At 40.0% G+C, this 60,948-nt stretch overlaps 2 protein-coding genes across 2 annotated transcripts; both read left to right on the top strand.

The window, feature by feature from the left end:
- Positions 1 to 294: 294 nt before the first annotated feature.
- Positions 295 to 36,922, top strand: KIF11 (kinesin family member 11; the record flags this gene model as incomplete). Its single annotated transcript, XM_084244896.1, has 22 exons — positions 295 to 371; positions 3,603 to 3,735; positions 3,972 to 4,069; positions 4,157 to 4,235; positions 6,187 to 6,372; positions 6,485 to 6,609; positions 9,811 to 9,901; positions 10,806 to 11,048; positions 14,397 to 14,492; positions 16,023 to 16,111; positions 17,639 to 17,726; positions 18,315 to 18,503; positions 19,185 to 19,392; positions 22,564 to 22,736; positions 24,142 to 24,267; positions 24,766 to 24,924; positions 25,313 to 25,419; positions 28,672 to 28,951; positions 31,446 to 31,668; positions 32,641 to 32,792; positions 33,730 to 33,846; positions 36,791 to 36,922. 22 exons carry the CDS (start codon positions 295 to 297, stop codon positions 36,920 to 36,922), a joined length of 3,171 nt encoding a protein of 1,056 aa, XP_084101022.1.
- A 16,954-nt stretch (positions 36,923 to 53,876) lies between these two features.
- Positions 53,877 to 58,791, top strand: HHEX (hematopoietically expressed homeobox; the record flags this gene model as incomplete). Its single annotated transcript, XM_084246106.1, has 4 exons — positions 53,877 to 54,240; positions 56,378 to 56,556; positions 56,768 to 56,818; positions 58,573 to 58,791. The coding sequence occupies 4 exons, from the start codon at positions 53,877 to 53,879 to the stop codon at positions 58,789 to 58,791; spliced, it is 813 nt and encodes a 270-aa protein (XP_084102232.1).
- Between the last annotated feature and the right edge of the window lie 2,157 nt (positions 58,792 to 60,948).

The raw sequence follows: 60,948 nt of genomic DNA, 5'->3' as shown, positions 1-60,948 counted from the left end.
CTGCCATTGGCCGGGCGTCCGGGCTCCTTTTTCAAATTGAGGCGCCGAATCGTTGTTCGGTTTCCGGGCCTTCCAGGAGAGACGACGTCGGTGCCTCGGGGGCTGCGGCGGGTGCGGGGCTGACGCCGGGGCTAGCCAGTGCCCCCAGTGGAGAGCGGGACGCCGACCTGCTCGCGCCGCTTCCTTCGGCCACGCCTGCAGCCCGCAGGGGCGGTGGACCTCGCCGGCCGCCCAGCCCTCGCGCCCGCTGCGCCCGAGCCCGCGGCCAGGCCTGAGTGGTCGGCGGCCGCCGTCATGGCGTCCCAGCCGAATTCCTCCGCGAAGAAGAAAGAGGAGAAGGGGAAGAATATCCAGGTGGTGGTGAGATGCAGGTAGGCAGAGCCTGACGGGGGCCGGGGCGTCCGGGCTTCGCTGCTGGTTGGTTTCCCTGCGCGGTCCCGGAATAGGAATTTTGCAATTTCGGGGAGACGCAAACCTTGGTGTTTCATAGCTCCCCGCGTTCTGTTCGAGAAAACCATGTCAGGTTACCGTGCGGAGTAAATGAGCGTGTTTTTCAGAAGAAAGGACTTTTTTGGGGAAGTTTATAGTTCAAACGGCTACTCAGAATTGATCACAATTTCTTTAGTGAAAAGTGTGTTCTTTTAAAAAAAAATCTGATGACGAAGATTTAGTTGTCATTTCTATAGATCACTCCTTGCAGCTTGTTAATTTGGAAATAAGACTGTATACCTGCTTTGTGGATGTTTTATTATTTGTGTTGGGATTACCTTCCTCTCCATCACCTCTAAAAACGTAGTTTTTTGTTCTCTTGATCCCAGATGCAAAGTTTTCTTACACTCTGCTAACCATCACCGTATTTAAATTTTGAAAGTTAGGTCAGAATGAGTTTATGTTTTTAAAAGGTCAAGGAGATAATTTAGGGCAGTATAGATAGCTGTCTGATTGTGCTGTGCCTTGGTCTTTTCTGTACCAAGGGAGACAGCTTTTTCGGGATGGGTTGGTGTTGTTATTCAACTCTCCTCGACTGACTTGAATAACTACCCAGTTTTAAAATGATCTAGAGAAGAAAGAACATACCTGTACAAACTAATGCTCAGAGGTTGATTTATTCAGCTTTTTAGAGGCCTTTCACAGTTTAATGTGTGTTTTGTGTGTCAGTTTTTGTTGCTGTTGTTTTGACAGCTATTAGCAACTCTTAGGTAAATCCAAACTTACTGTGAAGTTAAAAGTCTTCTTAAATAATGTATCAACAGGTTTGGTTATTGCATCCCCAATTTTGGTGATTTGAATCGTAGATATCAGAGGTAGTAGCTTTCTCAACTAGTTGTGAGAGAGGAAGTTTGGTGATATCTTAAATCTAGCCAATTACCAGTTGCATTCTAGAGCGTCTGTTGTCAGTTACTTGTTTTGAAGATGAAATAAACAGCCTATATAATAGATGCAAATATTTGTTAGGTTATTTTGATCATTTAAAGGCAGATTGCCTTTTTTATTATTTTATTTTTGTAGTTTTCTTTATTGTTACAAAATGATCAGACCTATAAACATTTTATAAGGAACAATATAATAAACATCTGTATAGTCATCATCCACATAAGAAAGGAGACAGCCATTATAGCTGTAACTCCAGTCAGTGAATCTCTCCCCATCCCTCTGCCCAGTTAAACATTATCCTGAACTTCATGTTTATTATCCCCATACAGTTCAAGTCTTTTTTTTTTTTTTTAAAAGATTTATTTGTGCATTCAAGAGTTGGGGTGTAGGCCAGAGGTGTGGGGGATAAGAGGATTCATCAGAGACAGAGTGGGGAGCAGAACAGGTGGATTGACTGAAATACACTGCTGAGGGGAGCAGCAGGCAAGACAGGAGAGGTCTGCTGCCCCATGTGGGTAGCTCCCTGACTGGGGATCGAACTTGTGCTGCAGTGGCTATGGACCACCCCATAGGCTGTGTCCCAACCCCTTGCGCCACCAGGGAGACCCTCAAATTTGTTCTTTTGACCAGTCAAAAATACGCTAGGGAGTGGGCCGTTACCAGAAGATGTTGAGGTATGATTTGTCTAGTAGTGAAAGGAAAGATAATTTTGTATTTGACATTTTCTTCTATAATATATATTACTCAATGGGAAAAGTGAGCTCAGATCAAGGCACAGGCGGTTGAGCACAGCCACGTGAAACTGTCTGCAGCCTCCACAGCGCTGGTTTGATTCCTGGCTGGGCTGGCCAGGGAGATGCTCACGTGGCGCAGCAGATCTCTGCTGTCTTGCCCGCTGCTACCCTCAGCAGTGTATTTCAGTCAGTCTGCCTGTTCTGTTCCCCACTCTGTCTCTGGTCTTGTGAGTCCTCTCACCCTCCCGCACATCTGGCCTGTAACCTGGTTCTTGTATAAATAAATAAATCTTAAAAAAAGAAAGAAAGAAAGAAAAGAGGTCTGTTTATGTTTAAAAAAAAATACTCCTCTCTTGATTGAACATTTGATGGTGTGGTGTGAAATGTACAGTAGCTTAGGTGAGAAACTGTACATACCTCAATAAATTGTTACCTCAATTTAAAAAAAAAAAAAGAAGAAAAATATCTCTTTTGGCCCAGATTTGTGTTGATTATATAAATATCTTTTGGATGCTATTCTGAGGACTGTTTTTCTTTTTAGCTTTCTCATCATTCCCCATAGAATATAGCATTTATTAAGTAGTATAGTTGAACAGATGAGTGCTTGTGTGCTAAGTATAGTAGTAGGCACTGGGGAAATAGTAAATTAAACAGATTTCTTTATCTACATTGTGATATTGGTACTACTGTTAGCCCCATTTTTTAAATGAGGAAACGGGACCAAAGGACATTAATTACCCAAACAGACTTGATCAAGAGACCTCACTGCAGAAATGACTAAGGAAGAGTTTAGCTTAAAAGGTTTCTTCCCCAGAATCTTTCCTTCACTCTTGCTTCCTGCCACCCCGATCGAGACATAAAACATTAAATGTTTACTGTTTGTTTCTATAGCACCCTGTCTAACATAACTCTTTCTAAATTTCACTTCTCTATACTCATTTGTTTTATGTCTCTGTTCCCCACTGGACTTCAGTGTGAGGACAAATAAGTTAATGCATGTAAAGCATTTGGAACAGTGAGTACAGGTACACATTGCCTGCAACAGATCAGTCATTATGTTTACCTGCTTTTTAAATTTGTTTCCAGTTATTCCCTAGCAAGTTAGTATTTTGAACAAAAATTTGGCATGTTTTTTCTATATCATACTCTTAACTTGATCAGCTGCCAAGAAGAGTGGACATAGAATTCTGAAAAATAAGTTTTGTATTTTTATAAGTTTTTAATTCTGCTAGCATCTGCTCCAAGAAACTGTCAGAATTGGAATGTTTTTATACATTTAAAAATAAAAAAAGCCCTAACTTTATTAGGGAATTGACACTCTTAAAGTTCTGTTTGGCTTAGTTGTATTTATTTATTGCCCTTTTATGCCCTATCACCAACAATGTAGTCAAAACCTCACATTGTTCTTGTCTAAAGTAAAATAGTTAATGAAAAAGTCATCAGTAACCTAATAATTAAGACTCCTTGAATAACTTTGTGTATTTCTTTTTGGAGACCTTTTAATTTGGCAGAGCGGAAGGCCAGCGCCCTCTCTGTGGTAGAATGTGATCACGCACGAAAAGAAGTTAGTGTCCGAACTGGAGGACTGAATGACAAGAGCTCACGGAAAACATACACTTTTGATATGGTATTTACTTCTTAAGTTTTTATTATCCACTTATGTAAAGTCATCCTAGTATAGATATTTTTTCTTGGTTCTAATATACAATTTTAACTTGATTGGACTCTGAGTTGTCAGATGGTTTCTATTGCTTGAGTCAGTGAACGTATTAAAAACAAAAATATTAAAGTTATATACATTATATAAGATTTTAGGGATTTTTTTTCTAAAGACTTTTATTTTTTTATTTTTTTATTTTTTAGGTTTTTGGAGCATCTACTAAACAAATTGATGTTTACCGAAGTGTTGTTTGTCCTATTCTGGATGAAGTTATTATGGGTTATAATTGCACTATTTTTGCGTGAGTGAAACACTGTTTTTCACATTGGTGAACAGGTTTAGTTGCGTAAATTTGTTTTTTCTTTAATGTCTTTGTTAATCTTGACAGATATGGCCAAACTGGCACTGGAAAAACCTTTACAATGGAAGGTGAAAGGTCACCTAATGAAGAGTATACTTGGGAAGAGGTACTTATTATTTATATAGCATTTATATCACTAAAGTGACTGAAATAAAGCTTGGCTAAGTGCTTCTGTCTTGAAGTAAAGAAGACCAGACTATCCATATAAAACATGAATTTAGGATAAACTACTTTTATAGTAAAATTGAAGTATATGGTATGGTCCCTATTTAAAAAACATTGGAAAATAGAGGACCAATACACATGGTACAGTTAAGTTATAAAGAGGAATCTATTTGGGACTGAATATTTAGAGCAGAATATTGTGCACATGTGCAGTATGAGTAAGGTTTGAAGAAAAGACTTTGCATTGAGTGAATGAATCTCGTAAGTTTAGCCTAGCCAGGGGTGGTATAGTACTTTATTAATGATGACCTTGAGTGTTCAAGAAATTAAGGTAACTGTTGTTGAATATTATAGAAAGCACATTTCACAAAGATTTCCACTAAATGTGTTTAAATGATTTTAAGACTAAGTTTTCCAAATTATTAACATAAAGAGAATGTAGATTGTTTTTTCTAGTGGATATGTAGTTGAGGCATTTGCTTACTTTACAAGCATGGATAGTAAGGTTACAAAATTGTGAGGCCTCCCTGGTGGCTCAGGGGGTTAAGCACCGCACTATGAAGCAATCTTTAGCCTCTGTAGCATAAGTTTGATCCCCGGCTAGCCAGGGAGCAACCCACATGGCGCAGCAGACCTCTCCTGTCTTGCCCATTGCTCCCCTCAGTAGTGTACTTGGTCAGTCTGCCTGTTCTCTTCCCCACTCTGTCTCTGGTGAATCCTTTTACCCCCATGCCTCTAGCCTGTACTCCAGCTCTTGTATGTATAAATAAATAAATCTTTAAAAAAAAATAAGTTTACAAAATTGTAATGTTAGGAGGTATGGAATACGCTTATTAGCGTAGTTTCAAAATTTGGAGAGTCATAGCAGTTTTATTAAGAATACTTAAATATATTAAAAACAGCCCTGTTTTATGTCAGAATTAAGGAATATACTATGAGAAGGGCTACTGTTCTGATTTAAATGGTGGTATTCTCATGAAGAAAATTGGAAAGGATTATTGAAATTGGCTTTATAAATAACTTGGTTCAATTGGTTTCTTTTATTTTTTAATTTTTATTTATGTATTTAGCATGGAACTGGGGTGTAGGCCAGAGGTGCATGGGGTGAGAGGATTCATCAGAGACAGAGTGGGGAGCAGAACAGGTGGATTCACTGAAATACACTGCTAAGAGGAACAACGGGTGAGACAGAAGTCTTCTGCACCATATGTAGGTTAGCTCCCTGGCTGGGGATCAAACTCAGGCCATAATGATGTAGTGCTGAGACTTAACCCTTACACCACCAGGGAGGCCCCCCTCATTTGATTTCTGTGTAATATTAGACATGAAGTGCCTGGCATGAAGTACCTGGTAGATTGTGGAAGGTATGAAAAAGAATAATTGTTGTTGAATAGGCTGTTGTAAATGACTTGACTTCTCTAACATTAAATTACTTTCTTTTTAAATTTTTATTCGTTTTTTTTTTTTTTTTAAGATTTACTTATTTATGCATACAAGAGCTGGGGTAAAGGCCAGAGGTGTGTGTGTGTCAGGGGAGGGTGATTCACCAGAGACAGAGTGGGGAACAGAACAGGCATATTGACCGAAATACACTGCTGAGGGGAGCAGTGGGCAAGACAGGAGAGGTCTGCTGCACCATGTGGGTAGCTCCCTGGCCAGCCGGGGATTGAACCCATGCTGCAGAGCCTGTGGATAGCTTTACAGTGCTGTGCTTAACTCCTTGCACCACCAGGGAGGCGCTAGTTTCTTTTTTAAAACTAGTTTTGTCATACTTATGTTTGAATGTATTATAATGTTTAAATTACGGTAAAGGAGGCCCTTGTTATGTGTATTTTAGCTGCCACAGTAAATGGCATTCTTCTTTGCTTTAGTCCTTACTAATATAATTTCAGGATCCCTTGGCTGGTATAATTCCACGTACACTTCATCAAATTTTTGAGAAACTTACTGATAATGGTACTGAATTCTCAGTCAAAGTGTCTCTGTTGGAAATCTATAATGAAGAACTTTTTGATCTCCTTAATCCATCTTCTGATGTTTCTGAGAGACTACAGATGTTTGATGATCCTCGTAACAAGGTAATTCAGATTTGAGAATGAAATGTTTCCGAATGATGATGTGTGATGATTTGAGGTGTCAGTATACTTTTTTTAAACCAATCTAATGGATGCTCTTTTGATATTTGGTCAGAGGGGAGTAATAATCAAAGGTTTAGAAGAAATTACAGTACACAACAAGGATGAAGTCTATCAAATTTTAGAGAAGGGGGCAGCAAAGAGGACAACTGCAGCAACTTTGATGAATGCATACTCTAGGTAAGAAAGCCACAATCTCTACCACAACCCCATTTTCTTTGTAAGAATTATGAACTTGGGGGAAGTCAAATTGGAGTGGGTCAAGATATGGGTCATATCTACTTAGATGGTAAGCAAGATTGCATGACTTAGTCATTGTGGTTTATTTTAATTTTTTTTTTTTGTAAAGATTTGTTTATGCATACAAGAGCTGGTGTACAGGCCAGAGGTGCGGTGGGGGTGGGGTGAGTGGGAGGATTCACCAGAGACAGAGTGGGAAACAGAACAGGCAGACTGACTGAAATACACTGCTGAGGGGAGCAGTGGTCGAGACAGGAGAGTTCTGCTGTGCCATGTGGGTTGTTCCCTGCCCGGCGGGGGATTGAACTCGTGCTGCCAATTGCTTCACAGTGCTGTGCTTAACCCCTTGCACCACCACAGAGGCCCCCATTTCGGTTTATATGGAGAGCACCGATATTAGAAGAATGTTAAAAAACAAATAAAAACAAGTTCAATTAGCACAGAAATACTAAGCTTTTTTTAAGCAGAAGATTTTTTTTCCCCAAGAGAAATACATGGGAGCCCAGGTTGAAATGTGACTGCTATAGTTGGTTTAGGGATAGGATGCTTAGAGGCTTATTTCCTTCCACTTCCTTCTTTCCTTGAATACTTTTCTGGCGCCCCTGTGGGCACTTAGAATAGTTTTTCAAATCCCTGGTTGAATTAGGTTTAGAAGTCAAGTGACTTCATTCTCTTTCCTCCCTCTCCCCCCCCCCAATTTTAATGAGGTATGATTGATAAAAGTTATATATATTTAGGTTGTACAACATGATTTTTTTTTAAGAATGGCTTAATATTAATGAATTTAGGGAAATAGTCACTAACGTTGACTTTCAAGGGGAGAAATGGGCATATTTGATGGTACCCCTTTCAGATGAATCCAGGATCTTAGAAATGCAGTTTACCAGTCAGAGGTCACTTTTTTCTGCTGGTCTTTGAAGGAAACATAAAGCATATTAGAAAGAGTTATGGGTTGGAAGTTAGATATTTGTGTTTAGTTCTAGTTCTGCAGTTAGCTAGATCCTGTGATGTTAGATAAAGTAGTAAATTTATCTAAATGTCAGTTTCCCCGTCTACAAAATGATCATTAGGGGTACATTTCTTATTTCTTTGTTCCTTTATAGTTGGAAGTTGCTATAATATGCTATAACAATTGTAATTGCAACTGTATAAAATATGCATATATTTAAAGAAAAAAAGAAAAATAATATGGAAGTAAATAAGATTGTGTAATTATGGATGATTTCAAAATTATAGTGAAGTTTTTGCTATAATAGTTTTCCATTTTTAAAAATTGATGTAAGCCAATCAGAAATAAGATGGAAATATTTATTCATTTGTAACTTAATTTTATATGGAATTGAGAAGGATGAATTTAAGATTAGTAAAATTTCTTTAAATATCTTTCTCTGAAATATAAAATCATTCTAGTCTCTATTTCTATGAGTTTGATTCCCTCCCGCCCCCAGATTCTATATATAAATGAGATTATACAGTACTTATCTTTCTCTGTCTGATTTAACTTTCTTACAATAACGTCCTATAGGTTCATTCAAGTTGTTGCAAATGACAGTAGATTGGAGTAAAGATCTCTTTTTATAGTTTTATGTAATAAAAAGAAAGAAAATATAATTCAGTTTTTCAATATCCGAGTTGACTTCTATATTATTGCATTTATTCCAGAATCCTAGATTGGAAATGGTAAATGATGGTAGAAAAACATGCGATGAATATTATAATTTAGAACTATAGTTTATAGTTTTCCTTCTGCTCTTCCCCTTTTATGTAATTTAAAATAGCTTATTTTTTTTAAGATTTATTTTATGCAAGAACTGGGGTGTAAGCCAAAAGTACAAGGGGTGAGAGGATTCACCAGAGACAGAGTGGGGAGCAGAACAGGCAGATGAACTGAAATACATTGCTGAGGGGAGCAGCGGGAGGGGCAGGAGAGGTCTGCTGTGCCATGTGGGTTGCTCCCTGGCAGGTCAGGGATTGAACTCGTGTTGTAGAGGGTGGCAGTAGCTTGATAACGCTGTCTTTAACCCCTGCCCCACCAGGGAGGCCCTAAAGTAGTTTAAATAATCTTTATAAAGATGATACTTGAAAAATTTTCAAACAACTTGGAAAATACAAATAAGAAAATTAATAATTACTCTAGTCACCATCCATGGCACTAACAAACATAATGATGTTTATCAGATGTCATTTGTCCAGAAAAGGGAGATGTCTTTGGTTATCCATATAATTTTTTTTTTTTTTAAGATTTATTTATTTATTTATATAAGCACTGGGTACAGTCAGAGACACGGGAGGGTGAGAGAATTCACCAGAGCCAGAGCAGAGAGTAGAACAGGCAGAGTGACGAAGTACACTGCTGAGGGGAGCAGCGGGTGGCAGGAGAGGTCTGCGCACCAGGTGGGACCCTCACCAGGCGGCCGGGGATCGAACTGGTGCTGCAGAGGCTGCGGGCAGCTTCGCAACCCAGCGCTCAACCACTGTGCCACTGGAGAGGCCCCTGGTTATCCGTATAATTTTTGTTTCCCTCAGAAAAAAGCTGAATGTCAGTATATAGCATAGGATAGACTTTAGTACACTGTAGTGTAGCCAAGATTATCTTGTAGTGTTTTAGTTGTCACTGTTATTTACTATTTCTGCTGTTGGAGGGGGAGTAATAACCTATTTCTGATGATATTGTCAAAGCAGGGCAATATAGTTTTATACCAGGTGACATTGAGGGAAAGTAACTGATGACTTGCTTTTTGCTGTTTGAATTTAGGGCAATGACATATTTCAAGTGGTTCTTATGAATAGGAAGATTGGTCAAAAGCCTTCCTCTCTAACATACCACTCAACTGTCCCAACCTCATCCCACCCCACATTTAGGTTTTAGAGGTGCCTGAGGATTCTGGTTCCTAACCCTGTAAACATATTTCAGATAGCTTCTATTCAGGGCCACCTCTGCTGGAAGCAGGTACAAAAAGTCAAAAACCTAAACATCACTCTACCCACTGCCTATCTTCTAAAATCTTACTGATAGCTCCCTTTTGATACTATCTCTGTCCTTTTGGATTTAGATCTTTGCTGTTTTTAATATTTTGTTACAGAAAGCTTATATAATGTTTTACATTTTAATGACTAGGCAAACTTGATCTTGTTTTCTAGTCGTTCCCACTCAGTTTTCTCTGTTACAATACATATGAAAGAAACTACAATCGACGGAGAGGAGCTTGTTAAAATTGGAAAGTTGAACTTGGTAAGCATTTACCTTAGTATCAGTTTCATTTTTTTCTCCTTCTAGCTTTATGGAGATATAATCGATAAATAAAATTACATATTTAAAGTGCACACCATGCTGATTTGATATACGTACAGTTTGTGAAATGATCACCCCAGTCAGATTAATTAACACATCCATCACCTCACATAGTACCTGCTTTTGAATGAGAACATTTAAAATCTAGTCTTCCCAAATTTCACTATAGTATTATTAGCTATAGTGTTCATACTATACATTAGATCCTCAGAACTTATTCATCTCATAACTGAAGACTTGTACCCTTTGACCAGCATCCTGACATCGCCTTCACCTCAGCCCCTCTCCAACCATCATTCTATATTTGTTTCTGTGAATCCCCCCACTCCTCTCAGATTTTATATATATAAGTGAGATTGTACAGTATTTGTCTTTCTCTGGTTTATTTCACTTTCTTCATTCTTTCTTGTTGCAAATCATAAAACTTTCCTATTTCTCATGGCTGAAAATATTTTGTGTGTGTGTATAACATTTTCTTTATCCATTTATCCATCAACAGACATTTAGTTTCTGTATCTTGGCTATTGTGAATAATGCAATGAACTTGGGAGTATAGATAATCTCTTTGAGATACTGATTTCATTTTCTTCAGATACATATACATAGTAGTAGAATTGCTATATCATAGGAGTTGTGTTCCAGTTTGTTATTCTTGATCATCTCATAGTATAGTTTGAAATTTTGTGCTTTTAGATAATATTTTATAGTCACTATTAGCTTTGTAGTGTGTTGTTAATTATGTAAAACTATTTTACTGATCATTTAATAAGTGTAATATGAGAATGAAAGTCTTCAAGTATAAATCTGGTAGACTGACAACTTATTTTTATTTTTAAAATTCAAGGTTGATCTTGCAGGAAGTGAAAACATTGGTCGTTCTGGAGCAGTTGACAAGAGAGCTCGGGAAGCTGGAAATATCAATCAATCCCTGTTGACTTTGGGGAGGGTTATTACTGCACTTGTAGAAAGAACACCTCATGTTCCTTATCGAGAATCTAAACTAACTAGAATTCTCCAGGATTCTCTTGGAGGACGTACCAGAACATCTATAATTGCAACAATTTCTCCTGCATCTCTCAATCTTGAGGTAAACCTTTCAAAAGGTATCTGCAAGTATAGTAATTATAGTTGTTATTTAGCTGTCATTTATTTAAAAAGTTTATTAATTCTTTGTAATTCTATACTATAGTAAAAAGAATTCAGACATTGTATATGGACATAGGGTACCACTGTAAAGAGGTTGGATGAAGTAGTCTCGTGGTAGATGAAATTATAGTACATTTTAAATAATGTAAGTTGTACGGTGAAAACTATAAGACATTGACAAAAGAAAAGAAGAAATAGAGAAATGGACAGGTATTCTTTGTTCATGGATTAGAAGAATTAACTGTTAAAATGATCTTCTTAGCTGAGAAATATACAGATTCAAATAATCCCTATCAAAATTGCAATGACTTTCAAGAAAATAGGCAGCACTCTGCCTGCCCATCTGTGCCTGAGCAGGTGCTTTTCACCAACCCTCTCCCTCTGTAGGGCAGCAGCCTCCCTGCCTGCCTGTGACCTGTACCTGCTAGGGCTTCTCCTCACTGACCTCCCTCAGCGGAGTCTGCTTTCCTGCAGCCATGCAGACCTCTCTTAGCAAACCTGTCCCTTCTGGGGCAGCTCTTCCTGCCTGCTTGTGTCTCCTTTACTTTCCTGTCCCCTTTCCTTAATAAAACTGCCCTTTAGATAATAAAAAAAAAGAAAGAAAGAAAATAGAAAAACATTACTAAAATTTGTGTGGAACTACAAAAGATCCTGAATAGCCAAAGCAATCTTGAGTTTAAAAAAAAGAGAGAGAAATTTACTCCTCAAATTCAAACTATACTACAAAATGATAGTAATCAAAATAATATGATATTGAAATAAAAACATGCATAGATCAATGGAAAAGAATTGAGAGCCCAGAAATAAACTCATACATATGGACAGTTAAGACAAAGAAACCAAAACAAACATTGGAGAAAAGGAAGTTTCTTCAGTAGTGTTGGGAAATTGGACAGCCACATGCAACGAAATGAAGCCTAGACCATTATCTCAAACCATACACTAAAACTAAGTCAAAGTGTATTAAAGACTTGGATGTAAGACCTGAAACCATAAAATGCATACAAGAACACTTAGACTTTACATACCTTGGAGATACTTTTGGGTACTCCAACAACAAGGGGGCGGGGGGGGGAAGAAAAATAAATGATAATACATCAAACTAAAAAGTGTCAGCACAGCAAAAGAAACTCCAGTAAAACCCCAAATAACCAAATCAAAAAATGGTCTAAAGATATGAACAGAACATTTTCCAAAAAGGATATACAAATAAACTATAGATACAGGAAAAAAATCTCATCTTCACTTAATGTTAAAGAAACACAAATCAGAAGCACAGTGAGATAGCACCTCACTCTTCTGAGAATGGCCTATAGCAATAAGACCAGAAACAAGTGTTGGTGAGGTTGTGGAGAAAAAGGAACCTTCATATACTGTTGGTAGGAATGTAAATTGGTACAGTCCCTATGGAAATGGTATGGAAGTTCCTCGGAAACTAAAAATACATCAACCATATGATATTTGGCTTCTAGTGGGGGACTATTGGTACTTAAGTATCAGTACCATATGGTACTTCCGTTTCTAGACGGAATTGTTGAATATGAAAACATAATTTGAAGAATATGAAAACATTACTTTGAAAAGATCTATGCATCCCTTTCTTTATTGCTGCACTACTTACAATAGCCAAGATATAGAAACAGCCTATGTGCCCATCTACAGATGTTTAAAGGAGATGTGAGATATATAGATACATAGACTATATAGGTATGCCTATATATGTGTATGTATATATATATATATAGAGAGAGAGAGAGAGAGAGAGAGGGCGAATACTATTCAGCTATGAAAAAAGATGAAATATTGCCATTTGTGACAACATGGAGGGAGTTATTCTACATGAAATAAATCAGAAGACACATATTGAATGATTTTACTCACGCGGATTATAAAGAAACAAAGCAATGTTCACAACTGTCATTACTCTTAATGCCAGGGTGTCTCTAGGTACCTAAATTTCAACTGAAGGAGAAGCAGGTTAAGTAGGGAGGGCTCTAAACCATGGCTCTTACAAAAAGCCACATGTAAGAGTGCATGGGGTGAAGAGGGGGTGAAGAAACCACATCATTACAGCCACGATACTGTGTCACTCCATGAAATTAGATCTTAACAGAAGTCTGCTGAACTTATTCCAAATTTGGTGCTTCACAAGAACCAAATGAAGCCTATCTGGTTCACCTTTTTGTTGATGCCAAACTATGGTATCCATGCCAAACATGTCACAGTTATGCCCAAAGATACCCGGCTTGCATGCTGCATGTGTGGAGAATATTAATAAGAATCCACAATGAAGGGAAACATTTTGTTTTCAAAACAAGAAATTTCTCTCTGTTATTGGTAGTTCTGAATGTTTGATTTTTTTTTTTTTTAAGATTTATTTTATTTATGCATCTAAGAACTGTGGTATAGGCCAGAGGTGGGGGGAAGGGAGGCAAGAGGATTCACTAGAGACAGAGTGGGAAGCAGAACAGGCAGATTGGCTGAAATACACTGCTGAGGGGAGCAGAAGGCACCATGTGGGTTATCTCCCTGGCTGGGGCTTGAACTTTTGCTACAGTGGCTTCAGATAGCTTCCTAGTGCTGAGACTTAACCCCTTGCGCCACCAAAGAGGCCATGTTAGATATTTTTTATCCATGGGATCAAAAGGACCTGAGTATATTATTGTAAGTGGAAAAATAAGGGGCAGAAATCCGGTATTGGCAGTTTTTCCATCTTCATCTTTGTGTGGATTTTTAGTATAAATGTCCATGTTTTAGTGAACAAGTGTCAGTGGTTCAACTTTATAACAATTTTAAATAAACCTGTTAAATATTTCTGGACAATACCAACATTTGGATATTTTTAAAACAAATAGATTTCTTATTGATGGCAAGTAAAAGGTATTTGTGGCATTTGTACCATACAGTAAATTCCAGCCATTCACCGTATTTTCCTGAGTTGTGTTAAATGTAGGTACATGTTTATATTGTCCATCTTCTGTGCTATTTCTGTAAGTTTGCTGTTATACTATTTTAAAAAAAAAAAGACAAAGCAAAGAAGCAGACAAAACAAACCTTAGATTTGGACTACAGAACTGAGGTTACTGGAGTGTGGGGAGCGGAGGGTACAGGGAACCCAGTGGCTTGTGGTGGGGGACTATTGGTACTTCAGTGATGGGCATGGTGTGATACCATATATTTTGGGAAGTGTTAACCTATATTACTAAGACAGTGATGTAAACCAGTATTACTTCAATAATAATGATGATGATGATGAAAGAATATAACTATTATCAAAATTTCTTCACAGGAAACTCTGAGCACATTGGAGTATGCTCATAGAGCAAAGAACATAATGAATAAGCCTGAAGTTAACCAGAAGCTCACCAAAAAAGCTCTTATTAAGGTAGTTGTGAGTTTTTTATTGAGTAATACAATCTTGTTTGACAAATGTGAAAATAAGGAAGTAAAGTAGAAAACTGTTAAATACTTTTTAAATTGCCAGTGGTAAGGCTTTTTTTCTTAATGATTTAAATTACATCATATGTTAAAAGTTTTTTTTGTCTTATATGTTGACTTTACCAGTTCTAGAGAGTCAGCAAAATTTGTACTTATTTACAAAATTTATTTAGAGCTTTAGGATATAATTTACATACTATGACATTCATCCACTATAAGTCTTATAATTCAGTGATTTTTAGAACATTTCTGGGGTTGTGCAACGTCGCAATCAATTTCTAGGAAATTTATATCATTCTATAAAGTTTCCTTTTGTCCTTTGCAATCAGACAATCCCCATTTGCTTTCTGTCTATAGATTTGCCTTTTCTGTACATTTCCTATAAATGGAATTATACAATAGTTTATTGCATCTTGCTTCTTTTCCTTGGCAAACAGAGACCATTTATGTTGTAACATTTATTAATAAATTGTTTCTTGTTTTTCTTTTTGCCAAATAATCTATTAACTGATAATAAAACTTTTTGTGTATCCATTCACAGATGGACATTTGAATTTTTGCCAGTAATGTGGCTGTGAACATTAGAGTACAAGTTTTTGTGTCCATGCATTTTCATTTTTCTTGGGTAGATACCTAGCAGTGTAATTCCTGGGTTGCAAAGTAAATTTAAAAACTTTTCCAAAGTGGCTGTAATTTTAATTTAGCTTCTTTCTTGTTTTATGTGACAAAATGTTTCAGGTTCATGTTGAATGTTTCTTGCTCCCCAGTCTGAGATCAGGCATTTCTCTAAGGAATCTTGTTTCCTTTTAGTGTAAAATGCTATTTGGAGACCAACATGGATACTTTCTTCAGCAGCCTATGTTTTTATGTTCATTTATTTTTTTTTTTAATTTTTTTTTAAAAGGGGCAAGTTTTTTTTATTATTATTAATTAATTTATTTATACAAGCACTGGGTACAGTCAGAAGCATGGGAGGGTGAGAGAATTCACCAGAGCCAGAGCAGGGAACAGAACAGGCAGACTGACGAAATACACTGCTGAGGGGAGCAGTGGGCACATCAGGAGAGGTCCGCGCGCCATGTGGGACCCTTGCCTGGTGGCCGGGGATCGAATCTGCGCTGCAGAGGCTGTGGGCAGCCTCACAGCCCAGTGCTCAACCACTGAGCCACCAGGGGAGGCTCTTTATGAGTACATTTAAAGGCATTTTCAAAGCCATAGAAAGACTTTATCCTAAACAGGTTAATAGTGAATAAAAAGTATAGTTATGACATTTTTTGTTTGTTTACTGAGGTAGCATTGATGACAACATATTATGTTTTAGAGGTACAGGGTCACACATCTTGGTTATGATTTTTTATCATGTTTATACATTACAAAGTGTAAAAAGTTTAACTTTGTTTTATTTGTGACACATCCTCCCCAAACTAAATAAATAAAAAGTTAATTTCTAAATTGGTATCTAAATCTTCTTGTCTAGGAATATACAGAAGAGATAGAACGTCTGAAGCGAGATCTTGCTGCAACCCGTGAAAAAAATGGGGTATACATTTCAGAAGAAAATTTTAGGTAAGCCCTTGGCAATGGAAATTAAATTCCTAGACTAAATATTTTCTGCTAATAGTCTGTAAGAAGTACAATTTACTTATGTGACAGTAGGTAAAATCTTTATATCTGCTGTATCCTATGAATATTTTTGTTTTGATGTTAGATTTTTTTTGATGTTATTAAACAGTTTATTTTTTTTTTCAAACTTTTTTTTTTTTAAAGATTTATTTATTTATTTATTTTTTTTTGTTTATTTATACAAGCACTGGGTACAGTCAGAAGCGCGGGAGGGTGAGAGAATTCACCAGAGCCAGAGTGGGGAGCAGAGCAGGCAGAAGGACCGAAGTACACTGCTGAGGGGAGCAGCGGGCGGCAGGAGAGGTCTGCGCGCCATGTGGGACCCTCCTCCGGTGGCCAGGGAGCAGCCGGGAATCGAACTGGCATTGCAAAGGCCGCGGGCAGCTTTGCAACCCAGCGCTCAACCGCTGCGCCACCAGGGAGGCCCATTAAACAGTTTATTTTTAGATTTTTTATTTATGCTTACAAGAACTGGGGGGGTAGGTCAGAGGTATGGGGAGGTTAGAGGATTCACCAGAGACAGAGTGGGGAGCAGAACAGGCAGATTGACTGAAATACATTGCTGAGGGGAGCAGCAAGCGAGACAGGCGAGGTCTGCTGCACCATGTGTTATCTCCCTGGCTGGGCATTGAACTTGACCTAATGCTGCAGTGGCTGCCGATAGGTTCATAGTGCTGAGACTTAACCCATTGTGCCACCAGGGAGGCCCCAGTTCTACAGTTCTTAATCCCTTTCTCACTTATGACATCTGATACCTTCAAGTCCCAAGCTTTTCCTAGATTATATGGGCCGTTGGTATACCATGTACCTGATTACACTTAGATTCTATCCCTTCACTTCTAGTTCGTTTTTTGTTTTTTTTTTGTTTTTTTTTTTTAAGATTGATTTATTTATGCATACAAGAGCTGGGGCACAGGCCAGCGATGTGGGGGATGAGAGGATCCACCAGAAACAAAGTGGGGAACAGAACAGGCAGACTGACTGAAATACACGCTGAGGGGAGCAGGGGTCAAGACAGGAAGAGATCTGCCTCACCATGTGGGTTTCTCCCTGGCCGGCCGGGGATCGAACTAGTGCTGCAGAAGTTCAGAGGTTGCAGATTGCTTGATAGTGCGGTGCTTAACCCCTTGCGCCACCAGGGAGACCCTACACCTCTATTTCATGTGCGTTACAGTTCTCTGTCACCATTGTAGCTTCTCAGATTATACACACATAGATGCTTTTTCCCCTCTCATAGCCAGGGATTCTCAATTTTAAAATAGAAGTCACAAGAAAAATATTCCATTTATGAAATAAGGACAAGGGATACATTTGTATTTTACAATATGTATTTATTGGTTATTGACACTTAGGCATCAATATTATGACAAATGGTAAAGATGATGTGTAACTGCCACAATTGTGTTAGAATAAACTTTAATAGAATTGAGAAAAAATATTAACTGAAACTCATATTAATCTGTATTTTAGAGCCATGAGTGGAAAACTAACTGTTCAAGAAGAACAGATTGTAGAATTGATTGAAAAAATTGGTGCCGTTGAAGAGGAGCTAAATAGAGTAAGCATTCAAAACAATATTGAATGTCATATGAAAAGCAATTACTGACATTTCAGAATGTGAGAAACCTGATATATTTTCTTGCTGACCCATATACTAAAGTTAAGTGTATGTTATTGATAATTTTACCATCATCAGTGATGAAGAAACTGTTGTGATATGTATATTAATGCTACCTTATAAGAAATTAACTGAATTGTATTTATTGTAAGTCTAAATGGTGAAATGCTGAAAAATTTTCATTAATGTGTTTATCAGATGAGGAAATGCAGGTATTGGGTTAAACCAGACGTTAAACAACAAAGGTGGAAAGACCTGACCCTTTTCTGTCATGCTTAGATTGGCAGTGTTGGAAGGAACCTGAATACTTAACCCCATTGTACTAGACCAGTTATTTGTTTTTAATGAATTTACAGAAAGAAACCAGACACCATAGAAAATGTGTTAATCTACCTGAGAGCTTGTTACAACTTTTTCTTGAAAATAATTCATTTGGTTTATAAGATGATGATATGAACTGGCCAGGTGTTTTACCAACCAGTTTAACTTTTTTTAAATAAAAAAAAAAGTTTAATGTTTTATATTTAGGTTACAGAATTATTTATGGATAATAAAAGTGAACTTGACCAGTGTAAATCTGACCTGCAAAGTAAAACACAGGAACTTGAAACTACTCAGAAGCATTTACAGGAAACCAAATTAGAACTTGTTAAGGAAGAATATATCACCTCAGCTTTGGAAAGCACTGAGGAGAAACTTCATGATGCTGCCAGCAGGGTTTGTCCTTTATTTTAATTTGTACTTGCATTAAGGAAATTAGAGAATGAGTAGAAGTAACTTTCTTTGCTTAAGCATTAATTTTGAAATTCTGTTTATTCATCCCAAATGATATTTCTGTCAATTTGAAAATGTTATTTTACTAGTTCATTTAAATTCTCCTCACTGGAGAAGCTGACTTATGACAACACTATTCCACTTATATTCAAAGCTTATGACAAGAACTTTTGAAAATAGAACATGATTTTAATATACTTCATAGACATTTAGAGTAATGATGTTGTAACCGCTTTTTCCCCCCATGGTGATTGTAATTAATCAGTCATCAAGAATTTTGCAACATCTAATGATGGAAGATATTGCGAGTGTTTAATGTTTTATTCAGTTTACTTTTGAGGAAATATTGGCACATAATGGGAAAAAATTATGGGGGAGAATAATTATAGTAACATGTTTCAAAAAATCAGTTTTTCTTGCCTAGATGAGTAGGGATGCGGTGGTTATTCCTTGCCCAGATGGCTATGGGATTAAAACATTCCTGGGTAACCGAATAAATTAACATGAGTTGAAAAATTTCTTCAGATTACAATGACTAAAACCTCTATTCAGAAGAAAACATTATGTAGCACAGATTTTTTTTAGAATGCTCTTGTCATATCCATTTATCAACCTTTTTTTTAGTTGCTTAACACAGTTGAAGAAACTACAAAAGATGTATCTGGTCTCCATTCCAAACTGGATCGTAAGAAGGCAGTTGAACAGCACAATGCAGAAGTGCAGGATGTTTTTGGCAAAAACCTGAATAGTCTATTCAGTAGTATGGAAGAATTAATTAAGGATGGCACTTCAAAGCAAAAGGCAATGCTAGATGTTCACAAGACCTTGTATGGTAAGTTCAAGCATTACTAATTATTATAGGCATTGTATGTTTAATGTGAAACTAATTTCAAAACGGATGATTTAATATGTTGTTTTTTTTGTTTTTTGTTTGTTTTTTGTGGGACCCTCGTCGGTGGCCTAGGAACAAACCGGCACTGCAGAGGCTGTGCCTCACAGCCCAGCGCTCAACCGCTGCGCCACCAGGGGAGGCCCTGATTTTAATATCGGTTTTTTTTTTTATAAATTTTATTTTTATATTCCCCATACAATTGCAACCCCCTTATTTTAACCCCAATCCCTCCCCTCCCCGCCCCCCACCCCTCATAGAGTGTCTCTGGTTCGTAGTTTTTTGTTGGTTTTGATTTTCACTTTCTTATAGTTATTCATTTTCCTGGTCCCTTATTTAAGTTTTCTAGATTCCTGCTATGAGTGAGACCATCCGGTATTTTTCTTTTTCTTTCTGGCTTACTTCACTGAGCATGATCCCTTCCAGCGCCATCCATGTTGCTGCAAATTGCATGTGTTTATCTTTTTTGAATGCTGAGTAGTATTCCATGGTGTATATGTACCACATCTTGATCCAGTCATCTATTTTTGGGCATTTGGGTTGTTTCCAAAGCTTAGCTATTGTAAACAGTGCTGCTATAAACATAGGGGTGCAAGTGCTCTTTGGAACTGATGTTTCTGTGTCCTTTGGGTAAATACCTAGGAGTGGAATTGCTGGATCATATGGAAGCTCTATCTTTAGTAGGTTGAGGAATCTCCACACAGCTCTCCATAGTGGTTGGACCAATTTGCACTCCCACCAGCAGTGCAGGAGAGTTCCTTTTTCTCCACAACCTCGCCAACATTTGTTGTTGCTAGTTTTTTTAAAATGTGCCATTCTCACTGGTGTAAGATGGTATCTCATGGTAGTTTTGATTTGCATTTCCCTGATTGTAAGTGACGTTGAACATTTTTTCATATGCCTGGTGGCCATTTGTAGTAGTTCTTTGGAGAAGTTTCTTTTTAGCTCTTCTGCCCATTTTTTGACTGGATTATTTTCTTTGTTTTTGTTGAGTCTAATCAGCTCTTTGTAGATTTTTGTGATCAGTCCTTTATCATTAGTGTTGGGTGCAAAAATTTTCTCCCAGTCGGTGGGGTTTCTCTTTGTTTTTGTTATTGTCTCTTTTGCTGTGCAGAAGCTCTTTAATTTGATGTAGTCCCAGCTGTTGCTCTTTGCCTTCACTATCACTGCTTTGGGTGATGTGTCTATAAAGATGTCTTTGATGTGCATATCATGTAGTGTTTCGCCTATATTTCCTTCTATGTATTTTATGGTTTCAGGTCTTATGTCTAGTTCTTTAATCCATTTTGAGTTGGTTTTTGTGTATGGTGTGAGGTGGTAGTCAAGCTTCATTCTTTTGCATGTAGCGACCCAGTTTTCCCAGCACCATTTATTGAACAAACTTTCTGTGCTCCAATGCATATTCTTTGCTCCTTTGTCAAAGATTAGTTGACCATAAATCTGTGGGTTTATTTCTGGATTTTCTATTCGATTCCATTGGTCTGTGTGTCTGTTCTTTTCCAATGCCATGCAGTTTTGATGATTATGGCTCTGTAGTATAGTTTGAAGTCTGGGAGTGTGATGCCTATCTTAACGAACTTAGGTGACATTGTCACTAGTTACCCTCCCATGCCCATACTGTCTGTTCCAACTAGAACTGCCTTTGAATTAAAAGAAGTAAAGGAGCTTATATTCAATAAGCAATAAGTGTGTAGGCTTTAGAAGTAAAAATCTGCTACACCCCTGACTCTGCCTCATTTTTAATAGATACTACTACTATTAAATTTTTAGATTTTTTTCTCTAGAAATTTTTTGTGCATCTCTTTCTGCAATTTTTTTTGAGAATATGTATTTTGAATGGTTTCCATATTCTCTGAATAAATGTATCATTTTTAACTATAGCCATTTTTTTCATTTAGAAAAAAGATACTATGATATTTTATTAGATTATTAGATATTCCATTATGAAAGTTTTACCCTTATGGAATTTAGAAATGTAGAAATGTAAAAATAATTTATAAATCACCCAGATTCTAGTCACTCTAAGTCAACTATAAATTTTATCAATTTTGTGACCTCTTTTACCCACTGTAATACTTTGTATTCCTTTTACTTATTAAAGATTAACGTTAGAATATTCTAAATTTTTGTTTACTAGGGATTATAGTTGTCGGTTATAAATACCCACAAATGTCAAGTATTTACAGAATATTATAGAACATGTATGTGTATGTGTGTGTGTGTGTGTATATATATATAAAAAATGTAGGGAGCCAATTTATTTTAATCTTGCTTATTACTAAAATTTCTACAAAGATATTATTTTGCCAGCCTCTTGGTTTTTCTAGGTGCATTTAAATATATTTATGTTCAACATCACTTGTAATCAGGGAAATGCAAATCAAAACTACCATGAGATACCATCTTACACCAGTGAGAATGGCACATATTAAAAAAACTAGCAACAACAAATGTTGGCGAGGTTGTGGAGAAAAAGGAACTCTCCTGCACTGTTGGTGGGAGTGCAAACTGGTCCAACCACTATGGAGAGCTGTGTGGAGATTTCTTGACCTACTAAAGATAGAGCTTCCATATGATCCAGCAATTCCACTCCTAGGTATTTACCCAAAGGACACAGAAACATCAATTCCAAAGAGCACCTGCACACCTATGTTTATAGCAGCACTGTTTACAATAGCTAAGCTTTGGAAACAGCCCAAATGCCCAAAAATAGATGACTGGATCAAGAAGATGTGGTACATATATACCATGGAATATTACTCAGCATTCAAAAAAGATAAACACATGCAATTTGCAGCAACATGGATGGTGCTGGAAGGGATCATGCTCAGTGAAATAAGCCAAAAAGAAAAAGAAAAATACCGGATGGTCTCACTCATAGCAGAAATCTAGAAAACTTAAATAAGGGACCAGGAAAATGAATAACTATAAGAAAGTGAAAATCAAAATCAACAAAAAACTATGAACCAGAGACACTTTTCGGGGTGTGGGGTGCGGGAGGGGAGGGATTGGGGTCAGAATGGGGGGGTTGCAATTGTATGGGGAATATAAAAATAAAATTTATTATTAAAAATATATATATTTATGTTAAAATTTACCTTTTTGTGTGTGTAGGTAACCTTCTATCATCCAGTGTCTCTGCATTAGACACCATTACTAGGACTGCACTTGGATCTTTCACATCTATTCCAGAAAATGTGTCTACACATGTTTCTCAGCTTTCTAATACGATATTGAAAGAACAATCGTTGGCAGCAGAGAGTAAAACTATACTTCAGACATTAATTGTTAGTAAATCTTTTAAAGTATTTTTGAAGGGGAACGTTTGATAAATCTTCAAAAACAACTAACTGCTTTTCTTTCATCTTGAGCTTTATTAGACACAGTGATAAACAGCACTTTAAGAGAGTACATTTCTATTTTTAAAGGGAAATCTCTGCACTATTTTATTTATCGAGGAGATTAATTTCCAAATGCGTGTTACCTTTGAGACTTTTTCCATTTATATTTATGACATTTAAAGTAGCAGCTATTAAATCTTAAGATAACTGGAAAGTTAGGTTTAACTCAAGGTGAATTCAAGGGACCCATGACGTGGAGGGTCGTGAAATCACCCAAGGGTCCTGACCCAACTAGAAGAGGATATTAGGTGGTTATATTTGGTGGTTAATTTTAAAACTACAGTAATACATAAAGTGGTGTGCACGAAAAATTATGTAATTAAGTAGTTACAGAATTCTAGGACTACATAATAATTTGTGGGATCAGATTTGTGTGGCCAAGCCCTTCTGGAACTTAAGTGGAATAACCAGTGCCTCAGTGCAAGGCGCATAGGTCAGATCCTCCCCCCCTCACCCCCAGCTTCTATAATAGTTCCTAACCTATACTGCATTCTTAACAACTTTTTAAAAAGATTTATTTTTATTTACTTATGCATATAAGAGCTGGGGTATAGGCCAGAGGTACAGGATTGGGGGATTGTGTGTGAGAGGATTCACCAGAGACAGAGTGGAGAGCAGAACAGGCATATCTACTGAGATACACTGCTGAGGGGAGCAGCGGGCAAGATGGAAGAGGTCTGCTACACCATATGAGTTAACTCCTTGGCCGGGGATCAAACTCATGCTGCAGTAGCTGGAAATAGCTTGATAGCACTGAGACTTTAGCCCCTACACCACCAGGGAGGCCCACATTCTCAACTTTAAATGTACGTTGGCAAGAACAAGAATCTGACAAGTCTTCAAGGTATACAATAGATTATATGTTGTCAAGTCCTCAAAGTGAAAACCTTTAGGCCAAAGCCTGTCTTTGTAGGCTGTTTGGTCTCCTCAGCCTTCTTGACTAGTAACCTAAACTTGAAATTTGTTTTATTAAAATGTAGGGTTGTAATGCTGAAGCCTTATCAATTGTATATTATTTTCCCCTCTTCTGAATTTTTCTGACTTTTGTTTCATTGGACTGTTATGAATCTATTATACACTAACTGACCATTTTCTTAGTTATTAATGGTGGGATAAATGAGTTATGCTGAATATAAACCCTATTATCAAATTGACTCTATAAACTAAAGAAAATGTGCACTTAAAGAAAATGTGCACTTAACTTTAATATGTGTTTGGTTATTTAGGATATTTAACCAACCATGTTTATGGAAGTGAAAATATTCTTTAAGACTTTCTTTTTTTAAACCAGAATGAACTCAAGACAGAACTTCTAAGTTCACTGGAAACAATTTTATCTCCCGCGGTGGTGTCTATACTGAAAATCAATAATCAACTAAAGCATATCTTTAAGACTTCATTGACAGTGACTGATAAGGTAACAAATGTTCTTAATATCTGAAAATCAAATTTTTTAAGAAAGAAGGTCTATCAGTGGCCACACCTGGAGATACATCTATATGCACAACCCAAGGGTTATGAAAAAAAAAAAACTAGAAGAGGGAGGGGTTATGGTGCTCTCTATAATTGATGTGGTCAGTAGAGTCATGACCAAGAAAAATGAGAGATGAACATCAAGATAAATATTAAATACACATGGTAGCTTACACTGACTGTCATGCTGTCAGATGGTGGAGAAAGATATGTATGTAGATGTCTACATGCTTGCATGCATGCTTGCTTAAATTGCATAAAATATCTTTGGAAGTATTAAAAATGGTAGCAGTCTTCTCTAGGAATGGGGTTGGTGCTTGGGTTCTTGGAATTGGAGCAGGAAAGGGACTTTACTCTGCATACTATTTTCTATCTTTTCTGTTTTGTATATTAAAATTTTTTTTAATTTCATTAAGATGAAACCAATCTTTTTTCTTCAAAGATAGAAGATCAGAAAAAGGAAATGGATGGCTTTCTCAGTACATTGTGTAATAATCTACATGAACTACAAGAAAATACAATTTCTTCCTTGACTAAATCACAGGAGCAGTGTGAAAACTTAACTGAACACCTGAAGTCAATAAAGAAAATCCATTCACAGGTATTTTATTTAGCTGATTTGGATATTGTAAAAAGAAACTTTTATAATCTTTAACTTGATTATCCTTGTTATACAATCTCAATGCTATATAACTGAGAATCCTCAAAGTACCATAACCACTATTGGTTATAGCTGTAAATATGTAAAAAAATTGAGAATGCTTTTCTAGATTAGTTAACATTTGAAACATTGCTACATATAGATCCCTATACTAAAGTACAGTAAGATAATACGATTGTTTCCTCAAACCAACATGAAAGATGAAGTTGGATAACCATACCTTTAGGACTACAATGAGAATAAAATGATCCTCACTTGGGAAAATGTCAATTTAGAAAAAAGTTCAAATACCATAATTTTAATCTCTTCTCCCATACCTTCCTTCCAGGAACTTTGCCAGTTAATTAATCTTTGGACAGAGAGATTCTGTGCTTTGGAGGAAAAGTGTGAAAATATCCAGAAACCACTTATTACTATCCAAGGCAATACAGAGCTGTAAGCTGTTTTTAAATTCTCTTTTAACTTTTCTGTGTGAAACTTTCAGAAGAGAAAGCTTCAAAGAGTATTTGATTTCTCATATTAATCTAATTTCTTAGTTAACATTTTACTATGTTTGCTTTATCTTTCTCACTCACTCTCCCCTTCTGTAATATTTTTCATAATTTTATTTTCTGAACTGTGAATAACTTAGTCATAATGCCCACTTTTCCCTAAATATTTCAGTGTATATTTTCTAAAATCAAAGATGCTTTCTTATATAACCATCATACAGTTATTTCAAATGAGAAAATTAAAACTGATAACCACTATCTGATATATAGACCTAATTAAAATTTTGCCGATTGTCTCACTAATGTTCTTTTTTTCCTTTTTAAAAATCTATTTATTTATGCACACAAGTCATTAAGAACTGGGATGTAGGCCAGAGGTGTGGGGGTGAGAGGATTCACCAGAGGCAGAGGGAGGAGCAGAACAGGCAGATTTATTGAAATACACTGCTGAGGGGAACAGCAGGTGAGGGAAGGGAGGTTTGCTGCGCCATGTGGGTCAGCTCCCTGGCCGATCGAATTTACGCTCTAGTGGCTGCGGACAGCCTCATTAAGTGTTGAGACTTAACCCCTTCCACCACCAGGGAGGCCCAATAATAAACTGTTTATTTTTAACTTAATTCACCTTCAAGTAATTTGCTGTTTCATGTGTAATGAAAGGATCTTACAGTGGTATGCTTTTTAGTTCTCCTTCCCATCTCATACGTATTTTCATAAACTTTACTTTTCTATATACTGTATACATCCTAAGTACATTGGTTACTTTATGCTACTTTGATTGCTTTATGTATTTTTCTTTTTTAATACAACTAGAAACTTTTAAATTACAAATATGGCTCCATTATATTTCTGTTGAACTTGGCTGCTTTAGAATTCTAGCTATCACCTGGTTTACTGCCTAATTGCTACATCTGTTTTTCGATCCTGTTGATCCTATTCATTATATCATTTTCCTTTCCAAATTCTTTCTAGATTTTGAATTCAGAGAGTTTTTGGACTTTTTATTCCTACATCTAGAATTAAGGTTTCCTGGCTGCTTCCATATTTTGAACTTTTTTTTAAATAGAGGCATGTTTATTTATTTATTTATTATATTTGTTTGTTTGTTTTGTTTATACAAGCACTGGGTACAGTCAGAAGCGCGGGAGGGTGAGAGAATTCACCAGAGCCAGAGCGGGGAGCAGAGCAGGCAGAAGGACTGAAGTACACTGCTGAGGGGAGCAGCGGGTGGCAGGAGAGGTCTGCGCACCATGTGGGATCCTCCTCCGGTGGCCGGGGAGCAGCCGGGGATCGAACCGGCGCCGCAGAGGCCGCGGGCAGCTTCGCAACCCAGCGCTCAACCGCTGCGCCACCGGGAAGGCCCTGCTTCCATATTTTGAAGGGAATATTCGAGTTAGGTAGAAATAAGAAGGGAATTATACTATACTTTCTTAAAGCCTATATAAACTATTTTTCTTGTCTTCCTAACATTTATTGTCCATATCAATGTTTATCAAAGTATGATCCAGGGACTCTGTATCAGTCACCCAGGAATTGATGCCAGTTGTATACTTGGTGAAGTTCGAGATTCACTGTCTTTAGTATTTATTGTTTTGTTTTATAGTCATTAACAAATCTCATCATCTTACTAGGTTGTAAGTTTCTAGAAAGGATAGATTTGTGTTGATATTCACCATGCTTACTCCTTAAATTTCTTATCCCTTTTCAGTCTTTGCTACTTAATTTGTAGGTGTACTTCATTTTTAACACAATTACTTGGTTTATTCACACGTGTGCCATCTAATGGTGACACAGAGTAACTCTCATTCCTCAAGTTTTAACTCTGGCCCTCTGAGATGACTTTGAATATTATCATAAGGAACCTTTCTGAGAGAGAAGGAAGTCATTAATGAATTTAAAATATATATTCTAACTGACAGTTTTATATCGTGTTTATGTTACAGTGTACTTTGTGTGCTATATGTATAGTTTTTCACAGCTCAGTATAACTTTATAATTATTACAAGGCTTTCTGATTTATGTCATAGACAATGAAAAACTGCTTAAGAATAGAATGGCTTGACAATTTAGAGAACAGGCTAGAGGATGTAAGAGATGCCTTTGAGTAACATAATAATTTAGGGTCTCCCTGGTGAAGTAGGAGTTAAGGTCAGCATTATCAACCTATTGGCAGCTACTGCCACAAGAGTTCGATCCCCGGGCAGGGAGCTGACCCATATGGCACAGCAGACCTCTCCTGTCTCGCTGGTGAAAACAAATCTTTTTTTTTTTAAGATTTATTTATTTATATAAGCAATGGGTACATTCAGAAGCGCGGGAGGGTGAGAGAATTCACCAGAGCCAGAGCGGGGAGCAGAGCAGGCAGAAGGACCGAAGCACACCGCTGAGGGGAGCAGCGGGCAGCAGGAGAGGTCTGTGCGCCATGTGAGACCCTCCTTCGGTGGCCGAGGAGCAGCCGGGGATCAAATCAGCGTTGCAGAGGCTGCAGGCAACTTCGCAACCCAGCGCTCAACTGCTGCGCCACTGGGGAGGCCCAAACAAATCTTTTTTTAAAAGTAACATAATTTAGTAGGAGGAATAAAACATCTAAGTAGATTTAATTTTAATAATCATACAGTTATCGCTCTAAGAAGTACAAGAAAAAGCATTATATCTGGAAGAGGACTATGAAAAAGTTTTACGAAAAAGAAACATTTAAGAGGTCATTTGAGGGCCTCCCCTGGTGGCACAGCGGTTGAGCGCTGGGCTGCAAAGCTTCCCGCAGCCTCTACAGCGCCGGTTCAATCCCTGCCACCGGCAAGGGCTCACATGGCACTACAGACCTCTCCTGCCACACCTGCTGCTCCCCTCAGCAGTGTATTTCGTCGGTCTGCCTGCTCTGTTCCCCCGCTCTGGCTCTGGTGAATTCTCTTACCCTCCTGTGCTTCTGACTGTACCCAGTGCTTTTTTATATATATATATAAATAAACAAACAAACAAACAAACAGAATAGGTCATTTGACAGCAGATGTGATGTCAGTTTGCTGTGAAAATACACTGACACAGCATTCATTCTCAGTGTAGAAGATTAACACCATATACTCTGGAGCCAGGCTGCCTGGGTTCAAACATGCCACTTTATAAGTTGTGTGATCTTGGACAAGTTACCTATACTTTGAATCTTGGTTTTCCATTTTAACAATGTAATTTTCCTTTTTAGGAAATGTAAGAATATAATCAGCAAAACAGCTTCTTACAATACAAAATTTTGTGCTGATTGTGATGATGTGTCACGTGAACTCAAACATTTTAACCAAGAAGGTACAAAATTGGTTGAAGAGTCTGTGAATCACTGTGATAAACTCAACAGCAACCTTGAAATAATAACTCAAGAGACTGAACAGCGATGTGAGACTCTGAACATGAATACACTTTGTTTTTCTGAGCAGTGGGTATCTTGTTTAAATAAAAGGGAAGAGGAACTTCAGAACTTACTGCAGGTAATGACTTTTGTAATAACTTTCTTATAATTGGAACCAATTCTGCAGGAGAATAGTGATAATAAGATGCCTAAAATATTCCTGGCTAAGAACTGATTTCAAAACAAATGATTTTTTTTTTAAAGGTTTATTTATTTATGCATACAAGAACTGGGGTGCAGGCCAGAGATGTGGGGGGTGAGAGGATTCACCAGAGACAGAGTGGGGAACAGAACAGGCAGAATGACCGAAATACACTGCTGGAGGGAGCAGCAGGCGAGACAGGAGAGGTCTGCTTTGCCATGTGGTTTCTCCCTGGCTGGCTGGGGATCGAACTCGTGCTGCAGAAGTGCAGAGGCTGCGGATCGCTTCATAGTGCGGTGCTTAAACCCTTGCGCCACCAGGGAGACCAAAACAAATGATATTTTAAAATATAATGAGTGATTAAATCTTAAAGAATTAAGAGTTAGTTTGTTTATGTATGATGTTATTTCACTATATGTGTCTTAGATCTCAAAGTTAACATTTGTCTAATCTAGCCTCTATCTATTGGATTTTGGACTATCTATCATGGACATTGATGTGTTGATATCGTCAGTGAAGAGCACCCTGTCTTATGATATATGATATCTTCTATTTATATGTTTTTTACTTTAGTTACATTCAAAGTTGCTATTGCAGGTTAAGTATTTAAGATATTGTTCTGGTTGCTCAAAAGATATTGATTGGTCTGTGGCTTGCTTGTACATAACACTTGCATGAATGCTTTGTGGCTTGGTTTTTCTTTATTGTGCAATAAGAGGATTTTACTAACATTCTCAGGAACCAGGTAAAAGAGTTTAAGTAGATAAGTTACTTTCAATAAAAGGCACCAGCTCATGGAGAAATAGCTGATTTCAGGTTTGAAGCAGGAAATGAATAGGATAAGCTAGAGATCATGTCATTAGCAAGTATAGAAGTTTTTACAGATAAATGGGGTTGTATCAAAAAGACATAATAGCCAACTTGATGATATTTCCCCTGTTTTAAGGTGGTAAAATTTTAGCATCAAAAAGCGTAATTGCTATAATAGATTAAAATACAGCAAATATATGCAAACACACCCATAAAAATTTTCATGGGCCTTTGGATTATCTAGAGAAGCAGTTAATTATTCTGAAAATTGGTAAATAAAGGGAAACAATTGAACATCCCATTTGTCTTTCCCACAGGTATTCCTTCTTGGTTTAGTAGGGTAGTGAATGAAAAGTTTCATAGAAGAATCTTAGCTAATAAAATAAAGAAGAATTGATAAAACAACACCATTTTGTTTTATATTCCCTAATGAAGGTTTTGTGTCCCCTAGAATGCCCTGTTGATAGTAACGACTATATACACCATTTGATCAAAAGCTGATAGGGAACATTAAAATTAATAACATGATCATACCTAACCCATTGATAAATCTTTTTTTTTTTTTAATAGAAAGGAACTTTATTTTTTATTTATTTATTTATTTATTTTTAATAGAGGCATGCTTTATTTATTTGTTTGCTGGTTTGTTTATACATGCACTGGGTACAGTCAGAAGCGCGGGAGGGTGAGAGAATTCACCAGAGCCAGAACGGGGAGCAGAGCAGGCAGAAGGACCAAAGTACACTGCTGAGGGGAGCAGCGGGCAGCAGGAGAGGTCTGCGTGCCATGTGGGACCCTCCTCCGGTGGCCGGGGAGCAGCCGGGGATCGAACCGGCGCCGCAGGGGCCGCGGGCAGCTTCGCAACCCAGCGCTCAACCGCTGCGCCACCGGGGAGGCCCACCCATTGATAAATCTTAACACAAGAATCACAACATATATTTTCAGCACCACATATGAAATATTCTTGCCCAGAAAACACTGACTTAGATCAAGCCTCTGGATTTAACTGATTTGCAGATAATATAGAGGACAGATGAACATATAAGCCTATAGATCAAAAGAGGTAAAACTAGATGACCTTAAGTTCTAATTTCCTCAGAGCAGTCCTTATTTATATCTGTTGTGCTGGGGTAATTATTAAGAATGGCTCCTTTCTTTCATAAAAATGTTCCAGTTTGGATAAATAAATATAGTCACCTATTTAAAGACATCTCAACCAAATCAAACAAACCAATTGTGAAAAACATTTGAGAAAATTGGTAAAATTTGAACACTGACTAGTATTTCATATAAAAAAATCAACATTAAATTTTATGTGAGAGTGGTATTTAAAAATCTCTTAACTTTTAGAGATGTATGCTGAAATAAATGAATGAAATAATACAGAATTTGCTTTAAAATAATCCTGAATGGGGAGGAAGAGTAAGTGACCAGTCTGTTTGAGCTATATTCTATGTGTCAGTAAATGGATACAGAGGGGCTTTATAATATACTATTCTCTCAACTTTTGCAGGTATTTTTCAAACATGGAAAATTTCAGGGTAAAGTGGAATATGCTATATTGAATAAAACACCAACAAGTTTAACTTTAATGATGAAAACCCACTTGTATCATTCACAGATTGTAAACCAAGATTGTGAGACTTCATGTTCAAAGATTAATGAAAAATTAAGTGAACATAAAGCAGCTCATGAGAATCAACATAGTGTTTTTCTTGGTCGGATAACTATTGATGAAAAAAATACAATGGCACAAAGTCTAGAACTTGATGAGAACATAAAAATTGGTTTGACTACGCTTAATTGCTTTCTGCAGCAAGAATTGAAACTAGATACCCCAACAGGTACATTACAAGGGAAATTAAGAATTGGGGTGTAGGCCAGAGGTGTGGGGGGTGAGAGGGTCCACCAGCAACAGAGTAGGGAGCAGAACAGGTGAATCTACTGAAATACACTGCTGAGGGGAAATACACGGGCAAGACAGAAGAGGTCTGCTGCGCCATGTGGGTTAGCTACCTGGCTGGGATCAAACTCAGACCGCAGTGACTGGTGATAGCTTGATAGTGCTGAGACTTAATCCCTGCACCACCAAGGAGACCCCTAAAATTTTTTTTTTTTAAAGATTACCCAAAAAATCATGGAGTGAATTTTATGTTTAGTAAATTACACTTCAAAGCTGTTTTATTTATTTATTTTTTAAAGATTTTTTTTTTTTATTGATGCATACAAGAACTGGGGTACAGGCCAGAGGTGCAGAGGATGAGAGTATTCACCAGAGACAGAATAGAGAACAGAACAGGCAGATTGACTGAAATACACTGCCGAGGGGAGCAGTGGGCAAGTCAGGAGAGGTCTGCTGTGCTAAGTGGGTAGCTCCCTGGTTGGGGATTGAACTCGTGCTGCAGTGGCTTCTGATTGCTTTATAGGTTGCGTCTTAACCCCTTGTGCCACCAGGGAGGCCCAAAGCTGTTAATTTTTAAAGCACTTATTTATAAAAGGATTTGGTGCTAAAGAATGTTGGTTTATTTATTTATTGTCTACTTTCCAGTGAAGTTAGGTTGTTTTACCTCAGAGATGGAAATTTTGTGTTTTGGGGGTGGGTTTGGAAAAAATTGACTCTATTTAAGATCAATTCTTAAGCTGAGAAATATTAATTCATACAGGTAATATATACCTGATTGATAAGACTGATTCCCATGGGTGGCAATGGTTATATGACAAGGACTCAGTGCGAAGTATAAGTTCTAGCATTAAGAACAGAAAGTCTTGTTCATATCCACCCATTAATTTTTCCTTCTATGTAATGTCCACTAAAGGTACAACACCACAAAGGAAAAATTATTTATACCCATCAACATTAGTGAGAACCCAACCACGTGAACAGCTCCTTGAACAGTTGAAAAGGAAACAGCCTGAGCTTTTAAAGATGTTAAACTGTTCAGAAAACAATAAAGAAGAGACCTGTCAGGTAAGAGTTAAAGCATAATTTTAGAACTCTCCCATAAATTCTTTTTTTAAAGATTTATTTATTCATGCATACAAGATCTGGGGTATAGGCCAGAGATGCGGGGGGTGAGAGGATTCACCAGAGACATAGTAGGGAACAGAAAAGGGGGACTGACTGAAATACACTGCTGAGGGGAGCAGCGGGCGAGATAGGAGAGGTCTGCTTCACCATGTGTGGTGCTCTCTGGCTGGCCAGGGATCGAACTCATGCTACAGAGGCTGTGGATTGCTTCACAGTGCAGTGCGTAACCCCTTGTGCCACCAGGGAGGACCCTCTCCCATAAATTCTTGATGTCATTAACTTTATGTGAAGAACTTTATTCTTTGCCTTTGAATCCTGTCCTGTGTTTCATTAGTAATAATTGCCTGATCCTTAAAATGGTTTCTTTGAATCATTTTTTATTATTAATCTAATAGGTAATAGCTAGTGTTTATGTTGTGTATGTTATGTGCAAGACACTATTTTTAAACACTTTGCATACATACTTAGTAAATTCTGAGGTGGGTCATAATACTATCCCCATTTTACATATTAAAACTAAGAATTATCTTGTCACAAGGATGGAGTTGGAATTAGAACCTAGACAATCAAGCTCTGTAGTCTATTCTCTTAATTATAGTAATTATAGAAGAGATGGGAAATCAAAATATTGCAAAGAAGAAAATAAAAAATAATCTAATCCCATTCTGAGATAATGACTTTTAACATTCTAGTATAGGTACTTCTGTTCTACATTAAAACATTATGGATTGTTCTCACTATTTTGTAGACTTGCTACAAATTTTGTTGAGGCTTAACTTTTCTAGAATGGGCATTGTTATTTTCAAAGAAGAAAACTGCTTTTTGTGAGGATTTTTAAATCCTTGGGCTTAATCACTAATCCAGCTTCTTATTTTAGGTTTTGGATGAAGAAAAGACAGATCTGGGGAATACCGCTGAAGAACACCCAAGTCAAGAGACATCTGTAGATACCAGTATGGATTGTCCATCAAGTGGTGGAGTTCCATTTTTCCAGGTATCTGATTATTTCCTATCAGATAATCATTCCACATCAGATGTAAGTCCATGGATTGCTGTTCATTATAAAGGCATTACTCTGGAAATAGAACAGCAAACAATTTTCTGTCATTTCTTTGTAATGACTTGTTAACTTTACCAGTTTAAATTATTTACACAAATGTTGATCATTGGGTTTTCTGTAAGGTAAATAGAGGCAAAATTTGACTTAATCACCATCCTCAGCTGGTAATCTTCAACTCCTATCAATATCCCCTTTCTATATCCTGCATACCAGAATGGACACTAAGAGGTGCATTTTACTCTTTGCAGTTCTGACATGGAAGTCTTGGGATCTTCTCCCTGCCCATAGGCAGACTCTGTAGGCTAGGCAGTTTAAAAAAGATTGCAAAACCAAAGACCTCTCGGATTCTATTAGTGATTTCACTTTGCCAGGAGCTCTTCTTTTGTTGACTTATTCCCCCATGTTTCCTGAATTTATTTTTTGCCTGCCTTGATCCTGTTATTAAATCCTGTGACCTCTCCCACTCCCCCCCCCCTTTTTTTTTAAAGATTTATTTATTTATTTATACAAGCACTGGGTACAGTCAGAAGAGCAGGAGGGTGAGAGAATTCACCAGAGCCAGAGCGGGGAGCAGAGCAGGCAGAAGGACCGAAGTACACTGCTGAGGGGAGCAGCGGGTGGCAGGAGAGGTCTGCGCGCCATGTGGGACCCTCCTCTGGTGGCCGGGGAGCAGCCGGGGATCGAACTGGTGCTGCAGAAGCTGCATGCAGCTTCGCAGCCCAGCGCTCAACCGCTGCGCCACTGGGGAGGCCCCCACTTCCCTTTTGTACACTGTTGGGAATATGGTACTATAAATACTATAAACTGCCTAGCATTTTTCCCTCTTTTGAAGACATGAGCCTATATAGTCTGTGCAGTGAAGATTTCCTTACGCAGGCCATTGATAGCTACATTTTATAGTCAAGGTGCTTCTTATGATAGGCAAATGCATGTATGTGTCTTTAACAGATTGGCAGGTCTTTCCACTCAGGTCTAAAGATTCACTGTCTCTGATTTATATATTTATTTTTTAAAAGATTTATTTATGCATACAAGAACTGGGGTGTAGGCCAGAGGTGCGGTGTGTGAGAGGATTCACCAGAGACAGAGTAGGGAACAGAACAGACAGATTTACTGAAATACACTGCTGAGGGAAGCAGCGGGAGAGGCTGCTGCACCATGTGGGTCACCTTCCTGGCCGGGGGTTGAACTCGTGCTGCAGTGGTTGCAGATAGCTTCATAGTGCTGCATCTTTTTTTTTTTTTTTTTTAAAGATTTATTTATTCATTCATTTTTTTTATTCATTTATTTAATTATACAAGCACTGGGTACAGTCAGAAGCGCGGGAGGGTGAGAGAATTCACCAGAGCCAGAGCGGGGAGCAGAGCAGGCAGAAGGACCGAAGTACACTGCTGAGGGGAGCAGCGGGCGGCAGGAGAGGTCTGCGCACCATGTGGGACCCTCCTCCGGTGGCCAGGGAGCAGCTGGGGATCGAACCGGCGCTGCAGAGGCTGCGGGCAACTTCGCAACCCAGCGCTCAACCGCTGCGCCACCGGGGAGGCCCCATAGTGCTGCATCTTAATCCCTTGCACCACTAGGAAGGTCCACTGTCTCTGATTTAAATAGTCATACTTTTTCTCAGATTCTATTAAATTTTACCCCCTGATTTTTCCTAGCTTTTGCTTTATTGTGTACTGTTAGAGACTTCTATATTTGTTTTCATTTTTCATCCATCTCCTGTCCTCTTTTAAGGTAAGAAAAGGTAGAAAGATAAGAAAACAAAATCTTAGTAACTTTGTAATCCATGATTGGAAATTTTTTATTATTTATTTATGCATACAAGAACTGAGATGTAGGCCAGAGGTGCAGAGGATGGGGTGGGGGGAGCAGAGGATTCACCAGAGACAGAGTGAGGAGCAGAACAGGTGGATCTACTGAAATATACTGCTGAAGGGAGCAACAGGCAAAACAGGAGAGGTGTGTCAGCTCCCTGGCCAGGGATCGAACTGAGCTCTTGTTGCACTGGCTGGTGATAGCTTGATAGTGCTGAGACTTGAACCCCTGCGCCACCAACGAAGCCCTTTTAGGCATCTTAGAGGCTAAACTTAGTGACTCAGTTGTAGCTAAGAAGTCCCTGTAATACCAGAAAGCATTTGGGATTGGTTTTTAGATTATCAACTGAAATCCAGATATTATTTTTTCCTTCATAACAGTCTGATAAAATTTTTCTGAATTTAAAACTCCAAAGTTGATTTATGATTTATGATTAAAACTCCAAAGTCTCAGCATTAATGACTGAATCTGTGATGAAGTTTTTAAAATAAAAGAAAATTAAAGCAGCTACGTGTGAGAGGTAGCCCATATATCAAATTATCTGCTTAAATAAGTAATGCCCTTTTTGCATGATAGCAAATCTTTGTTTCCCTAGAACAGGGTTTCTTGATATTTGGGCTTGATACTCCTTTGCTGTGGTGGCCTATTCTGTGTATTACATGATGTGTAGCAGCATCCCTGGCTTCTACCCACTAGAAGTACCCTCTAGTTTCATTAGTACCCTCTAGTTATAACAACCAAAAATTTTTCCATATGTTACCGAATGTTTCTTGGGGGCCCAAAATTTCTTCCTGTTGAGAACCAGTAAAATCTGTAATCATACCTTGGAAAATCATACAGAAAATTAGTATTTCTTTTATCCCACTTCTTCTATTAGTGATTAAATGAAGGCATTCATCTGTACTTGCCAAACCAGTTGTTGGCTCTTATGCCTTGTTGAGCCTATTCTGAAGTTTTTTACACTCAATTTTTTTACTATAACCCAGAGAACTTTGAAAATAGAATATAGCTAATATGTATCTAATGTTACTTTATATTGATTTAATTTCTTCTCTTAAATCTACAGCGTAAAAAATCACATGGAAAAGACAAAGAAAACAGAGGTGTCAATCCAGTGGAGAGGTCTAAAGTAGAAGAAACTACAGAACAATCTGTCACAAGGAGCAGATTACCTCTGCGAGCCCAGCTCAATCTTTAGTTAATTTGAGGATCGGTACTTTCATTTTTTTAAGAAAAATAAAAACTGTAACCTCAGAATTTGAGCCTGTGTATAGATTTTAAATGAATAGAATATATCGAGGCAATTCTATCAATTTAGTTGTGTTTAATATGTCTACCCATTTTTCTGTCAAACCTTTAGTTCACTGTATTAAGTTTAATTTGGCATTTACATTGAGTAAATATGCATTTCTAGCTTTTGTAAAATAGCCTTTCATAACAAATGAAAACTATTTTTCTTGTATATTATTAAGTAGCAGATAATATAGAAGCTGCAGTGTTCTTCCAGACTTGACCTTATGTGGGTAAATATTACCAATACTTGTCCTCAGGAAGGATCATCTCCTGTCTTTTCTTGCTGTGATTGAATTATGCCTATACTTGCTGCTGCCTTTTCTAGACTTTCCCATTCTGCCTTTTCAGCTCATTTTCTCCTTTTTGACACCAAACCATTTGTAGAGCTATAAAATAGTATCCATTCTTATTATTAGAATTTACCTAGAAATCTGTAACATTTCTGTGATTATCTTTAAAGTTCACTGTCAACAATAACAGAACCCCAATAGTTACCCTTCATTCAATATTTTAAATTTGTTTCCCCCATATGTAAAAACATTGTATTCCTTTTAGAGGCCTAACACATTATTCACTCCTCCCCCACAAAGAGTTGATAAAAAGCCAAGTTACCTAGAATATGAATGGCTATTATGGGAGAACTACCTAAAGCTCTGCTTAACAACTATTGGCTCCATTTTAAGGCCTGTGTCTTGAGTAGAAAGTTAGTAATTTTTAGACTTTTGAAGATATTATGACTATAACTTATATACTTTGTCTGATGAAACTTTTTTCTTTGTATATAATAAAGTGAGTTTATTTTTCTCCATTGAAATCTTAAACCTTAAAATGGTGCTTACAGTTTAATCCAAAAGCCAAATTTCTGAAAGTTGAGATGTTTCAGCATGAAGAACTAGAACACTTAGAAGGAATATATATATATACAAAGAATAAATTTTATGTCCACATCAAGTTTGGTGTATAAATTTAGAAATATTAAACTTTTATAGCTATGTAAAAACTAAACCCTATTGAAATATTACAAAATGTGCTACTTCGAGGACCTCTATTTACCTTGCAGAAATATTATCTTAATAAAACATAATTTCTTGGCAAAATCAGATGTCAACATAAGCTGTGTATAATATCAGAAAATAAATCACCCTTGGTAAAATCTGTGATTAATAAATTTGGTTTCTGCATTAATTTGCTTGCCCCATTATCTGGCAGTGGTTATGGCTATAGGATTAAGCAACTTGTATTACAATTCCTAAAATAAACTTCTATACAGGTACTTCAAACTAAACATCCCTGGCTTTCATTTGGATTCCATAGAGCTGCACATTTTAGTTTAAGATTAGTGGGAAACGACTATCCTTTACAGGACCTGAAGTCCACCTTTAAGTCATCATTCACTGTGATAAGATTTATCTAGGAACGCTAATACAACTAGTTTAACTGCATGACAGGTGCAAACACAAGTATTTGGAGAATTTTCACATCCATAGCCTTTAAATTAGCCCTATAAGTTTTCATATACAATGTCAAGCACTCTGAAAATAGCTATCAGCAAAAATGGCAGAGTAGATAACTTCAATGACCCATTCCTCCACAGACACAAAAAACATTCAGAAACAATTTGAACTCTGGAGAAAACATATTTTCAGCAGTTAGCAAATGTTAAATCAAGGAAAAAACCTTAAAAACTAGGAAAGTTTTGTGGTATTTCACTTGCCCTTGCTCTATTCCCCTCCCTAGTTCCGTGGTGGTCTTGAAGACAGATGGCAACTTGTGTACTCAGCATGGACCGCCCCCTCCCCAGTCTCCCATCCCCGTTCCCTGGTTCTGAGGGAGCAGAGGTCTTTTTTTGTTTGTTTGTTTGTTTTTGTTTATACATGCACTGGGTACAGTCAGAAGCGCAGGAGGGTGAGAGAATTCACCAGAGCCAGAGCGGGGAGCAGAGCAGGCAGAGAGACCAAAATACACTGCTGAGGGGAGCAGCGGGCGCCATGTGGGACCCTCCTCCGGTGGCTGGGGAGTAGCTGGGGATTGAACCGGCGCTGCAGAGGCCACGGGCAGCTTCGCAACCCAGCGCTCAACCACTGCGCCACCTGGGAGGCCCGATTTAATAGGTTTTTTTGTTTGTTTGTTTGTTTGTTTTGATGATTTGAAAGATTTAATGCATTTTTTTTTTTAATAGAAGCATGCTTTATTTATTTGTTTGCTGGTTTGCTTGTTTGTTTTGTTTATACATGCACTGGGTACAGTCAGAAGCGCGGGAGGGTGAGAGAATTCACCAGAGCCAGAGCGGGGAGCAGAGCAGGCAGAAGGACCGAAGTACACTGCTGAGGGGAGCAGCGGGCGGCAGGAGAGGTCTGCGCGCCATGTGGGACCCTCCTCCGGTGGCCGGGGAGCAGCCGGGGATCGAACCGGCGCCGCAGAGGCCGCGGAGCAGCTTCGCAACCCAGCGCTCAACCGCTGCGCCACCGGGGAGGCCCTATAATGCATTTTTTTAAGTAATAAATTTTATTTTTATATTCCCCATACAATTGCAACCCCCCCATTCTGACCCCAATCCTTCCCCTCCTGCCTTCCACCCCCCAAAAAGTGTCTCTGGTTCATAGTTTGTTGTTGATTTTGATTTTCACTTATTCATTTTCCTGGTCCCTTATTTAAGTTTTCTAGATTCCTGCTATGAGTGAGACCATCCGGTATTTTTCTTTTTCTTTCTGGCTTATTTCGCTGAGCATGATCCCTTCCAGTGCCATCCATGTTGCTGCAAATTGAGGGAGCAGAGGTCTTAATCTTAACCTTTCGTTCATCTAAATTGGAATTCAACCAGGGTGGAAAAATGGCAGACGTTTCTCGAAAATACTATAAGGCAAATGAATAAATCACACTCACTGGGAGGCAAAAGGTAATAGTTGAGGCCTAAAGCCCAGAGAAAAAGTAGAGGAGACAATATCTTAAGGAAATTAAATCAAAATTATCAGTGAGAAAGTCATGTCCATGGCAAGTTGCATGCTCAGAAAAGACCACTGAAGAGCCAACTCTTTCACTGCTGACTACTTTGTGTTCCCTGCTCACTGATCTCTGCCTAGTGCAAGCAGTAAATGAAGTCTAAGATATATTTAAAATGACCTACCTGCGCATTGAAGATGTGTTGCAATAGCCAGTGTGTAATATGGGGAATTTTTTTACTCCTTTATTTTTGGCCATTGGTACACAAGGAAATCTACCAACACTAGCTGAACAAAAGCAAAAGGAAAACTTCAGAGACTGGTACGCCAAAGAAGAGAGACTTTACAAAACATTAGTTTAGACGTCAGTCACTAAACAATTAACTACAGCCCACAGTAAGGAACAAAACACTGAGGAGTGAAGAATCTGATTTCAAAGTTATCACATTATTACATTCCAAAAATTATCACAATGATCAAAATGTTTTAAACAAAATAAGCATACAAAGGAAGTGGCCCATTCACAGAAGAAATTAATGTCATCCCCAAGGAAGCACAAATGTTGGACTTACAAAGACTTAAATCAATTGTCTCAAATTTGCTCATAGAACCAAGATTAAGAACAATGTGAACAAATAAAGAATACTGATAAACTAAAAAAGAGCCGTACAAATTTGAAGCTGAAAGTGTATTTGAAATAAAAAAGTGTTTCAATAGCAGATGTGAGCAGATAGTAGAAAGGTTTGGTGTACTTGAAGGTAAATAGAAATTTTCCAATCTGAGGAGCAGAAAGAAAGAATGAAAGAAATATAAATAGAGCTTAAAAGACCTATGTAACTTAATGACGCATACAGCATTTGCATAGAAGGAATACCAGAAGGGGAGGAAAGGAAAGGGAAGAAAGAATGTTTGAAGAAATGGTCAAAACCTCAAATTTGTCAAAAATAATTGAATCTGCACATCCCAGAAGTTCAAATCCAAATAGAATAAACCCAGAGAAATCCAAAAGATACACTATAATCAAACTGTTGAAGCTGAAGGCACTTTTTTTTTAAAGGCTACTGGCTTTATTTTTTTGAATTTTTATTTTTTTAAAGATTTTATTTATTTATTTATACAAGCACTGGGTACAGTCAGAAGCAGGGGAGGGTGAGAGAATTCACCAGAGCCAGAGCGGGGAGCAGAGCAGGCAGAAGGACCGAAGTACACTGCTGAGGGGAGCAGCGGGCGGCAGGAGAGGTGAGAGGTCTGCGCGCCATGTGGGACCCTCTTGAAAGCAGTAAGAGTGTAACCTTCTGTGGAATTCCTAGCCCCCCTTATTCTCGGGCATATTGTCTTGGTACCCAGAGTTCCTGCTTGTCAGCTAGGTATAGGGTTGTGCAGGGAGCCTCTCACCAAGGGCAAAAGTCCTGGTATGAGGAACATACTTGGAAACCAGTATCTGCCACGCATGCACACTCCCTATGTACTTACCCCACCTTTGTACTCAACGCAAATAAATACAAGGCTGCCTTTGGATGGGGGCTGCACATACTTCTGGTGCAGCCCCCCTAGGCTTCTCATTGCTCCACATGGACTTTGAGTCATCTTTCCCTCTTCCAGCGCAGATTCAACACTGCCACCCCACAGGCAATAACCTTCAAGGACATGCAAATCAAAATCACAACGAGGTAACCATGGCCTATCCACAAAGATACTAAACAGAAAAATAAGTGTTGGTGAAGATGTTTCAACGGAAACCCTCAAACACTGCTGGTGGGAATATAAAATGGTTCCATCCACTGCAGAGTTTGGTGGTTCCTGAAAAAAGTTAAACATAAAGTTATATGACCCAGCAATTCTACTTCCAGGTATCCTAAAAGAAAACACTCAAAACATGCACAAATGTTCAGAGCAGCACATTGCACAAAATAGTATAACAAAATAGTATAAACAACCTAAATACACATCAACATATAAATGAACAAAAAGGTTTATACATTAAATAGATTATTTCTGGGCCTCCCCGGTGGCGCAGTGGTTGAGCGCTGGGTTGCGAAGCTGCCCGCAGCCTCTGCAGCGCCGGTTCAATCCCCGGCTGCTCCCCGGCCATCAGAGGAGGGTCCCACATGGCGCGCAGACCTCTCCTGCCGCCCGCTGCTCCCCTCAGCAGTGTGCTTCGGTCCTTCTGCCTGCTCTGCTCCCTGCTCTGGCTCTGGTGAATTCTCTCACCCTCCCGCGCTTCTGACTGTACCGTGTTTGTATGAATAAATAAATAAATAAATCTTTAAAAAAAATAGATTATTTCTCAGCCATAAAAATAAAGTACTTTCATATGCTAATTTGTGGATGAACCTTGAAGATATGCTAAGTGGGAAATGCCAGATGCAAATGTTCATGTATGATTTCATTTAGATGAAATACCCAGAATAGGTAAATTTATAGAAATAGATTAATGGTTGTCAAGGCTGGGTTGAAGGGGGAGAAAGGAATGACTTTGATGATTATGGTGTTTTCTTTGGGAATGTTGGAAATGTGTTGGAGTTAGATGTGGCTATACACCTTTATTAATATACTAAATGCAATTAAATTATAATTTAAAATTTAAGTCATGTGAACTTGACTTAAAAATAAAAGCCATTCAGGGGCCTCCCCGGTGGCGCAGCGGTTGAGCGCTGGGTTGCGAAGCTGCCCGCAGCCTCTGCGGCGCCGGTTCGATCCCCGGCTGCTCCCCGGCCACCGGGGGAGGGTCCCACATGGCGCGCAGACCTCTCCTGCTGCGCCTGCTGCTCCCCTCAGCAGTGTACTTCGGTCCTTCTGCCTGCTCTGCTCCCCGCTCTGGCTCTGGTGGATTCTCTCACCCTCCGGCGCTTCTGACTGTACCCAGTGCATGTATAAATAATAAAATAAATAAATCTTAAAAAAAAAATTAAAAAAAATAAAAGCCATTCAAAATATAAAAGGAGGGCCTCCCTGGCGGTGCAAGGAGTTAAGCACAGCACTATGAAGCAATCTGCAGCCTCTGCAGAACAAGTTTGATCCCCGGGCAGCCAGGGAGCAACCCACATGGCACGGCAGACCTCTCCTGTCTCCCCCGCTGCTCCCCTCAGCAGTGTACTTTGGTCCTTCTGCCTGTTCTGCTCCCGCTCTGGCTCTGGTGAATTCTCTCACCCTCCCGCACTTCTGACTGTACCCAGCGCTTGTATAAATAAATAAAGAAAGAAAGAAAAAAATGAATGGTGAGCTTTGTGGTGTTTTAACCTACCCTTTTCTCATCACTCTCACTAGCTTTTCTAGAATGAATCCACAATTATAGTGAAGATCAGTCTAGTAGTCACTGACAAGTGTAGAATAGGTTTGGAACTCCCTGAAAATAATTATCACTCAGAGAAATAGAAAAACCCCTGTGCTTTCAGTCTATCTACTCCTCTTTTCCCTAGCAGTGCAGGGGTCATTCTTATGTCTTATATTTAGTGATGCCAACTTGGTGCAAGGCATAGGGTTGGGGGGTAGGGTGGGGATGGGCAAGAATGACTAAGGCAATAAGAACTCTTGCTCTTCAGGAATCATTAGACCAATAGACCTTATTGAGGAAGACTTGAGGAATCATCTTACTTTTTTTTTTTTAAGAAATATTCTTTTTTTTTTTAAAGATTTATTTATTCATGCATACAAGAACCGGGGTACAGGCCAGAGATGCGGGAGGGTGAGAGGATTCACCAGAGACAGAGTGGAGAACCATACAGGGAGACTGACTAAATACACTGCTGAGGGGAGCAGCGGGTGAGACAGGAGAGGTCTGCTGCGCCATGTGTGTATCTCCCTGGCCGGTGGGATTGAACCCGTGCTGCAGAGGCTGCAGACAGCTTCACAGTGCTGCACTCAACCACCTGCGCCACCAGGGAGGCCCAGAATCATCTTATTTTTGTACATTTGTTTTCTGAAATGAATCTGGGCACTGAGCTTCTCTTTTCCTCTTTTACATCATTACCACTTCAACTCTTCAGGCCCTCTTCCCTTTGCTTGGCCTTTTCCTAGATCAAACATGGCTCTTCTCTTTTTAGCTTCAGTGACAGAGGTTGGAGGTGCCAATAATCAAAATTATGAATCCAGAGAAAGAATAAATTAGAAAGATCTTTTCTAAGATTTAGGACATAAAAAAAATAAGATTTAGGACATAAATAGCCTTTCTGCTGTTAAAATTTTTTGGTTTTTTTGCCATATGCAATGGAATTTTATACAGTTTACAAAGTTAAAAAAACAACAACAACCAAAAAATCATTTTCTCTTCAGCTTGGGAGAAGAAAAGCTGGACTACACCAAGTTACTTCTTCACAGTTTATTGTTTGCTGCCAGACAAACTTTATTCTGTTCTCTCAAATAGAAGGATGTGGAGAACACATACTGGATCAAGCATCATGACAAAAAATGTAAAGGCAGGGCCTCCCTGGTGGCGCAAAGGGTTAAGATGCAACCTATGAAGCTACCCGCAGCCTCTGCAGCACAATTTTGATCCCCGGCCAGGGAGCTACCCACATGGTGCAGCAGACCTCTCCTGTCTCACCTATCGCTCCAACTCAGCAGTGTTTTTCAGTCCATCTGCCTGTTCTGCTCCCCACTCTGTCTCTGGTGAATCCTCTCACTCCCCCACACCTCTGGCCTGTACCCCAGTTCTTGTATAGACAAATAAATCTCTTTTAAAAATGTAAAGGCAGTGACACATTTAATCCTCATATCTGTATAAAAAATGAAATCAAAATAAAACAACACAGGCTAAGAGTAAATGCTTTGTCAGGACACAGAATCAGAAAGCATCAGGAAAAGGTCCATGCTTTTATCTAGTGGGTAACACTACTACTGCCTCATGAGTATATATAGTCACAGTATAAAAAACAACCACCAGATGCTAAACAAAGAAAAGGCAAGATTAGAATGTTGTCTATGTGATATTTGGTTTATTGCTACACTAAGAATTGTAACAACTGTAGAATCTTTTTTTTTTTTTTAAAGATTTATTTATTTATTTATACATGCACTGGGTACAGTCAGAAGCGCGGGAGGGTGAGAGAATTCACCAGAGCCAGAGCGGGGAGGAGAACAGCCAGACAGACATAGGACACTGCTGAGGGGAGCAGCGGGCGGCAGGAGAGGTCTGCGGGCCATGTGGGACCCTCCCCGGCAGCCGGGGATCGAACCGGAGCTGCAGAGGCTGCAGGCAGCTTCTCAGCCCAGCGCTCAACCACTGTGCCACCGGGGAGCGCCACAACTGTAGAATCTTGAGTATTACCTTCTTTGAACATTCCAGCTCTTTAATCTTCACACTGTGTGTTTATTTAAACCAGGATAAATTCATGACAATAACATAAATCAGAGGGTCTGAGGGTTGTTTTCAGGACATTCATTCAATCATACAGTTATAACAAAGCTCCTTGAGAGCTCCTTGAGCTCCTGTTAATCTTTCTATCCCTTACAGTTTAATAAACCTCAGGTAAATTTCAAAATGAAGATTCTCTCTGTGATCAAACATTCTCCAAATCCAGGTGATGCACATTTATTCCAAGCAACATTTACTATAGCAATGCTCTATAATCATAAAAGAATCAGGAGAGCCCCATGGTCTGTTCTCTATGTTGTTGTAATTGTCATCATCACGGCAACTACATTTATTGAGTATTTACTATATGCCCACGATTTATTTATTTATTTGTTTGTTTGTTTTTAAAGGTTTATTTATTTATTTATACCAGCACTGGATTCAGTCAAAAGCGCGGGAGGATGAGAAAATTCACCAGAGCCAGAGTGAAGAGCAGAACAGGCAGACTGACGAAGTACACTGCTGAGGGGAGCAGCAGGGAGACAGGAGAGATCTGTCGCGCCATGTGGGCCCCTCGCTGGGGGTCGGGGATCGAACCAGCGCTGCAAAGGCTGTGGGCAGCTCCGCAACCCAGCGCTCAACCGCTGCGCCACCAGGGAGGCCGGCGGCAACTACATTTACTGAGTATTTACTATATGCCCACAATTTACATGCAATGACTAGTTTAATTCTCACAACAATAGCAGGAGAGAAATATTTTAACCCCTATGCTACTTTTGAGGAAACAAGTGACAAGTGCTAAGAAACCAGTCAGAGCTTACAGTGGAGCTAGAATTCAAAGTGATATTTAAGTCTATCCACTCACTATTCAAAAATATCTTTGGTCACCTACTACATGCCAGAAACTGGTTCAGAAAACTGGGTCAAAATTCTAAAAGTACAGGAGAAGCGGCTGCGAACCCAAGCGGAGGAGGCAGGCCTCTGAGCTCCCCAGGATTTGCGTGGCAACCACGAAGATGTCGTGTCTTCCAGGCCAGGAAGCGCCTGATCAGGTTCTGCAGCCACAGGGAGGACAAGGAGCAGAAGGCTCAGTGCATTCCGCGGAAAGTAGAGGGAAAGAAAAAACTGGAGGAGGATGAGGTGGCCTCTTTGAACCTTGCAATCTAGCTGGTTAAAGGGAAGCTGGAGAGAGTTCAGAGCCCCAGGTCATGGCCCTACTGAAGCTGGAGGCAGGTGAGAACGCTGTGCTGAGAATGAGAGAGGGTATTGAAAACGGAGCCTTCAAAGAAGAATGCCAGGAAATCAAACTCAGAGAAGCTAAGCCTGCTGCAGAAGAGGCAGGTAGAGGTACAAAGAGGTGACTTTTAAGCTGGTGATTATTGAGGGGGACTTGAATGCCCATAGAAACGAGCTGAGGTGGCAGAGTTCTGTTGCCGAGAGATGGATGAGCACATTGAACTAATGGATCAGACCTTGAAGGAAAGCACTCTCAAAAAGAAGACAATTATGAGGAAGAGATAAAGATTCTTACTGATGAACTCAAGGTGGCAGAGACCTTTGCTATTTGCAGAGAGATCGGTAGTCATGCTGCAGAAGAGGTTTGCGAGATGAGCTCTATGTTGAGAAACTGAAGGACAGTGAGGAATTGGACTGAGCTTCCACCCCAAACCCCCCAATTTAAGATAATATATAAAAGTTTTGTACACAGCTATTCACAGTTCTCAAGCACTTAGTGATACAAAGCACCGTGTAACGGCACTTTGAGAGACACCAACTTCAGACCCACTGTGCAAAAAACTTTTTATTTGATGTAGCCCCATTTGTTTTTTGTTTTTTTTTTTGCTTTTCTTTCCTTTGCTGTTATAGTCATGTCCCCAAAGATGTTGCTGAAGCCAGTGTTGCAGAGTTTTGCCTGTATTTTCTTCTACGTATTTTATGCTTTCAGGTTTTACATCTAAGTTTTTAAGCTATTTTGAGTTAATTTTTGTATATGGCATGAGAAAGTGGTCCAGTTTCTTTCTTTTGCATATGGCTGTCCAATCAGATTATGTTTTATCTGCGATGAGTTCACTGCCAAGCAGGAGTGTAGGCTAACTCAGTGTCTTTACCTGAAGTCCCCGTTTTTCTAGGAGGTGATCATCCCATAGATCCTCATTCAGGATTTTGGTTTCTCCTCTACCTCCCTCTCTGGACCAAAGCTATGACCTCAGCAGTCCTGTTGAATAAGGCCTTGTGACATCTTTGTGGGCCTGGCATTGTGACATTTGTTGCCTTTTCCTTTTCTCAGTATAAAACCTTTAATGTGCCCCTTAAAGTTATGGATGGGGGATTTTGTGTATATGAGATCTCAAATGATTTCATGAAAATTAAAAAACCAAGACCAGAATCTGAACTGGCTTTAAATTCTTTCTTCAGAAATTTGGTTTCTTGGCAATAAACTTCCTCTTCCTCTCCTTTCTGGGTGATTAGAAGGGCACCTGGTGATGAAAAGAAAATGCAAATGAAAGAGCATAGGATCCAGGGCAGTAGGTGGTAGTATTGATTAGAGAGGGTTCATGGTCCCAACAGTGAGACCTGGTTCATTATTTTTGGTATTTTCTCAAGAGTTGTTTGGTTCACAAATCTGGATTATTTGTTATAATATCACTTCTGCTATTGTAATGCTTGTTAAAATTATTATAGAGTATATCACTGACTTTCATTTGATACCCTTTCATTGTTAATAAATTAGGTTAACAGCTTTATTGAGATAGGATTCATACCATATAATTCATCCATTTAAAATGTTTTTTAAAGGATACTCACAAAGTTGTGTAACCATTGGTACAATGACTTTTAGAATATTTTCATGACCTCAAAAAAAAAAAACTGTACCCATTTACAGAGTCAGTCACCCTCCATTTACTCCCAACTTCCTCCCTCTTAGGTAACCACTAATCTACTTTGTTTCTCTATAGATTTGCCTATTCTGGACTTTTCCTATAAATGGAATCATGTAACGTTGTCTTTTGTGTCTGTCTTCCTTCATTTAGCAAATTTTATCTTTGTTGTAGCATGTGTAAGTACTTCATTCCTTTATATCACCAAATAATATTCCATTGCTTGGCTGTGCGCGTTTAATTTATCCATTCATCAGTTAATGGATATTTATGTTGCTTTCCACTTTTTGTCTGTTGTAAATAAAATTCTTTTATGAACACTTGTGCACAGGTTTTTTTTGTGTGGACATGTGTTTTCATTTCTTGGGTGTATACCTAAGTGTGAAATTATTGGTCATAGTGTGATTGTGTTCAACCTTTTCAGGTGCTACCAGATTGTTTCCCAAAGCAGCAGCTTTATTTTGCACAGCCACCAGCAATGTATGAGCGCCTCAAGTCTCCACATTCTTACCAACATTTGTTATTTTCTGTGTTTAAAGTAAAATTTTATAGCTATCCTAGTGGGTGTGAAGTGGTGTCTTATTGTGGTTTTGATTTGCATTTCCCTGATGACTAATGATGTTGAACATCTTTTGATGTATCTTCTTTGGAGAAATGTCTATTCAGTTTAGATCTTTTTCTCATGGAAAAATTGGCTTCTCCCCTCAAAATTAGGACTTTTTATTGGAATCTTCATCACCTTTCTAATGTAACAAATAAATATCACAAGCTGCACCCAATGTTTCATGGCTCATAAAGCCCGCCTACCTTACATGCTATCTAAGGTACATTGTAGTATGTAAGACGTGGAACGAGAACTTCACTGAAGTGACATGATGACGATAGCCCATGCGCTCCAGAGCTCTGATCCTGTCCATGACATGGATGAGACATTTCTATCTGATCACTTTATCATCTTGTAAATCTGTAAAACATTGACTAATTAGATTTTGGCAAATCTGAAATAAAATATAGTAAGATGACTTGACATGTGACTTAATAAATGATGAATCATTTCAACAGTTGATGATAAAAAAACTTTAATAGGTAAAATAGAACCAAGTTGTTATAATAAAATCCATCAATGCTTTCAAGCAATAGCTCATTTGAAGTTTTACCTCTATATATACTTAATTATAGAAAATAAGTTGCAAAAATTTTACCTAATTTCCTACTGGTTAGGTTAGAGTTGAGAACCACTTTCTCTTCTTACAAAGTTTGGTCTCTTGTACAATAGCAGTGACTAAAATTAATGGTGCCAAATTTTTTGGAAAGAGTCTTGTTTAATTCAGAATATAATTAAAATCTCATGTAGCTTTATTGGTTTTAGTATCCAGCAGAGAAAAAATATTGAAACTCCAAGAGATTTTGAATTAAATAGCTACAACAGTTTTGTTTTATTAGTTCTGACTGTGTGAAAAAAATTTTAAGGACAACTTTGGAAAAATCTAGTTCTTTTAGAGCCCCAAATGACTTTTAAAACAATAAAACAAACTATAAAACCTACACAAGTGATATTAAAAATTATGTAGTTCAATAAATGTGACATTCACAAATGTGGTTGTAATTTTTTTTTAACTATAGCAAAATGAACATGGATCTGACGATTGGATTTAGAAGAGGTAGTGTTATATAGTTTAACAGAATTAAGGGCTTCAATTTACTGGTAAGGATTATGTAGTGGAGTTGGAATGTTATACCAATGCCTTTTAAGATCTCCATCCACTCACAGGCTCTGCTGCTAACTCAAAGAAAGAGATGATGCTTCTCTTTTCCTATATTGGTGATTATTTCATTAGCATTTTAATATTTGTTTTTGTAAGATTTGTAGATTTAGATTTTTTGGCTGGGGACTGAGTCATGTGCAAAATAAACATATCTGAGAGGGAGAAGGAAGACTGGTTTAGTGATTTATATAAATTTGTTATCTCAATTACTAGATGGGTGTAAGGGGCAGGAGAAGGAGAAAAATGAGGATAAGGGAGATACAATTTGTGAGAAAATAATAATCACAGGGATCTGCTTAGTTCACAGGGGTCCCAATCTTTGGAGACCCAAACAACTTTGAAGGCACCTTTGGGCTTCATGTTATATTGACAGTGATTGTCTTTTCTCTGTGTCTAAATCCTGCCTCTGTCCTTGGTACAGAGAATGGCACACTTATGTTCACAGTTCACTTGCTGGAATTCTCCATCAGGTCAGGTGATGAGAATTATGACTGGAGGAGTGGCAGTATCAGACCACACCAGAGAGACCAGAGATTGGCAAAGCCCTCCACAGATAGTTTCCAAGGACAATGCACTATCCTAAGTTCTACAGACTTCACAAATGATTCAAATAACTTTTTTTTTTAATTTGAAAAATAAAATTTTTATTTTTTACATTATTTTTTTAATTTTTCACATCATTGTTCATTTTTAAACAATATTTGCTTTCCCCCACCCTCAAGTAACTTTTACCTTAAAAAAAAAAAAGACAGGAACCTCCCTGTTTGCACAAGGGGTTAAGCCTCATCACTATGAAGCTATCAGCAGCCACTGCAGCCACTGCAGCCCAAGTTCAATCCCTGGCCAGGGAGCTGGACCATATGGTGCAGTAGACCTCTCCTGCCCCGCTGCTCCAGTGTATTTCAGTTAATCTGCCTGTTCTGTTCCCCGCTCTGTCTCTGGTGAATCTTCTCACCCGCCGCACCTCTGGCCTGTACCCCAGTTCTTATATGCATAAATAAATCTTTTTTTTTTAAAGAGTGCTCTCCATGTTTTTTTTTTAAGGTTTACTTTTTTTATTTATGCATACAAGAGCTGGGGTATAGGCCAGAGGTGCAGGGGTGATGAGAGAATTTACCAAAGATAGAGTGGGGAGCAGAACAGGTGGATTTGACTGAAATACACTGCTCAGGGGAGCAGCAGGGCAAGACAGGAGAGGTCTGCTATGCCATGTGGATCAGCTCTCTGGCCGGGGATTGAAATCATTCTGCAGTAGCTCTGATAGCTTCATAGTGCTGAGACTTAACCTCTCATGTCACCAGGGAGGCCCTGCTTTCATTTTTTAACACACAAAATCATACTTAAAAGTTTTTATATTGGACAATTTCAAATCTACAAAGAAGCTGAAACCAGTATAGTGAACATTTGTGTATTTTTCACTTAAATTCACCAATGAATAATTTTCTAATTTGGTTTATCTCTTTTTTAATGTATATATATATGTATATATATAATATGTGCCTGTGTATTGTGTGCATATTAAACTATTTGAAAGTTGCAGATATCATGACCTTTCACCCCTAAATATTTTAGTTTGCATCTTCCCAAAATAAGGACAACTTATCCACAATACCAACACACCTAAAACAACAGCATTAATAATGTCATCTAACATAGAATTCATATGATACCCCAAATGTCTTTTATAGCTTTTGGTATTATGAGATCTGGCAAAAATTCTCATCCTCAGCAATGTTTAACTGAGAGATTTTAGTGTCCGATAATGATAATTATTACATTTTTCTGATTTTATTAACCTTTGTACATTTGTTAACTGGTATTTTTCCAGCTTTACAATCCAACCTTCTTTTCTTCTTTGAGTGTCACTAAGGCTAATGATACTATGAACGGTTATATTCAATGTGTTATAATGCATATTTGATACATAAAACATCCCAAAATTGGCCAAAGATCCTTCAAGATGGTTCCTGTCTTCTTTCCATGGATTCTGGCACAAGATGCCTTGATTTCACCTTGTACTTTTCTTGCCCCAAATCCAGAATCAATCACTTCTTCAGCCACTGTGAATAGGTCACGCACCCACATGGTTCAACTTTCCAAATATAAGATATTCAGTCCATTCTCCTTCCATCTCCACCTTTCTCTTCATAGACAGCTGATGTTATTTGGGTTTTGTGTTTTTTTTTTTTTAAGAGATAGTTCATATAACTAAGCAGAGGTACCGATATTCATAACTCAGTCCTAATGTTTTAACTCAAATGATAGCATATCACACTTGTTGCATTTGTCTTTGCTAGTAGCTCTTGTTGGGCGACAGATGCTAAAAGATGCCTGTGCACCCACCTCAACCCCAAATCAGTAACCTTTAGACTAAGTCCCAAAAGATTTCAGAGAAAATCTCAGGGGAGGTGACTCGACTCAAATTGCCCTGACAACTAGCACTCACATGTCATTCTCTGGGCTTGGAAACTTCTCACCCTGTAGGGTCGTTGGTGCCTACTCACTTTTCAGACATGTCTTTCTTGGGGAAGAAAAAGAAACCTTTTTCTTTCTTAAGCCCCTCTTCCTCCACCAGCAATTAGGTCATGTCCCCTTGTTATAAGGTTTCAGATCCCTAAATACTTCTCCTTCTCAGCACATACGTATATAAGGCACCTTATTAAAATCTGTTTCCTGCTTCAGTGAGGAACTACATCTGTCTCGCTCACTGCTGGCGCGCAGTAGCTGCCCAGCAAAAATGTGCACAGTGAAACTCGAACACGGGTCATCCTGCTCCCAGCCCACTCTTCTTTCTACTGCGATCCGCTATTTCAGAGAAATAGTTCCAAGATGTAAAGTAAGAAATCTCAAGAGAAAAAACCGGGAAGTCTTTTTATTTTCTCGATTAATGAAGGACCTTAGCAGAAACTGCTCACCGCGAGGTGTGACGACCGCAGGAGGGCGTCAATCAAGAAAATGCCCCCTTGGCCCACAGGCGAGTGGAGCTGCACAGAGCCGAAGTGCCACCGCTTCAATAGAAAACACGTGCAGACCCGGGCGAGGTGGGGGAAGCGCCGCGAGCAGCTGCTACCCCCAGGGTCCGGGGATAGGGGACATGCAGCCCCACCGGGTTGGAGCCTGCACAGCCTCTGCCCGCCAACGGCGCAGGACCCAGGCCTTCTCTTGATTCCTGCCCGGAGCGGCTTCTGCCAGCGTCCCCAGAGAAGTGACTGAGTTCGGGGCCCAACTAAAATCAGCTGGAGCGGCCAAGAGTCCACAGGACAAGTCTAGCTGTGCATCTCCACTGGGACGCAGTTAGGGCCGTGGATCTCTCTCTCTCTCTCCTAGGAGCTGCCCCAGGAATCCGGTCACTCTCTTGCGCTACGAGCCCTGGAGACGCCCCGGGCAACAGCCAGTGCCACCGTTATTCCAGGGCGCGCGCCAACCGGAGTGGACGCTCTCCCTTCTGCGAAGCCTCCACCCTGCCACTGGCCTCTACGGCCGGCCGATCCGGGTGCAGCTGTCCCTCAGCTGGGGGCCGGCAGCCGCCCCCCGGGGCTCGGGCCTGGACCCGAGCCCAGGTTTCTGCAGAGATGCCTCGGGGCTGCGGCGAGGGTCGCGCTCCATCAGCTGCTTTCCTCGCGCCTTCCCCGACGGGCGCGGCCCTGCGCGTCCGGACGCTTCGAGGGCGTCCCGGGATAGGGGTCTTGGTGCCCCCAGCGACGGCGGCGCTGGGTATCGGGGCGCAGGGTCTGGCGAGGCTGGGCGCTCGCGCGTCCCGGGGGCGGGGAGCTCGGCCGGCGGGGGCGGGCCAAGGGTGGGGGCGGGAGGCGGCTCCCGGGGCTCCGCGCCATTGGCCGCAGGGCCCGGCAGCAGGAAGGGGCCAAAGAGCGCGGCCCCACCCCGCGGCCGGCAGAGCCTATCGCCGGGAGCGCGGAGCGCGGATAAATGTAGCGCCGCGGCGGGGCTCGGCGACTCTCCTAGCGCGGGGCGCCGCGGAGCCATGCAGTACCCTCACCCCGGGCCCGCGGCGGCCGGCGCCGTAGGGGTGCCGCTGTACGCGCCCACGCCGCTGCTGCAGCCCGCACACCCGACGCCCTTCTACATCGAGGACATCCTGGGCCGCGGGCCCGCCGCGCCCACCCCCGCCCCCACGCTGCCGTCCCCCAACTCGTCCTTCACCAGCCTCGTGTCCTCCTACCGGACCCCGGTGTACGAGCCCACGCCGATCCACCCCGCCTTCTCGCACCACTCCGCCGCCGCGCTGGCCGCCGCCTACGGACCGGGCGGCTTCGGGGGCCCCCTGTACCCCTTCCCGCGGACGGTGAACGACTATACACACGCCCTGCTCCGCCACGACCCCCTGGGTAAGGCGGCCGGGGTCATGGCGGGGCCGAGCCGGGGCGGCGGCGAGCGAGGCGCCACCCGGCAGGTGGCAGCGCCCCGGAGGCGGCGGGCGGAGGGGAGGCAGTAGAAAGTAGTGGCAAAAGCCATTGAAAAGCGGCTGTCGGGCGCGCGCGGGGACTGGAGGCGCGGGCCCCGGCGGCGCGCAGCCCGGCTTGACCGCACCATGACTCAGATTGGTTTTCCTGCACCTTGCAGGCGTCGGGGCGCGCGGTCTCGGGCCCTGGGGCGCGCGGGCTGGCGGCCGAAAGCAGCCCTGGGGAGGGGCGCGTGTCTCCAGGGGTGACCACCGTCGCTGAAGGGACGGCGAAGGGAGTGCCAAGGCGCCCCGGGCCGGGAGCGGCCCCTGGAGCGCAAGGGAGAGCTGCCCGGCCCGGGTGGTTACGGGGCTGGACCTGGTACAAGAAGCTTGTGCAGTGCAAGAGCCTGACCCTTTCCGTTCATACAGGAAATCTTGAGTTCTTGATAGGAGTAAATCTGGTTTCAGAAGCTGTTAAGTGTTTTCCTGGCTGCATGAAGCAGACCCTTCCCCCGGAGTAGTGCACGCTGCTGATTATTTTATCGACATCCTCAATACAGACAAATTCAGGAAACACTCGACTTCTGATAGCCGGGATCCGTTTTTCTGATATTGTTCATTTCCTCTGTGTGGGATGTGACTTTATGGCAGCTAAAATAACCAGTTGCTTCCTATTTTTTTTTTTTTGAGGCTGTTTTGCACCAGTCTGAAACCTGACGTAAGCAAAATCTCGAGAAAAAAAAAAAAAAACGTAAAAAACCAACAATGCCAGCGTTCAGAGCCTTTAGGCTAAGGCCTGTATGTCCACTGACGGACTAAAACGGACAGATTAGCCGGTCTTTGGAGTAGAAAGGGTAGTACGGACACCTTGGATATATAGAATTTTCTGGGTTTGCCTGCTCAGTGCGTGGCCTTAGAAATAACTGCCTCCCCCGCACCCCCACCGCGATCTAAGGTCTGGGTGGCCCCTTGGCGCCTCTGGCATATGAAGTTCCAGGGTAAATAAGGAATCGGGGCTCCTTGCCTTGGGCCTCCAGGGATTTAAACTTACTCCGTGTTTGCAGCTTCTGTAGGGAACATGGAGACAACCAACATTTTCATTAATTAGCATTTAATGTCATTTTATTGTGGTGTCACCTCTAGCTCAATCCACCTTCCTTTCTCATCGTTACAGAGATCTGGAAGGGGTTACTTTTCTTTCTTTCTTTCTTTTTTAAATGCTATTATGTTGTATTTTTTTTTTTTTAATTCAAACTTGGAGACTTCGTGCCGCGGTCTCGGCGTGACTCTGTTTTCCTGCTAAGGGCCAAAGAGGGACCCTGAGCTCGGCTGGGCCTGAGGACGAACGTTTTCACAAAGCGCGCCCTGGGTTTCCTTGGGTTACTGCTGGGACTGTGCAGGAGGAAGCAAAGGGTTTTTCGAGATAGACCAACAGGAAACACATTGACGGAAATGTTGCCATAGCCCACGGGGTGGCTTTAACTGGCCGCCCCCGCAGGCCGGGTGTGAAATCAGAGGAGGCCGCGGCGCGCTCGAGCCTGGATTGGAAGCGCCACGCGCGGCCCATCGCCGGCGCCCAGGCTGGAGGGCTTCCCGGCACGGCCTGGCGGGAGGTCTCCCTGGCCCAGACTGCCTGCGGGTGGTGTGACAGTTCTCTTTACAGTTCATACACATCTGGGTATTTGGAAAGTGAGGTTCTCCAAGGGTGAGGACCTAGAAGTGCAAAAGGTTGTGTGTAAATTCGACAGCCACTGGACAAAGAGGGTTGTATTTTAAGCTCCACCTACAACGAGTGTTCTTTTGAGGATCAAAAGATTTGTGTTTGCATCAAGCTCTGGTTGTGTGCGTGTCTCTGAGTGTACTAGGGTGGTCTGTTGCCGGGCTCCGTCTTGATGCGTGACTTTGGGTGCCTGTGGGCATGTATGTCTGTTGGTGGGAGCGTCTTGGGTAACCTTGAGTCGGTGTGCATGTGAAAGGGTCTGATTGGGTTTCCACCTGCGTCCCCTCCTGCCTTTGTTATCCAGATCTAGGGTCTGCCAGGCCACTCCTGGGCGCTCACAAACCATGGCTCTTGTCCACAGGCAAACCTCTGCTCTGGAGTCCTTTTTTGCAGAGGCCTCTGCATAAAAGGAAAGGTGGCCAGGTGAGGTTTTCCAACGACCAGACCATCGAGCTGGAGAAGAAGTTTGAGACCCAGAAATACCTCTCCCCGCCAGAGAGGAAGCGTCTTGCCAAGATGCTGCAACTTAGCGAGAGGCAGGTGAGCGCGCCCGCGGGCTAGGACAAGCTCCTGGGCTGGGGTCGCGGGGTGGAAAAGAAATGTGGAGCCACGGTGCACCCAGGCAGTTTCGCCCGGCGGCGCAACGCCTGGAGCGCTGGTCTACCCCGCCGCTCCGGCTCTACTTCGCCCCACCTACCCCGGGCCCTCCAGATTGCGGGCTCACGGCAAGTTTTCATTCTCTTTCTTGTAGGTCAAAACCTGGTTTCAGAATCGCCGCGCTAAATGGAGAAGACTAAAACAGGTATGGACATGGTTCTGTTTCTATGGAAATAAATATTTTTATCATGTTATCTCAATGTGAGGCCTGTTATGGGTTGTATGCAAAAGTCATTTGAGAGACTATTTAACCTCTTCACCTTGATTAAAAAGGCAAATAGTCCTGCTGAAATGCAGGATGAGTTGCTCAGGTGGCAGTAATGTTAAAAGCACCTAATGCAGTTCCTCTATCAATTATGCTTGGGTTTTCACACACTGGCTAGTAAAACTCCCGGCTAATTGTTTTATAAACCCCATATGTTGTTTATCTAATTAACGCAGGAAAGATAAAGTAATTGACAGTAAATTACTTAAGCAGTTATCTTTGGGAGAAAATTGTTTCTTTTATTTACACAGCCATAATAAAACCAGGCAGAGCTCAGGGCAAATATAAGGAAATAAACACCTTTAAGTCTTGTTTGCACTGTTTTTTTATAATTAAGTATCAAAGAGTTTAAAAAATTGTTTTCTATCTAACGTAGCTCTTAAATGAATATAAAACTTGTAAAGAATAGTCAAGTCTCTGTAAAAAGCAGCTTAAACTTTCTAACATTATTCCAGTGACCTTGTTACGCAACATGAGATAAAAAGTTAAGGCTAATTCAGTTTTTAAAGCTCTATTGACTTAAAGCTAAAGATTTGTTTTTGATTTCCTAATCTGAATATATTCTCCAAAGTTACCTGAAAACTGCTGAATTGTTTATTTGCTAGTGTAAATACAATTTATAATAAAAAAGATATTTTTGAACCAATAATACAAGCGGGGAAGTTGAAGACAGTGTGCATTTTTAAATTTAGTGATCATGCCTACTTTAAAATAAGATGGTATCACAAGGGCCACTTTGAAACAGAAAATAAGATTCCTATAATTTCATTATTGTAACATGATTTTAAAATTTGCAGATTCCCTCTTAATTGATGACCTTGTGCATCCATTTCTTAACCTAGTTGCTTGCCTGGTGAATATATTCTAGAGTCCTGCTTTAAAAAAAGCTTAACTGTATGTCATATTTTTATAGTGTTTATGTCCATTCTAGGATTAAAAATTCATCAATTTATTTAGTTCTTGGTCAAAGACTTGACAACAGTCTTTGTCAAAGAATTTAAAAATAGTGGTTCCTATGTAAAAGGGATTTTTTCTAGAAATTCTCCCCAGATTTTAAGTAGGTTGTATTTGTCTCTCTTCCAGTTCTGATTTTTTCCCTTTGCCGTGTAACTTGCCACACACATTTACATGTGTTTGTAAACTTACTACAGAAAATGGATGCAAAAGGATTCCAGCTAATAATTTTTAATTTCCTCCTTAACTTACCTACAATTTAGCATCCATAGTTTTTAAATGTCTAGAAGATAATGTTAATTGGCAAGGTTTAAATATTTGTGTTATAAAGATAATGTGTATCTTAGTGATCTGATTTCTTTCCCCACCTATACTTTTAAGAATCTTGAGACTATGGGTCTGGATTGGATTTAAGTGTTCATATCACATAATACATATTCATGACTGGTTGTTCTTATCTGGCAAGAGTATAATGTTTCTCTGCTATGTCAGGAACTTTTGTCTTTATCTCTTTCAAAGTGAGAAAGAAGCACAAATATTTATTTTCTGAATAAAAATTATACATGAAAGCAATTGATAAACTGAAATTCTGAAAGATGGAAGAGGATGAAGACATTTTGATTTAGGTCTCTCACCTCTTCATATTTCATGATCATACCATTTTCGTTCCCTTTATTTAGGAGAACCCTCAAAGCAATAAAAAAGAAGAACTGGAAAGTCTAGACAATCCTTGTGACCAGAGGCAAGACTTGCCCAGTGAACAGAATAAAGGTGCTTTGGATAGCTCTCAGTGTTCGCCCTCCCCTGCCTCCCAGGAAGACCTTGAATCAGAGATTTCAGAAGATTCTGATCAGGAAGTGGACATTGAGGGTGATAAAGGTTATTTTAATGCTGGATGATAACCACTGACATTGGCATGCTCGGAAAACTGGACTTGGAAATAACATTTGCTCCAGAAAAATCTCCATAGATAAGCTGGAAAACTATATGAAAACAGGAATCAATGTTCTGGTATTCTTGAAACCTAAAATATTTGGTTCACTGGCTATATAACAAATTCACAGTGAAACCTTAATTTTGCCTTAAGAAATGGTTAATGTACTGATTTTAGGTTCTCTGATAAAGTGACTCTACACTGATTAAATGCACCTCCAAGACAATTTTTATTTATAAAAAATAATTGTGAGCCTTCGTTAAATTTTAAGTTATAACTTTAAAGATTTTAAAAGAATTTTCTTGAATGACTTATCCATTATCTGTTGATATCTCACTTAAAGGAAATCAAAGAAGCCCACAGAGCTGTGCCTTGAAAAGGGGGCTGAAATTCAGGCAGCCTTGGGCTATTAAAGGAAACATTCTTTACTTTTTTATGTCTTACTTATATTGCTGCCTTAAATCCAAAACCATTTCAGAACTCTTGGGGGTGTATGTGTTCTTGTCAGCTATAGTTGACAATAAATGCTTGTTTTGTACTATGACTTAGTACCTACCTGACCCAGGTGTTAAGGGTATATATAGTACAGTCCGATTCAAGCAGAGCAACTGACTCCTTGGTGACTAAAATTAATCACAGGCAAACAAGTAGGTTAATTCCATGTAAGTAGATGTAGATATTGTGTTTTATATCAGTGTTTATAATGTGTGTATATATAATTGCTCACTGTAAAAAAAAAATGGCCAAAATGATGCGTTGTTTTTTTTTAAAAACAGTATCTTGTCTATAAAATAAATCCGTCGGTGGGACGACTGACCTCGTCGGACCCCTCTCTCATTCTTTGATTAAAACACACTTTTCTGAGAGCTCCTGTGATGCCTGGTTCGGTGCCGGGCGCTGGGGCCGGGTGGGCGCTGGAGCCGGGGCTCTTGCTGCTGGTAGCGCCCCGGGAGCGCAGTCCAGGGCCGTGGGCGGACGGTGGGCGCCTGGAAGTGGATTTCAGCTTCTCCCCGAGTGTGTATGGAGTGGGGCGCTGGGTGTGCGTGTATGCGGGGCGGTCGGGAGGCCCCAGTCGCCCACCGCGATCCGGGCAGGCCCAGACCCTGAGCCCCGCAGGCAGCGAGAGGAGTCGATGCCGAGGTCGGCGGTGCTGCAGAGCGCGGCGGCCGTCAGAGCCCCATCGATTCGCCTCTGCTCACCCGGCCGGCCCGGGCCACTGTCCTTGACCGGCGTGAGTCAACACTGCGTCATTCCTTGGCGGCTGAGCCCGGGGTGGAGGGGTGCGCTGACTGGGAAGAGGACCCTGGCCGGGAGAAGTGGGGGGTAGGTCGTTTGCACCAAGGCAGCTGTCTTCACGCTTAAGAAGCTTCAGAATCACCTGCAGGGTTTGTTGAAAGTCACCGCAGGCCCCCAATCCCTAGCGAATCTTATTTGGCAGGTCAGGGAAGGGAACAGAAATTTGCACTTCTAACAAGTGCCAAAGTAATGCCAAAGCTGCTGGTCGGGGGACCAGCGTTGAGAACCGTTGTTAAAGGATGCTGTCTGTGTGGAAGAGGCTGGTGGGACCAGCCTTCACTTGTCCCTTGTTGGCTTCCGGTGGATTTGTTCTCAAAACCTGAATATGAGAGAGCGGGAAAGCAGGGCCTTCAGGCTGGTGAGAGCCGGTTTGATGACCCACTGGAGTGTGCTGGGTAGAGCAGGGAGTGTTGTGATGTAAGGAGGAGGGGAGTGCTGAGGTCATGAGGGTTGTGGGGCTAAGGGGAAAGGTGGGCTGAGATTTTTGACTGGCCCAGGTTTTAGCTAGCATTTGCTTGCTTGCTGAGTCACTCCAACGTTGTAGGAAAACAATGAGGAACACCTGTGGAGGGAGAATCTGGAAGAGCTCTAGTTTTAGCCTTGGCCTCCATGAAAGCCTCCAGTTGTTGTGGAACTGGGTGCCTCTTGTCCAAGGGCCCATAAAGCAATGATTTTGCCGTTGGCCAGGCTGACCAGAGCTGTAGCTCTCCAAACCTTGGTATTCAGATGAAGAGGGAGTAAAAAATTCATAATTCTTAAGGAACCATGGTTCTTAAGGAGTTGTCATATCTTGCCTTCTTAGATTCTAGGAAGATCTTTAGATGTG

Source organism: Talpa europaea (assembly GCF_964194135.1).
Source record: "Talpa europaea genome assembly, chromosome: 10".
Taxonomy (NCBI): Eukaryota; Metazoa; Chordata; class Mammalia; order Eulipotyphla; family Talpidae; genus Talpa; species Talpa europaea.
Note: the sequence above shows the minus strand (reverse complement) of the source record. Positions and strands in the feature narration are given on the sequence as shown.